Source organism: Cucurbita pepo, chromosome LG07 (assembly GCF_002806865.2).
Source record: "Cucurbita pepo subsp. pepo cultivar mu-cu-16 chromosome LG07, ASM280686v2, whole genome shotgun sequence".
NCBI classification, from domain to species: Eukaryota; Viridiplantae; Streptophyta; class Magnoliopsida; order Cucurbitales; family Cucurbitaceae; genus Cucurbita; species Cucurbita pepo.
Window position 1 is genome coordinate 9,598,657 of NC_036644.1, and position 68,958 is coordinate 9,667,614.

The 68,958-nt window shown below is 35.9% G+C and overlaps 10 protein-coding genes and 1 long non-coding RNA gene across 20 annotated transcripts; 2 read left to right on the forward strand and 9 right to left on the reverse strand.

Annotated features, from left to right (window-relative positions):
- Positions 1-3,321: 3,321 nt before the first annotated feature.
- Positions 3,322-8,435, reverse strand: LOC111799186. 8 transcript variants are annotated; one of them, XM_023682617.1, is made up of 6 exons: positions 8,277-8,432; positions 6,964-7,403; positions 5,695-6,290; positions 4,835-5,161; positions 3,775-3,819; positions 3,322-3,653 (listed from the first exon to the last, which is right to left on the reverse strand). In XM_023682617.1, exons 2-4 carry the CDS (start codon positions 7,363-7,365, stop codon positions 5,044-5,046), a joined length of 1,116 nt encoding a protein of 371 aa, XP_023538385.1. In that variant the 5' UTR covers positions 7,366-7,403; positions 8,277-8,432; the 3' UTR covers positions 3,322-3,653; positions 3,775-3,819; positions 4,835-5,043. The 8 variants fall into 8 exon arrangements, with proteins under 8 accessions (XP_023538385.1, XP_023538384.1, XP_023538388.1 ...); XM_023682616.1 differs by having other exon boundaries at positions 3,764-3,819; XM_023682620.1 differs by having other exon boundaries at positions 3,322-3,819; positions 5,695-5,859; positions 6,020-6,290; positions 8,277-8,427.
- A 1,410-nt stretch (positions 8,436-9,845) lies between these two features.
- Positions 9,846-10,243, reverse strand: LOC111798926. The gene is made up of 2 exons (XR_002815740.1): positions 10,122-10,243; positions 9,846-10,020 (listed from the first exon to the last, which is right to left on the reverse strand). It is a non-coding gene; the product is annotated as an uncharacterized LOC111798926 (long non-coding RNA).
- A 3,788-nt stretch (positions 10,244-14,031) lies between these two features.
- Positions 14,032-16,289, reverse strand: LOC111798119 (zinc finger CCCH domain-containing protein 39-like). Its single transcript, XM_023681096.1, has 2 exons — positions 14,936-16,289; positions 14,032-14,569 (listed from the first exon to the last, which is right to left on the reverse strand). Exons 1-2 carry the CDS (start codon positions 15,672-15,674, stop codon positions 14,322-14,324), a joined length of 987 nt encoding a protein of 328 aa, XP_023536864.1. The 5' UTR covers positions 15,675-16,289; the 3' UTR covers positions 14,032-14,321.
- Positions 16,290-17,854: 1,565 nt separating this feature from the next.
- LOC111799100 (zinc finger Ran-binding domain-containing protein 2-like) lies at positions 17,855-18,837 on the reverse strand. The gene is made up of 4 exons (XM_023682500.1): positions 18,806-18,837; positions 18,340-18,630; positions 18,185-18,255; positions 17,855-18,075 (listed from the first exon to the last, which is right to left on the reverse strand). Exons 2-4 carry the CDS (start codon positions 18,621-18,623, stop codon positions 18,062-18,064), a joined length of 369 nt encoding a protein of 122 aa, XP_023538268.1. The 5' UTR covers positions 18,624-18,630; positions 18,806-18,837; the 3' UTR covers positions 17,855-18,061.
- Positions 18,838-22,403: 3,566 nt separating this feature from the next.
- On the reverse strand, positions 22,404-24,280 carry LOC111798819 (early nodulin-93-like). The gene is made up of 4 exons (XM_023682155.1): positions 23,949-24,280; positions 23,394-23,455; positions 22,764-22,839; positions 22,404-22,667 (listed from the first exon to the last, which is right to left on the reverse strand). Exons 1-4 carry the CDS (start codon positions 24,037-24,039, stop codon positions 22,561-22,563), a joined length of 336 nt encoding a protein of 111 aa, XP_023537923.1. The 5' UTR covers positions 24,040-24,280; the 3' UTR covers positions 22,404-22,560.
- Positions 24,281-32,575: 8,295 nt separating this feature from the next.
- On the reverse strand, positions 32,576-36,367 carry LOC111798105 (protein kinase PINOID 2-like). 2 transcript variants are annotated; one of them, XM_023681073.1, is made up of 2 exons: positions 35,760-36,367; positions 32,576-33,606 (listed from the first exon to the last, which is right to left on the reverse strand). In XM_023681073.1, the coding sequence occupies exons 1-2, from the start codon at positions 36,314-36,316 to the stop codon at positions 32,700-32,702; spliced, it is 1,464 nt and encodes a 487-aa protein (XP_023536841.1). In that variant the 5' UTR covers positions 36,317-36,367; the 3' UTR covers positions 32,576-32,699. The 2 variants fall into 2 exon arrangements, with proteins under 2 accessions (XP_023536841.1, XP_023536840.1); XM_023681072.1 differs by lacking the exon at positions 35,760-36,367 and adding an exon at positions 34,603-35,210.
- Positions 36,368-45,249: 8,882 nt separating this feature from the next.
- Positions 45,250-51,625, forward strand: LOC111797980 (NADH-cytochrome b5 reductase-like protein). The gene is made up of 13 exons (XM_023680902.1): positions 45,250-45,512; positions 45,892-45,934; positions 46,154-46,229; positions 47,151-47,210; positions 47,357-47,407; positions 48,157-48,211; positions 48,349-48,419; positions 48,515-48,566; positions 48,737-48,814; positions 49,456-49,545; positions 50,056-50,169; positions 51,126-51,194; positions 51,301-51,625. Exons 1-13 carry the CDS (start codon positions 45,345-45,347, stop codon positions 51,355-51,357), a joined length of 984 nt encoding a protein of 327 aa, XP_023536670.1. The 5' UTR covers positions 45,250-45,344; the 3' UTR covers positions 51,358-51,625.
- A 1,012-nt stretch (positions 51,626-52,637) lies between these two features.
- Positions 52,638-54,209, reverse strand: LOC111799067. Its single transcript, XM_023682462.1, has 2 exons — positions 53,591-54,209; positions 52,638-52,838 (listed from the first exon to the last, which is right to left on the reverse strand). The coding sequence occupies exons 1-2, from the start codon at positions 54,020-54,022 to the stop codon at positions 52,683-52,685; spliced, it is 588 nt and encodes a 195-aa protein (XP_023538230.1). The 5' UTR covers positions 54,023-54,209; the 3' UTR covers positions 52,638-52,682.
- A 4,255-nt stretch (positions 54,210-58,464) lies between these two features.
- On the reverse strand, positions 58,465-62,686 carry LOC111798115 (signal peptidase complex catalytic subunit SEC11C-like). 2 transcript variants are annotated; one of them, XM_023681093.1, is made up of 9 exons: positions 62,429-62,686; positions 61,984-62,096; positions 60,918-60,989; positions 60,082-60,117; positions 59,542-59,587; positions 59,369-59,456; positions 59,173-59,230; positions 58,998-59,051; positions 58,465-58,778 (listed from the first exon to the last, which is right to left on the reverse strand). In XM_023681093.1, the coding sequence occupies exons 1-8, from the start codon at positions 62,505-62,507 to the stop codon at positions 59,001-59,003; spliced, it is 543 nt and encodes a 180-aa protein (XP_023536861.1). In that variant the 5' UTR covers positions 62,508-62,686; the 3' UTR covers positions 58,465-58,778; positions 58,998-59,000. The 2 variants fall into 2 exon arrangements, with proteins under 2 accessions (XP_023536861.1, XP_023536860.1); XM_023681092.1 differs by lacking the exon at positions 58,465-58,778 and having other exon boundaries at positions 58,788-59,051.
- Positions 62,687-63,071: 385 nt separating this feature from the next.
- LOC111798153 (NHP2-like protein 1) lies at positions 63,072-65,348 on the forward strand. Its single transcript, XM_023681147.1, has 5 exons — positions 63,072-63,161; positions 63,276-63,396; positions 63,531-63,634; positions 64,825-64,956; positions 65,048-65,348. Exons 1-5 carry the CDS (start codon positions 63,159-63,161, stop codon positions 65,072-65,074), a joined length of 387 nt encoding a protein of 128 aa, XP_023536915.1. The 5' UTR covers positions 63,072-63,158; the 3' UTR covers positions 65,075-65,348.
- Positions 65,349-67,237: 1,889 nt separating this feature from the next.
- LOC111799068 (probable sugar phosphate/phosphate translocator At5g25400) lies at positions 67,238-68,692 on the reverse strand. The gene has a single exon (XM_023682463.1). It carries the CDS (start codon positions 68,623-68,625, stop codon positions 67,579-67,581), a length of 1,047 nt encoding a protein of 348 aa, XP_023538231.1. The 5' UTR covers positions 68,626-68,692; the 3' UTR covers positions 67,238-67,578.
- Positions 68,693-68,958: the final 266 nt, after the last annotated feature.

Here is a 68,958-nt window from a genome sequence, read left to right on the forward strand (position 1 = left end):
TTTTAATTTACACTTTAAACCAAAGGAAATGAGCTGGATGATGACAGCTCTATTTTACTTGGAAATTAATGCAAATCTCACTCATTTTATAAATAATTAAAAGTTTATGAGAACTGATTAAATTAATTTCCATTTATTTATTTATGAAATTTTTAGTAATGGGTTCAATGTCTCGAATTAAATACGTTTGAGCGGAGAGAAATCTTATCTTTGCTAATGAATGAGAAAGGAGGACACGCGTCTTTATGACTATTTATATTCGTATTTATTTGATGGGTCGGAATAGGTTCATCGGATTTATACTTAATTTCGTAATTTTGTACAATCAGAACACAACTACCTCATTTATAATCTTCGATTTTAGTACAACTATGTTGATATCTCAATACTGATATCTGTTCTTAAACATCACGCTATCATATTTTCAATAGCACTAGTATTCGGCTAGCATGATCATATTTTAAGAGAATCGAAACAATGATCACCTTAGAACAATGCATAAAATTGTCATTATCTATAATGAATACAGTTGTACAAAATGACCCATTAATACATTTTCATAAAAGGACGTTCATATTTAAGACGTGTTCGACAATTATTTATCTATGGATCTAAATCCGCTCATTAAAACTATCACTTTCCACAAATAAGTCCTTAAAAGTAAGATATAGTTGTACCAAATTAGCCTTATTTCTTTCACAATAATACACTTGCATTTAAGACCATCAAAGTAAGCATTTTTCACCAATAATTCACTTCATCTAAGACCAAAATTAAAACATCACTTTCTACAACAATCTAATGACCCCTTGTCTAGACATCGATGCAATCATTTTCTCGTAATGAATCACTCGTACCAAAACACCACTCGAACTAGGATTGTATTACGATTCAGCTATACTAATGACTCATTTAACACCATTTCTTCACAAAACAACGTATCAGACCCATCAATTAATACAATAATTACTACAACAAGACTAAACAAAGTCACTTAATCAACTTGAACGACATAAACTCTTGACAATAGATCAAAAATTTGAATATGAATAGAATAAACAAATCCATCAATTACGATAATAATTTCTACCACGACTAAAGAGAGTCTTTTAATCAACTTGAATATAATTCAATTAACTAAGATATAAACGCTCGACAGATAGATCAAAGATTTGAACCAGAATAGAATAAAACGTCATACCACTGAGGTGAGGGGCTGTTTCGGGATGTTTCTCTCTCTCTTTCTAAGTGTGTGGGAGGCAAAAGCACATGGGAATAGCAATGATGAAGAGCAGGAAGCGAGACAAGAGGAGAGGATTTCGTGGAGCCACATAAATGCAGTGCTCATTTTAGCCAAAACTTGGGGCTCTGTTGGTGAACTGGATGACAATTCCACCTGCATTAGCCTACAAACAGCTAAGGCTAAGGCCTCTCTCAGCACCCAATTCCCTGTTTCTAAACAGAATCATCATCATCATCATCTTCTTCTACTTCTTCTTCCTCTTCTTCCCCAATAAACATGAAAAGATGTGATTAAACTATAACTCACCAAACTCCCATGTGCCAATCATTCATTATTCCTACTCCCTTTCACTCCTTTTCTTTTTCTTTTTCTTTTTCTTTTACACTTCGACCCGACTAAATTAAACGACAAGAACTCGGACCAAAAAACTCAGCGTTACAGTAAATGTATATCAACTAAAAATGCAACGACAAAAACTTATCTCAAGGATCAAACAGATCAAGAAACTGAACGAGTATAAAGTTAATTCATACGTTTCATACAAATATCTAGTAAAAGAACTCATCTCAAGGATCAAACGGATGGAAGTACAAAATACTGTAAAGTTTTTTAAGTCGAAGGTACGATACCTTAACTAATTTACCTATACTTCGAATAAAGGTTGTATAGTGGAAAAACAAAACAAGAGTCCACTGAATGGGATTACCTGTACCATTAATGGAGCACTAAAAGGCTGTTTATGAAGGGGGAGGGCATAAGTAAGACTTTGTTATAGTGGCACAATAGGCTTGGTTGCAATAAAGACTGTTACAAACAATGCATTGATTAGACTACACCTGCTGGCCCAACAAAACTTAGTGGGGTTTTTACTATCTTGTTGGTTGGATGGTTAGGCATTGTGGTTCTTCATATTCAATTTCACATCCCTTAAATCTCACCTACTTCAAACATTAAATGTTTCATAAATCTTTTATACCATCATTTTTTTCCCCTAAAGTTCTAGAGTTTTGGATCCAGTCCCTAAACTTTATCTATTATCCATTTGGGTCATTTTACTAAGGATAAAGTTTCAATGGTTAGGACTAAAAGTAGCTTCAAATATCAAAAGCATAAATGTGAGATCCCACATCGGTTAGAGAGGAACGAAGCAGTCTTTATAAGGGTTTTCACACTCTCTCTAACAAACGCGTTTTAAAAACCTCAAGGGGAAGCCCGAAAGGACATAAGCCTAAAAAAGACAATATTTGCAAGCGGTGGGCTTGGGGTGTTGCAAATGGTGTCAGAGCCAATTACAAATGGTATCAGAGCCAGATATTAGGCGAAGAGACTAAGCTCCAAAGGGGATGGACACGAGGTAGTGTGCCAGTAAGGACGCTGGGCCCAGAAGGGGGTGGATTGGNGATTGGAGAAGGGAATGGTGCTAGCGAGGACGTTGGGCCCCGAAGAGGGGTGGATTGTGAGATCTCACATCAGTTGGAGAGAGAACGAAACATTCTTTATAAGGATTTGGAATCTTCTCCCTAACAGATGCGTTTTAAAAATCTTGAGGAAAAACCCAAAAAAGGCAAACTCAAAGAGAACAAAATCTGCTGGTAGTAAATATAGAAATGAATCAAAATTTTAAATGTTCGAAGACAAACCTATTTGAACATGTTTTTTGAGCTCACGACATCAAACAAACTAACATGAAAACTTCAGAAGATGTCTTGAGTTCAAACAATCAACCAGATGGGAAAGTCACCTAGGAATTACCAGGAACACACTGTTTTAGACCAATTCACTAGATGATAGCAAGAAAAACTGGAAGCTGCCCCATCAGTACCAATCAGTACCAAAAAAAACCCTGTTTGTTTTTTGTTTTCATGCAGGCAAATTTTCAAACAGATAGCAGAATAATTGAGAAACAAGGTTTGCATTCTTGTACTATACCTTACAAAAAAGCAAACAGCTACTACAATGCTCATCCTAAAAGAATACTCAAGATTCTGAATTTTCGGGGTCGAGAAATAATGCCAAATTGAACCACAAGTAAAGATGAAGAACAGAAAAAAAATAATAATAATAATAATAATAATAAATAAATAATAAAAAACAGGAGGAAAAATCATTGTGATAGATGCCATCTGTGCAAAAGAACAACAAATGAATGTGATTTGTACTTGCAACTCAATTATGAACAGCGGTACTCCTAATTCCTCAAAAGCAGGCATGATCAGCACAGGAAGAGTAATTAAGAAAGTAAAAGCTAATAATGAGATGAGGCTTGTTTGGATTCAAATGTTCAAACCAGGCATGATAGTTATAGAGCAAAGCTCACATCTTATGAGGGGAAATCCACCCACAGCTTTGAGACAAGTTCTACACTCGCTTTAACGCCGAGATCGAACGATACATCTCTAGCTTGATATTTCTGCAGAATGCACATAAGAACACCATCACGCCTTCTCAAGTAACCTTCCTTTTACTCTAAGGGCAAAAACATATACATGCAATGCATGAGGAATAAACAGAAACCATTACTTTTATGTTACCTGGATCTTGTATTCTATGTCGGGTTGTCTGGTCATAATTGAATCCTGCACTATACAAATTTACCACGGTGAAAAACTCACCCCGGCCCCCCGCTCCCCAAAATCCGGAGTTGCTGACTTTTAAGTCAACATTCTCATCAAAGAGAAACAGATGCGCTATGATAGTAATATGATCATATTTGAAAGCCAAAATTGATAGCTAGATACACAATATTTTGTGTACACATAACAGTGAACATGGATGTGTAGATATCTCTCAAAAACCTACCAAAAAATTGTCAGCTTCTTTCTCCTTCTTTAGCAGATGTTTGTCTGAATCATTATGTNACCCCCCCCCCCAAAATCCGGAGTTGCTGACTTTTAAGTCAACATTCTCATCAAAGAGAAACAGATGCGCTATGATAGTAATATGATCATATTTGAAAGCCAAAATTGATAGCTAGATACACAATATTTTGTGTACACATAACAGTGAACATGGATGTGTAGATATCTCTCAAAAACCTACCAAAAAATTGTCAGCTTCTTTCTCCTTCTTTAGCAGATGTTTGTCTGAATCATTATGTATATATATAAACTGATGTAGAGGTATAATCCAGTGAAAAACATGACGTTCAATACCTAACCACCAGGGTCGTTAAAAGATAAAAGACGAGCATTTCACAAGCTTACCTTATCTATCAGGTAGCTCGGTCCGCTTAGAGACAAAATCAAATGCATTGACTTAGAATACTGTACACGACGCTCTTATCTAAACTATTGACAGTTCGTAATGTCATGAGGGTCAGTGAAACAATATTATCTGCAGATCCTAGAAACAATGTTCTAGGCTGCTGCTTTCTCTCTTTCTATCTCTTTTTTTCTTTTTTGAAGATTTTTTCATGAGGATCTCCTGGAGACAGAGACATGTAGCAAGAATCAACGGATTTACGTATAATAGATGAAACTAGTAAAAGTAGTTCATTGCCTCGTTTCGTGTCAACAATTAACAAATGTAACAAAATCATGTTGATAGCAAAAGAGTGCATTTATATATAAGTGTTAAGGTTTCAAGTACAACCTTTCAAACTTCAACCATTGAGAAACGAGACCGATCAGCCCCCGACGTGAAGAAGAGTCTAATCCTCCACAGGCAGAAGGATGTCGGGCTCAAGCATGTCCTCGATTGCATTGATGCAATAACCCATATAAACTGAAATCAATGCATCTTCACAAGAAATGTAAATAAAACTTTCATGTTGTATATGCAAAGAGAATGGAGAATCTTATTTACACAATTAGAACTGTGGCGAACACTGGAACAAATGCATCGATTATGTTCCCAAGTGAAATATCGCAGAGTTCCAAGTGGTACAATGATGATGATAAAGCTATCGCAGGATAGACTCTGCAAAAGGTCATATGAAAAAGGTGAAGAAAAGATTCGATCCAAAAACTATCCAAAGCAACTCGAAAACTTTGTAACAATACCGTTTTTCTTTAACCGACTTGTGCATATAACAAAATAAACATCCGTAATAGTATGAACACATGGACAACGAGAAGAACACAACACTTTCATGAGCTAATATAAATTCAACTTCAATAAAGCTGTTTGTACACTACAAAATTAGACCACAAGCTGTTGTAAAATAATAAAAGAAGAACATCTCATACTGCTTTTTACAATTAGAGGGACAATCACATGAATCATCATTGAATTCTACAGATAAGAATTTTAAAACTTGAAGAGAAGTGCATTTTACTTTTCATCTACTTGAAATACTTGTGGAAACTAAGTTTTTTATTTCCATCAAATGCTCGTCGTTTGATATATGGAGGGATAGACGTAGATCGGTAAGCAATAATTCTTTTTCCCAACTTAAAGGACCCGAAGCATATAATGCCTCCATAGTGCATCGATAGGCATGTAACTCTAACCTATGGATTTCAGCTTCCAATGGCTCGTCTCTGGGCAGAAGAAAATTGTCAGTTCTGTATCCCAAATGACAAAAAGATTCGGCATCACCCGTAGAACCATCTGTGTCTTCATTGTGGCCAATAGAAACTCGACAACGTAACCCACGGTGATCGCTGTTAGAGACACTGCAACTACCAACAGAGCATGTAGCTCTATCAGCATCATTTAGTTCAAAGTTTTCTGCAAAAGAATGGTAAGCTACGCCCATTTGTTTCTTCCTATCACAATTCATTTCAGAAATGATGGTTCTATCCAAAGCATCTCCAATGTTTCCCCCCAGCATACCTCTTTGGATAACTAGTGATTTTACATGCTCGTGCAACGTGGATGGATTTCGAGCAACAACTTTATGATACCTTTGCTTCTTCTTCAACGTTCTACATTTCAAGCCAGCTCTACCCATTGTTTCAGCTTGAGAACACTCATAGTTTGATCCCCTTCTCCAAGTGTCTAAGTTGGGAACATTTTGGAATTTCTGAATTTGGGAGCTCAGACCATAAAATCTAGGACTTGCATTCGCATCTTCTTTGCTATCATCGCCACGATTGCCAGACCTCTGTGTGCACAAGTAACATTGGAAAAAATATGAGACGACATAGCATGAAGGAGAGGGAAAAGTATTGCTTTTAATCGCTATTTTGGGCCCTCAGTCAAAAAGAAAAGAACATTAAGCACACATGCTTCAATTTTGAATAAATTTAAAATTCAACTAAACATTGTTCTCAAATCGTAAAAAGAGAAGATACACCACACTAAATATTGAAGGACTTTAACTAAAACAAAACTTAAGAACTAGCTAACAGCTCAAGCCTACCAATAGCAGATATTATCCTCTTTGGGCTTTCCCTTTCAGGCTTCCCCTCGAGGTTTTTAAAACGCGTCTACTAGAGAGAGCTTTCCACACCCTTATAAGGAATGCTTCATTCCCTCTCCAATTGAAGTGGGATCTCACAATCCACCCCCCTTGGGGGCCAACGTCCTCGCTGGCACACTGCCCGGTGTATGGCTTTGAGATATGTTTAAAACCTTGAAGGGAAGCCCAAAAGGGAAAGCTGAAAGAGGACAATATCTGCAAGGGGTGGGCTTGGGCGGTTACACAGTGAAGTGAAACCAAGACAATATACAATAACTTCTAGCACGTCTGCAATTTTAAACTTCTTTAAAAACATTTGACAGTTTAACAACAGAAACAGCTATAATTGAAAAGTGATCAACAAAATGCTACCTACCTTGTGCATCAAAACCCATTTGTCATCTTGCCATGATCTTCTTGCCCGAATGTCGAATTTGCAGACCTTGAATTCACTAGAAGAACCAAGTAACCTAACCAAATAGTTGTTCTTCCCCAAAACCTCAGAAATCGTAGCCATTTTCCAAGAACAATCATTGAATACCTCCACAACATCGCCAGGGATCCAATTCTCTAAAACTTCCAGAGAAGGCGGACAAGGCCTGATAGCCTTACGAGATACCCTCTCGACAACAGTTTGATTACTCCCACCCTCGAATTTATCATATCTAACAGTATAATAGTGACCACTGCCAGACATAATCTCAGCCGAACGCCACGAGCCTGAAGGCACCTCCTTCTTGCTTAGCACTTCCACTTTGCTTCCTTTCCTGAATCTCATGTTTGCTGATGCGTGAACTGATTTCCTGAGCAAACTATCTGTTCATTTCAAGGAGAAACAGCAAAAAAGCTTGAGAATTACAACACAAAATTCTACCTCAATGAAACTAAAATAAGAAAATGTGCAATGAAATTACTCAAACTGATCCAAAGGACATATAAACAGATTTCCAGAAGTTCTTCTGTTCGTATATAATCGAATAGTGCTCGAAATTAGAGAGAACAACACAAACGAGAGTATTTCATATGTAATAAAACGATTAAACAAAAACAAGAACATAAAAAGGCAATTGAAATCTTGAAACGTTTGAATAAATATAATTCACTTTAAGAGACGATTAGACAATCGTCTCTCGAATCTGGATTGCTGAACAAGAATACAACAATAAGATAGAAAGCATTTGGAATTTTGTTCATCAACTAAACAGACAATCAAGCAAAACTATAAGAATCAGTAGAATCGGAACAGAACGACTTGGAATTCGCATTGAAGCGATAATAGATTGGTAAGAAAATGCTGAAACGGAAACGAAAATAAAACCTCAAAATCTCAAAACGAGACGATGAAAACGAAAGCCGACATTCAAATAGAGAATGGAACTAAAAGTAACATAGTTTAAGTTTTTAATTTGAAAATGTCTCTACTGCAACAAAAACCAATGAATACCAAATAATTTCTCGACGTTTCTTCTGTTTTTCCAAGCAACCAAACAGCAGGTGAGAAAATCGAAATTGACCCAAGAAGAAGCAAAAAGTAGAGTTCGATGAACCAAGAAACAAAAAGTGAATGATCAAAAAAAAAAAAAAAAAAAAAAAAAAACATGAAGGATCATTGCAATTTTGATCTGGGTTGTAAACAAAGAAACGGATTGAACCCAGAAAATGATGAACAATCGAAGAGATTTCACTGACCTTGGGATTTGAGAGAATTTTGATATCACAAAAATTCTTCACTGCCTCTGTAATTTGCCTCTGCCTTTCTTATTTTTTGTTTATATTTGATTTTTTAAGTGTGAGGATTGCAATTTTCCGTAGGATTCTACAAAAACCCATTAAATCCCTTTTTTTAAAAAAAATTATCAACAAATCTTCCGAGATAAAAATAAATAAATTATTAATCTTTTTACGGTTTCCCAAGATCCCAAGAATAGCTTGTAACACTATTCATAATTTTCAATATATATATATAATTTAAAACATAATTATTATAATTATTATTAATTTTTAAAATAAAATAAAATAAAAAAACAAGTAAGCAATTTCTAAATATAAAATTAAATAGAGTTAAGTTTGACCAAACTTTAAGAGGAGACTAAAAAGGTCAAAGCAGCCTTAATTTGAAAATTGGCAACTAAGCAAATGAAAAAAAAAATGAATTATTTGATTAAAAATAGAATTTTAAATATTAAATACCAAAATAATTAATTTATTGGGATTCTTACTAAAACTAGCAGTAAATTTACCCCTCCCCCAGTAAAAAAAATTATTCTTAATTATAATTAAAATAAAATTAATAATTACTATTTTTTAAATTTTTTTTATATAAAAAATTAATTAATTACTTGGGGAAAAAGGGTGTCCCCTTAAAAATAGGCATAAGTGTGAACATGGCTCTAACCACTTTCATCCATAATTAAAATATAAAAATTATTTTTTAAATAATTTTTTTTTGTGTATTTGCAAGAAATTATTTAATAAATATTTTTAAAAAGAAACAAATTGAAGAGTCAAATATTAATTTATTAAAAAATGAAAAAGTCAAATATTAAATAAAAACTTTGAAAGTACGACGATTTCATAACATAGTGGCTGATAAGAATTTATGTCATATTAATCATTGCTTTTACGCGTTGGTTTCTAATATTTTCAAGCAAAGAATCCGTCTAGATAAATTAAATATTTTTTTTATAAAAATTCCTCCTATAATCTTTGATAAAGTATGAACGTGTCAATATATTTTAACGAACTATATAATAAAATAAAATCATTAAGCTATTTAATATTGGGTTATTTAGGAAATGTGTATATGGTCAATCCTTAGAACCACTATAATCTAATTCCACTTGGAATTAATTTAAATTAATAGTTAGTTTATTGTTACACAAAACCTAACTAAGTAGTTGATAGAAAAGGAATAAAGCTAAGATTAAAAATAATTATAGCAAAATGAAGCTTCAAGCAATGATCTTTGGGATATATATATATATTTGGACTATAATATAACCGAAATATTTATCGTACAAGAAAGCATCTTCATCTTAGAAGTTAATACATCACGTTTTTGCCAGCTCCTTCTAAACGTCCCTTTAATTAGAAATTTGGTTTTAATGGTTTCGAGAGCATTCGAATTTAATCTATATAATTTGATAAACTTTTGTAAACCGTCTCTATAGTTTGATAAAATCTTCATAAATCCCCTTGTTTATGACAGTTTTATCGAACTACACGAGCAAAATTTCTAAGTTTTGAAACTATAGGAGCTAAATTCTAACGAAAAAAGGTTGAATTGCAAATTTGGTCATTGTGATTTCAACGTCTTAATCCCGTTATCAAATCATAGAGACCATTTTACATGTTTTTCTACCTAAAAACAACTTGTCTTCTTCCATTCCATCACATGATTCAAGCTTGTCAGATTAACTTTCCACCCACCAAACTAAAAAGAAGAACAAGCAATGGAAGTGTGAATGCTCTGCCAACATATACTTTAATCATGAAAGAATGAACAATCTCAAAGAGTTCACAATCACAAGTAACCTTATATGCAAATAACTGAGGTGTGGATGGCAGTTTAAGCAATGAAATGACCTTTCTTCAGCTGAAAGAGACACCTTTCGATCGTTCATTCGTATTTTCATCGATTTCTGATGGAATTTACACCTGCAATTGCATTACATGGGATAGATCGAGTCAAACTGGTCGTCCCCTATCGACGTTTGCAGTATAATTAAAGCAACTTATTGCATTTGTTTTGAAACATTCAAGTTTTCCAGCAAAAACATGAAAGAATGAACTTAAAACAAGCTCTACATGTTCATATTTAAAGCAGGCAGGTCACTTAACATGTTCTTACAACTAAAACTGTCTAATGCGTAATATCTCAGTAAGGACACAAATACAAGTTTTTAACCCATAACGTCTAGTCAAATCTCTTACCGCATTGCCAAGTGTATATGATGGTTAAAAGCATAAATGGTTGAGGATGGTCGGGAAAGAGTCTCACATTGGCTAATTAAGGGGATGATAATGGGTTTATAAGTAATGAATATGTCTCCATTGGTATGAGGCCTTTTTGGGGAAACCAAAAGCAAAACCATGAGAGCTTATGCTCAAAGTGGACAATATAATACCATTACAGAGGTTGTGATTCCTAACGTCTAGTCAAATCTCTTACTGCATTTTTGCGAAGTGTATATGATGGTTAAAAGCATAAACGGTTGAGGATTGTCGGGAAGGAGTCCCACATTGGCTAACTAAGGGGATGATAATGGGTTTATAAGTAATGAATATATCTCCATTAGTTTGAGGCCTTTTGGGAAAAGCAAAAGCAAAACCAAAACCATGAGAGCTTATGCTCAAAGTGGACAATATAATACCATTATGGAGGTTGTGATTCCTAATATGGTATTAGAGTCGTGCCCTTAACTTAGTAATGTTAATAGAATCCTCAAGTGTCGAACTAACCTCAAAGGTGTAGTCAAAAGTGACTCAAGTATCAAATAAAGGGTATGCTTCATTCAAGGGCTCCAGAGAGGAATCGAGCCTCGATTAAGGGAAGGCTGTTCGAGGGCTACATATGTCTCACGGGAGGCTCTATAGTGTACTTTGTTCGAGGAGAGGATTGTTGAGGATTGTTGGGAGGGAGTCCCACATTGGCTAATTAAGGGGATGATCATAGGTTTATAAAAAATGAATACATCTCCATTGGTATGAGACCTTTTCGGAAAAGCAAAAGCAAAACCATGAGAGCATATGCTCAAAGTGGATAATATCATACCAGTCTAGAGGTCGTGATTCCTAACATTTAAAACTACGATGAAATACAACTAGAGCTAGATCATCCATTAGATTACGATAATCAAGTGAAAAATCTCACCAAGAACTAATACAATGCAAAGGTAAATCACTTCACTTACTATATGAGAAACTTACAAGGTCCATCATACTTCATATCCTTTTCCTAGGCAGTTTAGGCAATGCTGCACCCTGCAATATCAAATGATCCAGTAAAACAAGAACATCACCACCAGAAAACATAAATCAACGGAATCAAACTCGAGAGGGAAGCCGAGAATTTTCCTAAGAAGGAGCAAAATTTTGGTTGCTTTCTACTATATAATCCTTCAATTTTGAAAATTAGAGAGAACTCTAGAATCTTAACCTTTTAATATATATATAGACAACAAACTCTGTCTCAGACAAACAAAAACCCAAAAATCAATTTTAGGGTTCCGCATTTTCGAGATTCTGGATAGGATTTGACATGAACATACAATCTAGCGAGTAAATCATAAAGAACGGAATGCCATTAACCTAATCCTGCGGAAATTCTAACAAGCAGCAGCAGGCGAGATCAAAGGGGGTGAAAAGTATAACCTATTTCCTTCACAAGTCGGGCACACGCAGGGGTTCATGGCAATAGGATCGGACAATGGCGACCACTGAATGACTGCATTTCCGCGGCATAATTTGCAAATATAGAATCCTTTTCCTCTACAAGCCCTACAGGGCAAAGCGATTTTTCTCTGCCGAAAAATTGAAAATCCGAATAGAATAGTATCAAAGAAATGCTTCAGAATTAACGAGCCTTCTTCCATTCCCGATATACAAGTTTAATTTTAAAGAAAGATGTGTATTCGTAGAGAAAAATGAATTACCCGTTTGGCTTCGGCGGTGTGGCGGAGCGTTTGGATAGTGAGAAATGAAGCGAACCTAAGAGTGAAAATTCCGCCGAAGATGACGGCGGCGCCGGTGAAGATTGTTCGCAATTGCCTTGGTACCATTCTCTGGTGAACTAGGAAGGTGAGAGAGTCTCCGAAACCAGATAAAATAGAAGAGATAAAAAAAAAGAGGGATCTTTTTACTCTCCATTTATATGTTGCCTTTTTTACAACCAATTTTTTTTAATTTTTTTTTTTATAATTTATAAATATTATTGAATTTTTTTGGAAATTAGAAAAATTTATGATTTTTTAAATAGAGTATTAATGATTTTTATTTTTTTTAATATAATTCATCTTTCTTTTTTACGTTCAAAGGTAATTTTAGAAAAGTTCAAACAAAATTCTTCCCGAATTATTATGGGGAAGCACAATGGTCAAAATGCTTCCAATCCAACGGTATCTAACTTTGATACCATTTGTAATAGTCGAGGTCACTGCTAGTGTCTTTGTGGAAGCACAATGCAACGGTGTCTTGACTTCGATACCATTTATAATAGTCGAGGGCACCACTAGTTGATATTGTCCACTTTAACTCATTATGTATCATCGTTAACCTCACGATTTTAAAACGGATTGTTAGAAAGAAGTGTTTCCACAGCTAGCATATATTGTTTGCTTTAGCTCGTTACATTTCATTGTCGGTCTTACACAATTTTAAAACTTTAAAATGCGTCTGTTAGAAGAAAGTTTACACACCTTAATAAGAAATGTTTGGACTATTAGAAGGGAATTTCCACACCTTAATAAGAAATGTTTTGTTCTCCTCTACAAAAGTTTACACACCTTAATAAGAAATGTTTTGTCTATTAGGAGGGAATTTCCCCACCTTAATAAGAAATGTTTTGTTCTCCTCTACAACAAATGTGGGATCTCACAACACCAGCGGAGAACTATGGTAGACAACTTCCCTTGTCTCCTCCCATGTTCTCTTCCTTCCCTTGTCTCCTCCCATGTTCTCTTCCTTCCCTTGTCTCCTCCCATGTTCTCTTCTTAATGCCCAAATTTATAACCCAAACCATCTCACTGGAAACATCAATAACCCAAACCATCTCACTGGAAACATCAATAGCCAAATAAACAGAATTTTCTATCATCCAACGAACCCAATTCCTTGACTTTGTCTTCTTTGACTTTGTCTTTGACTTTGTCTTTCATTCTCCGTTCATCCTATACAAATAGTTAATTAAGTGAGGCCCCGTTCTTTCTATTCTAATTCAAAAAAGAAAAGAGGGGCCGTTTGAAGGAAGGCCTATGCTAAAGTCAGAAAGATAGTTAAGGTGGTTACTCAGGTCAGCTGGTTAAGGAAAGAAAGCTCAATCGCTTAGCCGTTAATTAATTAATAAGTAGGTAGTAGGTAGTGAGGCGTCGGTACGGAGTTGCGTCAGCTGTAGATATAGACTAGGCTAAGGGACAGACTGAATCTCTTCTTCTATTCTCTTTCTTGACTTACACCTTAGACTTCCGCTGAGTCTNGATAGTGAGGCATCGGTACGGAGTTGCGTCAGCTGTAAATATACACTAGGCTAAGGGACAGACTAAATCTCTTCTTCTATTCTCTTTCTTGACTGAGCTGCAGAACGTTGGTGCCACGTATACTCACCCGTGCCACGCATGCCACGTATACTCACCCGTGCCACGCATGACACGTATACTCACTCGTGCTACTTTTCTCTCTTGCATTGACTATGAAACCTATTAGATTGGAGATTCATTCAGATTGACAATAGTAAAAAATTTGCCGGAATATATTGAATTACATTACAATTTCAAACCAGTTTTCTATGGGATATGAACAAATATGAAGAACAAACAATATAAGATATACCTATCTCTCTCTCTCTTCTTAACATACCCCCCCAAAAAAGTTCTCAGCAAAACTGCTTTTTTACACTCAATGACTCGGAAAAAACCAGCACCAACCCAACCCAACCCCCATATTGAAATTAATCAATTGAATCTCACCAAACCAATTTCAAAACAAAACAAGAACAAACAACTTCCAACTCAAAAACACTCAAACCTCCAATTTGTTGGCTGAGGTTGGAGATAGAGGCAAATCCTCAAGCCAATCGGCATAGATCCGATTTATCTTCTTGGGTCCTTTCCATTTCAGCAAGCACGGCTTCGCCTGACCCTCTGGTAGGGGAGAGGTCGCGACACTCGCTGCCAAATTCGGAGATGCTTCCATGGCCACAACTAGAGGATTTATGTTGAGGGCAGGATTAGATACTTCCCCCTCGCGTCCAAGAGAGAGTTGTAACTCTGATCCATTAAAAACAGTCAATATCCCGAAGTAGTATAATCACACAATGTCAAACGCTCCAAAGAGGAAATTAAGAGTTTGTTTGGAACAACTTTTCTGATCCATAAAGAACAGTCAACATCCCAAAGTAGTATAATCACAATGTCAAATGCTTCAAAGAGGACGCCACGACAAAGATGCTAAATAAACTAAGAGTTTGTTTGGAACGACTTTCGAAATGCTTGAAACATGGTTGAGTTAACTATGAAGAACATTCAAAGCATATCATGATTTTCAGTTCATCAAATGGCTAATCAGAATTCCAATCCACATGTTATGACAGTATTACACATTACAGAGAAAGAGAAAAGGAGAGGTATCAATACCAGATCGGCCATGAGCAAAATGGCACTTATCACCAAAGGGGCAATGACCAGTAACCTCCCACTTAGTGCATAACTTCGTCTTCCAGAATGCATTTCCATTACCTCGAAGAGAATCAGAAGCAGAACAAGAAACAGCTCTGCTAGGTTCAGAATAGCTAGAATCATTACCATTCGTCAATGGAGTTACAGTAGTTCCAATGCTTATAGCTGAACTTTCCCTAAACCTACCAGAATCATCTCTAAATTTAGCAGGATCTTCATGAAGAAAATTGCACCTATCTCCATAAGGGCATTCCTCCCCATTATAAAACTTCCTACAAAGCTTCATTTTCTGAATAATTTTCTGATCATCATTCCAGTTACTTACTGATTGATCATCCTCACGAATCCCCACAATTTCTTGCCAATTTGGTGGGGGTTGTCGCATGTCTTCAGCACCATGAGCAAAGTTGCAATTCGCTCCATTCCTACACAAACCAAGCTTGAATTTCGCACACATCCTTGTCTTGAAGAAGATATTGTTTATTCCTTTATTCATTGGACCATTTTGAACTCTAGATTGGTTTTCTTCAGAATTTCTAGCTCTTTTGAATGGAGGCAGCTGTGGTTCAAATTGCGATTGTGTATCAAATAGATCGTTCCTAGGATACTGAGACCAGCAACCAGTGGCATCGCCATTGGCTCCATAAGGATGCAGAGGCGGCGGTATAACAGAGCCTCGAATATCATTGAAACTCATCTTCTAAAATCAAATCCAGATCTCTTCGATCAATAAACACAACGAATCAACAACTTTAAATTTCAATCTAGAGAATAAATTACAAACTCTGCTTGAACAACGATCACAGAACAAAATTCCTTACAGAACCAACGCTTGTACCGATGTGATGAAACACCAGAAAAACAACAAGCTAAAGGAGATATCCACAAAAATAATCGAAAAGAGTAACAAAAACAGCCTCGGAAAGAAGAACACTGATGATACTGACCAAAATTAAAGCCGAATTCGTCAAAGGAACAAAAGAGTCCGTTTCAAGTAATGATCAAAACAGCGTTCGGAAACGCATATGCCGGCGGAATCGAGATAAATGGAAGACGGAATCAAATCAAAGCAATGGCGAAAGTGGAGGACTGGTGATTATATATTTATATATTTTGAAAGCGGCAAAAGGGAAGACAAATGTAAGAACAAAATTGATCTATGAATCAAAAACCCTAGCCGCCAAGGAGAAAGAAAACCCTAGAAAAATCAGATATTGCGAAGGCTAAAAATTCAAATCCATGGAATCTAAAATCGCCAAAATGGAACGTATTCAAAACCCTAAAGCCCAAAACCCTAATACCCGCTAAAAAGAACCTGATTTTACGGGGAGTTAAAACGAACAACTGATGACGTGGAAGCAGATTTTCTGTGGGTCCCACTTATTCCTGCTTCTTACACGTGTCCGCCCTCCATTGAATTAAATATATCTTTTCTATTTCTTTCTGATCCATTAATTACTACCTGTTATAACATTATTTTCAATTTATTTCTACGCTCACGTTTTCTAAAATATTTCTCTCTAATTTGAGGCTTTGATGTTATCCACTAAGTTTAAATTTTTCACGGCTGACTTGTTTGTTAGGTTAGAACAAGTGTCGCACAATCGTTATCCCGCTGTCACAAGAAGTGCGATTGTGACACATAACGTCGTCTTGTCTAAAATGTAAGCAACCAAGCATGTGATGTCCTACGTTGGTTGGGGATGGAGGAGAACAAAACACCCTTTATAAGGGTGTGGAAACTTTCCCCTAGCAGACTCGTTTTAAGGGAAAGTCCAAAGAGGACAATATCGGCTAGCGATATATCTGAGTTGTTACAAATGATATCAAAGCCAGACACTGGATGATGTGTCAACCTTCTCGCCCTTCCCCGAAGGGGAGTAGACACGAGGCGATGTGGCAGTAAAGAGGCTAGCCCCGAAGGGGGAGGATTTGGAGGGGGTTCCACATCGATTGAAGAAAGGAACGAGTGCTAGCGAGGACGCTGGGCCCCGAAGGGTATGGATTGTGATGTCTCACATTGGTTGGGGAGGAGAACAAAACACCCTCTATAAGGGTGTGACGGCTTTTAAAAGCCTCGAGAGGAAACCCGAAAGGGAAAGCCCAAAGAGGACCATATCTGTTAGCCGTGGATTTTGGTCGTTACAAAGCATGTGATCCTGCAAGAATATTGTTTAGATGCTATTTTATCTATGCATTTTGATGGACAATATCGAGATGATCCCTACTAGTTAAATTAAGATTTAAACGAACTTACTATCAATTCACACACATTCTTTTTCATTCGAGGTGGGAACCAATTTGGAGAGCACAACTCTAATTCCGAATTTTACATCTATCTCTTCGAGAGAAAAAAGATATTCAAATAGATTTTCAAACTCCCGTTTGTGAAAACCATAACAGTAATGGAATCGACAGACAACGATAGTTTTGTCTCTTTCTTTCCCTCAAATTTGTAGCTTTTGAGTACGGAGTTGTTCGTTAGGGTTTGTATTAGGATTATGTAGTGACACATCAATGATTAGGGCTCCTTTAGAAGTCGTTTAAACGATTATGTAGTGACACATCGATGATGTCAGTTTAAAGGGGAGTTGACAACCAAAGCCTCAGTGAACGAGGTCGTAACTATAACGATTCTAAGGCAGCGAAATTCTTTGTCGGGTAAGGTATTCTCTACCTACCCACCTGAGTCAGTTTCGAGAATAAACCATTTTACCTATACTCGTTAGATAAACTCGATTGTTCGGTCGACAACACAATCATCTAAGTTTAAGTTATTTGGATGAAAATGGACCGTTACGTTTTTGTTCTTCGGAGAAAGTGAGTCTATCTAGTTTGGAGTATGTGCATTATTTGGAAGTAGATTCTTGAATCTAATTCAAAGCTCTTGGTTCGTGGCCCATGAATGCGACCTTCAAACTCAATAGTAAAGAGAGATAATTCTAATTAATTCGTTCTAAATTGAGAATTTTGGGGCTTTTTCATGAAACAAAGTGGAAAAAAAAGAAGCAAATTGGAGAGAATCAGATGCTAGAAGCTTGTAAGTTGGCCAAATAATAGCACCACTAAGTGTTCTTCAAAATTTCAAACCGCTCCACCTGCCCGAACGAAGAAAAAAAAACGTCGTTAAGACATATAATCATGATCAGAAGGTTAACGGGTTGGAATCTCCACGTGGGTAAGCTTCAAAGTTTGATCTTTTCTTACCAAAATCCCTCGGAGTTTTGCATTTATAGCATTCCATCCTACTCGCATAATTGTGTGTTTCGCATCCTATTCTGCACAAATTCAACGTATGTCCATTAGCTCGATCAATATTAAGAGAAAAACTAAAATGGGTATCGAACGAAATTGGTTCTTACCTATTGCAGATCCAATCTCCGGATTTCCAACCGGGCAAAGCACCAATATCAGCACTCTTATATGCATTACATCTATAACAACTTGATCGGCTGGCATAGTTGTGAGCTCCACAATGGCAATACCAATCTCCTGCTAATACTTCTGTTTTGTTAAACTCGTACGTTGATGGGTCTGGGCCACCATATTTCGGGTACCCACATCGTTGACAAGCTTCCCTTTTTTTGAAGTTCACATGTTCACACACACCACACATCCAGTCTCCTCCTGACCAGTTCATGTTCATCGTCGTCCTACAATCACGAAACGAATATTCAGAATCAATAACAGCATGTTCGAGTCTCTGCCCATTTGTTGAGTAAGTGACGGGAGTGCTCGAGTATCGTCGAGACAATTAAATTCATCGTAACGCATCAATCTAAGCTTATAACGTATAGAAACGAAAAAGAAAGTGAGAGAAGAAATGACCTTAGGGTTTTGTGGAAGTCTGAATTTGGAAACTTTGGTGTTTGGTGGGTTAATGGATGCCCTTTGGAGGGTTTATATAGTTGCCAAAAAGTCTTACAAGTGGACCTTTTTTTAAGTCAAAAACATGAAATTGTTGACTTTTTTTTTTAGTCTTTTTCTTGTCTTTTATTTTTAATATTTTTATTAGTGCAAAATATGCATGAGAAACTAGCATGCTTCTTCATTATACCTAATTATTAATTAATATTTCCATTACATGACCCATGCCTTATTATTTCATTATCCCTTTATTTTAATTAAATTACTAATTAATCCTTATAATTCGAGAAATTTAGAATTTTATCCCTGTAATTTGATAAAATTTCGTAAAATGTTAGAGCTGTTTGGTCCTAAACTTTTAATTATTTACCTAATAAGTAACTAAATTAAAAAATATATGTCTAATAAGTCTTTAAACTTTCAGTTCTTTTGTCTAATAGACTTTTAAATTTTCAATTTCGGATTTAGGTCCTTGATCTATTTAATATTTTTTTAAAACCCATCGACCCACTAAACACAAAGTTAAAAATTTTATGTCAATAAATCGATTAATTTTTAAAGTTTTTGAATACTTGAAGTAGATTTTACGAACCCCATGTCCACCGCTAGTAGATATTGTTCACTTTAACCCGTTACGTATCACCGTCAATCTCACGAGTTTAAACAGGTCTACTAGAGAGAAGTTTCCACGTCCATATAAGGAATGTTTTGTTCCCCTCTCCAACCGATCAGATGTTTTAAATAGACATAAAATTCAAAGTTTAGGGACTTATTAAACATGTTTTAAGGTACAGATTTAAAAGTTTAATGAAATGAACTTATGGATTAGTCCAGTTTGTTCATGAACATCAACATAGTTCAACGACTAAAACGTCTCCATTTCATTCAAAAAGTCGTGAATCTCGACCTCCTGAAACCGAGAACGAAATATCATATTAAAACTCGTTAATCATATCATTACATAAAATGATTAAGAGAATATTCCGTCTCTCACTAAAGTTTTTATCATTTTGGAATGGTTTCACGTGCTGCATGGCCAAACATCGCGTTGCATGCTAGATGATCAGATGTCTTTATTGGTCATATTCTTTGCTCACCACTTGAGAAAGCAAAAAAGAAGAAGAAGATGAAGCCTTCCCTAAATAAATACTTTCATTTTATGTGTGGATCAAAGTTTAAACTTTATAGTATAAATATATTAATGTATATAGCCCAAAGTTTTTATTGGAATAAGTTCCTTTAAATAATGTAGCATATCCATTTGCCTAAGTCAAAATCCTTCAATCTAGTTTGAGGATTCTTTCTTCTTTTCGCATGCAATAATTCACGAGAATATTTATCCATGTCGACATTTTAAAAAGGTTCGATATTAGATATTGTATAATAATTAATTCAAAATATGATATAGGGTTTCCCGAACAACGGTAGTTATACTCGAGTCAACTGGGTCAGAGGTTAGAGGTTCAAATCTCTGAATTTTACGTGATAAACTGAACAAAATGGTCACTTGGGTTATAGCTCAATGATGTAAGATAATATATATTCGACGAACAAAAGGTGGAGTGTGATACCGAGTAAATGAGGGATAAAGAATGAACTGATATCATATCTGAATGATAGTGGTTTTCAGAATATAAAATTATGGTTAAGACATAAAATCATTGATAGTTATCATAGGAGTCCCAAAGTCTAACGTGTTTAACTTAGAGCAATTATGTTTTTGAACCTGAATTAGTTAGTTTTTGTAACAGCTCAAGCTCACTGCTAGTAGATATTGTTCACTTTGACCAGTTACGTATCATCATCAGTCTCATGGTTCTAAAATATGTCTTCTAGGGACAAGTTTCCACACCCTTATAAGTAATGTTTTGGTCCCATTTCCAACCAACTTGGGATCTCACAATTCACCCTTTTGTAGGGCAAGCGTCCTCACTAGCACATCGTCTAGTGACGGGCTCTAATACTAGATATTGTCCGCTTTGACCTGTTACATATTGTCATCAGCCTCACGGTTTTAAAACGCATCTTCTAGGGAGAAGTTTCCACGCCCTTCTAAGAAATGTTTTGTTTCTCTCTCCAATCAATATGGGATCTCACAATCCACCCTCCTTGGGGACCAGCGTCCTCGCCGGCATAACGCCCGGTGACAAGCTCTAGTACTATTTGTAACAGTCCAAGCTAACCACAAGCAGATATTGTCCGTTTTGACCCGTTACGTATCCTGTCAGCTTTATGATTTCAAAATGCGTCTTCTAAGGAGAGGTTTCCACACCCTTATAAGAAATGTTTTGTTCCTCTCTCCAACCGATATAGGATCTCACAGTTTTCAAAGACAATTTAAACTCGGAAATCGTTCAAGTCAAGTAGGTAACGTAGTCATATCGCAACAGATGCAAGAGAATATCGGAGCCATCCAGACATAGTAGGGTTAATATTTAATTCATGGTTACAAAAATTCCAAATTTGAAGCTGACATGTCAAGCAAACAAGACATTTCAAAATCACTTTTTATTTGCTGACATGGCGACACAACATATACTTGAGATAAGGAAGAATCCTAATATATAAATAAATAAATAAATAAATAAATAAACAAATTACTTCTTTTTGGCTATGATTTGTTAATATTGTATATGTGGAAAACCTTACAAAATGATCCAATTCCTTTCTCCTTTCCCTTTTCCTTTTTATTCTTTCATTTGTGATGCTTCTTAAAAGGGGAACAAATGTCCTCAATAATACTTAGTAGAATTTTGAGAAGCGTTTTCGTAACATCTCGTGTGTTCGGTGCCACGAGATTGGACCAATATGATGCTGTAGGGTCGTCCTGTAATCGATAAAAATTAATTAACGTAAAGAAGTCATCCAAGATCAAAACATTCTCGACCTTATCATTCTAAACCCTAAACCCTAAAACTCGAGAGACACACACCATTTTTGTAACAGCCCAAGCTCACCGGTAGCAAATATTATCCTCTTTGGGTTTCTTCTTTCGAATTTTCCTTCAAAGATTTTAAAATGCATCTACTAAGGAGCAATTTCCACATCCTTATAAAGGATGCTTTGTGCAATCTCCAACCGATCTGAGATCTCACAATCCACACCCTTTGGGACCAACGTCCACGTTTGCATCCGTTCCTCTCTCCGTGTAACGACCCAGGCCAACCACTAGCAGATATTGTCCTATTTGGGCTTTCCCTTCCGAGCTTCTCCTCAAGGCTTTAAAACGCATCTCTAGGGAAAGGTTTCAACCCTTATATGAGTTTTCACACTCCCGGATCTAACAATTTTACTTTATTATTATTACAGTTCAGATGCATTATTTTACTGTAGAGATGGCAGAAAAGGGAAGCATCTTAGCTTAAAACACTATCTTGAAGAAATGCACCTTTTTTTTACCTCTCTTAGCAGAGACCCATACCACCTGCAACAAACCACTAAAGAATCTCTTAACACTTTTGAAAACAAGATTGTCCTTATGGCTTAAGCCATTTGAAACGATTGTTCGTGTCGTTTTACGAGCAAATCGATTGAACTCCGATTGATTTCACGAGACAAATATCGGAAAACCCATTTTTATTTATTCAAATAGTAAATGGATTTACACAGATTTTCATAGATCAAAGTTCAAGTAGATTAAAAGAACAACAGTAAGCAAATGTTGAGATGGCTAGCTTAATCAAATGCCTGCCCTCAAATCTTTCAAGGTTAAGAACTCAATTGAGTTCATATGCTTCAGTGTTGGGATTTTGCTTGAAGGAGTTTCTTCTTGCTGTTGCAAGAACAGTCTTGTCAGCCACTATGAAGTATGCTGCTCCAGCCACTGCCAGTGAAAAATCAACCCTTTTTCCTTTAGTAAAGCAAGCAAATCAAAGTGAAACCAAATCATGACTTGGCTGCTAAGAGAGAAAAGTTGAACCTGTGGAGATTATGAGCGCTTGAGCTGTGTGATTCAGATGAGCTTTTGCCCATGGCAGCATCCTCACACTAGCCAACTGCAAAACAATATCAATTCTAGTTATCGGTTGGAGAGGAGAACGTAGCATTCTTTATAAGGGTGTGAAAACCTCTCCTAGTAGATGCATTTTAAAAACCTTGAGGGAAAGCCCAAAAGGAAAAGCCTAAAGAGGACAATATCTGCTAGCGGTGGGCTTGGACGGAAAAACTAAGCTCTTTCATTGTTTGGTTCGAAAAATATGGCGATAGCAGCTAGCTCTATATCACCAGCAAGCAGAGCCTCAACCCCGATCGGAGTAGATTGAAAATGGGCAAAATTTTAGATTCTAATCTGGTGTAGTAAACTTTAAAACTTTAGGTCCTATTTGGATTATAGGCAAATATTACTCCTGCAATTGAACCCTCTAAACAAATCAGTTGAGGGTTAAGTTAAGCCATTCACTTAAGGTAATCTACATCAGTTCATGATCTAGTTCTTCAGCTAATTTGGTCAAATTTTTCACACGAAAGTAGAACATGATGAGTGATATTAATTATTCTCCAAAAGGGAAAGATAAGGATACGTGTTTGCTTCATGAAGAAGGGAACTCACTGTGGGAATGGCAGTGGCAACACTTGCAATGGCAGCTGCTTTTGCCCCTGCTATCACACCCTCTGTTCATCAAAAAAGAAGAAACATAACTCATTAGCTTCAGATGTTGATGATAAAAGCTAAATTTATTAGAAACACAACATCAGAAATCACTAATTTTCATGGCATCAAATCTGAAGTGGATCATGGGCCACCAGCCAATCACTCAAAAACAATAGAATCAGTAAAAAGAACACAGCATATATCCAATCAACATGCGCATGGATCACATCCCGTCTCTCTTTAGCTTTTACTTAAATCATTAACTAAAAAAACAATCCATTCTTGAAGCTAAAAGAACAAAACCCTCTTTGAGGAATTTCGTCGAACAGTTGAAAGGCATTAACAAAAAAACCAAATCTAAACCCTATAAGTATGATTCAACCAATCACTATGTTCAATGAACTAGAGAAACTAGAGAAACTAAGATCCTTACATACCCATTACTTCCTTTTTGTTTTGTTTTTTGTTCCTCAGCAGAAATCCCAGAAAAAGAAAAAGATCACAAAGCATTACCTTTAGCACAGCGCTTCGCCATTGCCACTTTTGGGTCATGGGAGGGCAGATTTTTCCTCTCGAAAAAGGCCTGAGATAAATTTTTCGCCATTGTCGGAAGAACAAGAAACCAAAAACGCTGCAGAGATTAGCTGTTGAATGAAAAAACAGGGGAAGATTGGGGAAGATTTGATTTGAAGTGGAATTGAAATGCGGTTTAGTATTTATAAACATTGAAGCTGAGTGCAAGAACCGAAGGGATTTTGAAAGATTGAAGCTCAGTCGGTGTAATTAGTGGAAGAGAGTTTGATGGTTTTCCCAAATTCCAGCGTCTCCCCGAGTCTCTTGTTTTCTTCTCTTTTCTGGTTTAGTTGCAGTTCGTTGATTTTCTATACCTTTCTTCCCAAAATGCCCCTCAATTCTTAACGAAATTACGTTTATAGCCCCTTCTCTTATTTTCGTCTGTTAGGTGAGAAAAATTATTATCAATTTTAGATTTTCTTTTTTAATAATTAGAATGAGTTAATTTAAATCAATGACTTAAAATATATATTTTCAAATTTTAATTTGTTTAATTTTGATTATTTATCCAAAATTTTTATTTTTAATAAAATTAAAATTTTAATTCTGTATTCATTATCTAACATTTAATTAAAATTTGTAACTTAATTTCAATAAATTATTTCAAAGAGTTTAAATAAAAATAAAATAAATATATGCAAAATTATATATATAAATAGAAATATATATATATAAAGAAATATTGTTTGGTTGGATGTAGTAAGCTTACTTATCTACCAACCTAAAACAAATCGAAATGGACATTAAACGACAAAAAGGGTATTAAGGTAATTTCCAGTGTCCACCAACGACTCGTAACTGTTCAAAGTGAGGCTGGTCTGTTTATTTATTTAACTTACAAATTAATTTATATTTTATTAATAATTATTTATAAATTGTTAGTTTAAAAAAATACTCGTTTTTATATATTTTTATATTTTAAGAAAAAATATTTATAGAAAGAAACAATCCTCGATTAAAGGAATAGTACATAAACGAACCGAGACCACCTTTAAATGAGAACGATACTGTAGATATGATCGATTAAAAATTACTTAAAAGAATTGAAAGTAACTATCGATACCAACAAGGTGCACATTCCTTTTCGGTGGCTCGATCGTAGTTCAACGTGTTTTGCTTGAAGTAATTCTACGTTCGATGATCTTCTAAGATTCATGTGAGTGAGGACAAAACATTCTGAAAGAACCTGTGTGTGGCTCATGAGAATAATCTTCACTCTTAGAAACGAGGAGTAAGTAACGTAATCATGTCACAAAAAATGTCAGAATCATTAGGTAACGTGTATTACGTAAATGGGTTAAAACTTTAAAAGTTTATATTTATATTAAATTTATTTATAAGAAATTAATAATAAATTATATATTAAAGCCTAGGGAATTGCAATACAAGGTGGAAGCATGAGATCTTGTCCTAAAAACCATGGGTACTTTTGTGAGTTAATTCTATGGACCTATAACTTTACATAAGATTGCAACACGTGGTATAATTGAATGGCTGAGATTTCTAGTTGTACTTACTCAACAAATCTAGGTGGGTAGCACATTGATAATTTTATTTTAATTAGTTTGATTTTGTTCTTTTTATGATACTTATTGTTTAATTCTTCGTATTTAATTTTGTAACGTTAAAAGTTTGATTCTCAACCGTCGGGTTCGGTCATATATTTTCGATAAAAGTTAATTTATAAGTATATGAAGTTATACTCTCGAACGTTCGTCTAAGAATGCTAGTTCTGTTGAAATATTATCACTAGCCCAACAGAGTCAAGCCCAATAATTGTGTGAAATATCATCACTAGCCCAATAGAGTCAAGCCCAATAATTGTACGAGCCCATTGTATAGAGATTTTAGGATAAAGAGATCTAGATATTTTAGGAAAAAAATTCAGATTTGTTAGGTATAGATTTAGATTTGTTAGGTCGAGATTGGGTAGCCTCTAGTATAAATACCCCTCCACCCTATCTAGGTTATTCATCCAAGAAATCCAAAAAATATTCTATAGAGTGTCTTGTATTCTCTTCTCGATTGGTCTTAATAAAGAGTGCGAGTGTTCCCCACAAAGAGTTGTGTTCAACTAGTTCAAACGTGAAAACTTTGTTAGATGATGAAACTCCCACGTCGGCTAATTTAGGGAATGATCATGAGTTTCTAATAATCAAGGAATACTCTCTCCATTGGTGTGAGGTCTTTTAGGGAAGCCCAAAACAAACTACGAGAGCTTATGCTCAAAGTGGACAATATCATACCATTGTGGAGAGTCGTGTTCATCTAACATGGTATCAGAATCATGCACTAAACTTAGTTCGTGCCAATAGATTGGTAAATCCTCAAATATCGAACAAATGACTCCAAAAGAAAAGGAGTGCCTCCTCGAAGGCAGTAAAAAATGACTAAGACTCCAAAGGAGTCGAGCCTCGATTAAGGGTAGGCGCACTTTGTTCGAGATGAGATGTTGAATGATGAAAGTCCCACATCGGCTAATTTAGGGAATGATCATGGGTTTATAATCAAGAAATACTCTCTCCATCGGCTAATTATATCAATAATTTATAATTATATTAATCAAAAGAAAAAAAAAGTTACTTTAATTATTTAATGTGGACCATATGGTAATTTCATGTTACCTTTTTTTTTTTCTTTTTTTTTTTTGGATTTTAATTTAATGCAATATTTATTTTATTTTCTACTTATTAAAATCATAATTAAAAAAAATAAAAAAAACTCTTCTAAAATCATCATTCTTCTCATCTCCTCGATTTCATTCCCACTATCATTGATTTACTTTTTTTTTCATTCTATATTATTAAATATTAATTTTTCACATTTAACTATTTTATTTTTTATTTTTTAAATAAAATAATCTCTAATTTAACAAATGAAATTTAAAAATATTTTTATAATTTTATTTATTTATTTTTTATTATTTATTCTCCCACTGACCCTCAAAAATAATTTTTAACCATTTTAAAATTTAAAAATAAATAAATATTTTATTAAAAACAAAAAAAATTGATTAAATAATCCAAACAATTAGGTTAAATTCAAACAAAATTTAGAATCCGAACAATTGGGTTAAATTGAAAAAAATGTCGCAACTCGACCCAACCCACGAACACCTATGTTCAAATACTCGGTATTGGTTTGTGATGGTAGTCTATAGGTAATATAATCATGTCGAGATATCAGAGTCATCAGATGTTGAAATCCTATCGAAAAAGTAAGAAGGAAAAAGAAAAGCTGATACGTCAAAAACACGAGCTTGGATGAGTCGCTTTCACTGTTTTTTTTTTTTTTTTTTTTTTTTTTTTTTNTATTATTACTTTTTTTGAAATTATAAACAAACTAAAAAGAAAAAGGCAATGGTGTTGTTTGAGCAAGCAATCAAATTGCACCCAACAGCATATTTTTCCAATGGTAATAAAAACAAAAATGGTGGGCCTTTTTGCAATAGTGAAAAATATGTTCTTGACAAACACCCAAAAACATGAAAGCAGCTTCTCAAACGTTGGAATCAAATGTGGTCGGGGCATTTAGGATAGGGTTACACTACAAGACATTTATAATGAATATAAAATTAAGTTACGTGGTCGAAAGTATATGTTTTAGCTGGTCGAGTAGTGAGATTAGTCATCTCTAACTATATACAAGCTATATTGATCAATTGCACGTAACGTTGCTATGAGCGTAGCTCTTTTAGGTTAAGGTATATGTTCCTGATTAGGGGGTGACGAGTCAGTTTGGACTGGGCGTCACTACCACTCCCACGTCCCAAGTACAATGAGCTACACACATGGGCATATGTTTGGGGTGTGGGCGTGGTGGATGGAGACCGAGGGTGTTTGACGGCAGCTGTTATGTCCCACATTGGTTGGGGAGGAGAACAAATCACCCTTTATAAGGGTGTGGGAAGAAAATCTTCCCTTAGCAGAAGCGTTTTAAAGCCTTGAGGGGAAGCCCGAAAAGGAAAGCCCAAATAGAACAATATCTGCTAGGGGTGGATCTGGGTTGTTACAAATGGTATCAGAGTCAGACACTAGACGATGTGCCAGCCTTCTGAGTTGTTACAAATGGTATCAAAGCGAGACACTAGACGATATGCCAGCCTTCTCACTGTTCTCCAAAGAGGGTAGACACGAGGCGATGTGCCAGTAAGGACGTTGGCCCCAAAGGGGGTGGATTTGGGGGCTGTCCCAATCGATTGGAGGAAGGAAAGAGTGTCAGCGAGGACACTGGGCCCGAAGGGGGGTGGATTGTGATGTCTCACATTAGTTGGGGAGGAGAACAAACCACCATTTATAAGGGTTTCCCGAAGGGGGGTGGATTGTGATGTCTCACATTAGTTGGGGAGGAGAACAAACCACCATTTATAAGGGTGTGAAAACCTTCCCCTAACAGACGCGTTTTAAAGCCTTGAGGGAAAGTCCAAAGAAGACAATATCTGCTAGCGGTAGCTCTGGGTTGTTACAGCGGCGCGGTAGCAAAACGTGCACAGTAGAGCAAAGTTGGGTGTCTTTGGGCATATGAGCCTTGTTGAGCATGAAATGTTGCAACGTTGCCTCCTAATTAGGGTTGGTTTATTAGAGGTTTATCGAGTTTTTAGGTTATTGAGTTTTTTTAACGCTCCTAATATATTCTTGACCAAAATGTTAGATACTCAAATCTATTAACCCGTCATGTATTTTAACAACGAAAACGCGAAAAAGATCTCTAAAAATGATGGTGTTTGAGTGAAAGTTAGTGAAATGGGTTGGCTTTTAGGATGAATGGATAGAAAGAGTTCATGGTGGATGTGGGGAAGAAGAGAGGGGTCTCGCGTGCTTGAAGAAGCAGACACACTTAGCCAACCCAGCTGACCACTTTATCAGTCCAAAGTTTCCTTATTTCTTTTTTTCTTTTGCCTTTTTCGCGTCGGGAATCCGTCTATTCGAATCTACATCCAACGATTATTAAACAAATTTCTTTCTCTCGATAAATCTTTACATCTCTCTCATATGGTATTTCGAATCGACACCGTCCAACAGTTATTTAAGGGTTTTCTCTATCTCTCGACGAATTTCTTCTTACTCATTTACTATATTAAACATACGTACGTTAGAGGCTCTCTCAGCTAATCCTTCCTGTACGAACATAGTTTAGTAAGTTTTTTTCTTTCTCTCAATGGTATAGCTCGTTCCATCTAGCCTGTTGTGAAATGTCGTAAAAGCCCTCCTCGAAGTACAATTCTTCTAGGGTAAAGTATCTCTAGTACTGATAAAGCATCGTAAATTCAAATCTTTATTTATATCACATTCTTTTTACTTTTGTTTTTACTTTTTACCATTCTTTTTTAAGATAATATTTAGAAGGTTTGGGATTTTTGTGAACTTCTAGGAAAAGATGTTTGTTTGGTAACTATTTTCAAAACCCCTTTTTGTTCTTGTTTTGAAAACAAAGAACAAAGAGACCACCTTAGAGCCTTTTATGTCATTAAAATTACTTTTTTTAAAAATAAAAAAAAAAATTACAAAAGATATTTTCAAAATATAATCAAATATATATATATATGGAGAAAGATATAATATTTCAATTGAAAATGAAATAAAGTGAACATATTGAAATAATTCATAGCTTGACATTATGAAATTGTCTTTTTGAAAAAGTTAATTTAAAAGTATGTTGAAATTATTTACTCTATGTTTCAAATATAACCCTCAAATAATTTCAATTTCACGTTTTTATTTATTTGAACGGAACTTAATCTAAATAAGATGATAATTCACTTCGAATCGTACGAATTGGATTGGGATGATCGGATTTTTTAGGTTATTAGGTTTTCTAAACGCCCCTAAATAGACATCACGCATAAAGAAAAAAAAACTTATTTTTTCTATATGGGTATCCTTGTAATACTAATACCTCAAACCTAATTGTCAACTCGAGCATAGTTCAGTTGATTATGGATATCCTTATAATACTAATACCTCAAACCTAATTGTCAATTCGAGTATAGTTCAATTGATTATAGATATCCTTATAATACTAATACCTCAAACCTAATCGTCAACTCAAGCATNATTCGAGTATAGTTCAATTGATTATAGATATCCTTATAATACTAATACCTCAAACCTAATCGTCAACTTAATCGTCAACTCGAGCATAGTTCAATTGATTATGGGTATCCTTATAATACTAATACCTCAAACCTAATGTCAACTCGAACATAGTTCAATTGATTAAGATATATATTATCGACCAAAAGATCAGAGGTTCGAATGATCTCAACCTTGCTATTGAACTAAAATCTAACTCTTTTAAAAGGTTTCGAGTTCGAATCTGGATATCCTTATAATACTAATACCTCAAACCTAATTGTCAACTTGGANCGAGCATAGTTCAATTGATTATGGATATCCTTATAATACTAATACCTCAAACCTAATTGTCAACTTGGACATAGTTCAATTGATTATGAGTATCCTTATAATACTAATACCTCAAACCTAATCGTCAACTCGAGCATAGTTCAATTGATTATGGGTATCTTTATATTACTAATACTTCAAACCTAATTGTCTACTCGAGAATAGTTAAATTGATTATGGGTATCCTTATAATACTAATACTTCAAACCTAATCGTCAACTCAAGCATAGTTCAATTGATTACGGGTATCCTTATAATACTAATACCTCAAACCTAATTGTCAACCCGAGTATAATTCAATTGATTATGGGTATCCTTATAATACTAATACATCAAATCTAATCATCAACTTGAGCATAGTTCAATTGATTAAGATATATATCATCGACCAAAAGATCAGGGGTTCGAATGATCTCAACCTTCCCGTGATATGAACTAAAATCTAACTCTTTTAAAAGGTTTCGGGTTCGAATCAATATACAAAAGGTAAGCATGCTATTTCTTTCCTTTCCATACTTTCTTGGTTGGTAATGAGTAAAATGAAAGAAAATCATAAAGCTTTTATCTACTTTTTTTACAAAAAAAAAAAAAACTAATTTGGAGCAAATAAAATCACATAGTTACCTAAATGAATTGATATTATTGTATTAATGTAATGTTCTTCTTTTCAAAAGAAAACAAAAGGGGAAATGAAGAAGAACAAAAAGTAGGATGGAAACATGATGGATTCTTATGTTTCTTTTTCTTTTTTGTTGGGTGACAAAGACATGTGAATTACTTTGATAATGTTCATACATACCATTGGAGAGATAAAGTTTATACATTCTCCCAAACAATTCACACAAACATATTCCTTTTCGAATTTTTCTCCTCGTTTTCTCGATTTAAATAGGTTTTTAGAAAACGTTCATTCATCGAAGTAATAGAGTAAGCTCTCTCAAGACGGAATAACGTATTCGAAAGGGTGTCGTTGAGAGATAAGTAGCAGCTGATAACGATTGTGCGACACTTGTTTTAACCCAACGAGCAAGTTAGCCGTGAGAAATTTGAACTTCGCAAATAATGTCAGCGTATGCTCGAACCTTCAATCACGTTGGAGAATGTTTTAGAAAAAGCGAGCGAAGAAATACGTTGAAAACAATTTGAAAGAAAGTAACGTTATAAACTAAAAGTAAACATGCAACAACAACGACTTTGATAACATATAATCTGGGTGCCATATTCCCTTATAGTACATTTGGGACATTTTAGCCTTGAGCGTGTAGACATGATTTTGGTGAACGGTCATGCACCTTGTATTGACACAACATAAAATAATAAAGACTTATCTAAAATGAAAGCAGGTAAAAGAGGTTTAGAATAGGAATACGGTCATAGACAACACGTGTTGGACAAGCATGACCGAGACAACTAACATACGGCCATAGACATCACGTTTTGAACAAGCATGACGGTGACACTAAACTTATAGCTTAATTTGACTCAGTGTGGAGTACCTAATCCAAACGTAAACAGAAACCGATAAACTTAGAGCTCGTAATTGATTTACTTCAAATTTTAGGTCATTCATATTTTAAAAACTAAATTCTTTTATACATTCTTTTTTGAAAAGATTAAGAAAAGACAACAAAAACCCATTTTGTTCTTGGTCTTTTCATTTTCATTCTCTCCCTCATATGTATGTAAAAAGGAGGGAGAGAGAGTCACATGACAGAAAAAAAGACAGACATTCTTTCAAAAGTCAGAATATATATATATATATAATATAATATAATATAATGTATATATAAGAATAGTGTAATTATTCACATCACATGAGTTTACAATAGTTATCATCATGAGAATCAGTTGAGGCAATTATGGGATTTCTTCTTTTCATACCTTTTTGATATTTATATTAAATGTACTTTCTTAGTGGAAAAACAAAGTACAAACACAAATTCTAAATAAATACAAATTACGAGTGGCTCTGAGCTGTTCATACAATTATGCTCGAGACCATTTTTAGAGGTTAGTTATGAATGAATCTTCTTGAAATGGGTCGATCAATTCTATAGAGGTGAGACGAACTACAGTGCAACTGGGTCAAGAGGGTCTCATCTCGTTTCACTAATCTCTTATTAGTAAACAAGAGAACTCTTTCTTAAAGTGATGGAGTGTACGTGTCAATTGCTACTGAACAGCTATGCTTTAACAAAAACAACTTTTTTTTTCCTCGTTTGTTGTATTTACATAGAATTGTACAAAGACAAAAGCGGAAGACGATCGAACTAGGATCGGGTTGGATTTAGAAGTAATCAAAATAGTGAGACGGGATTTGGTAGGGTTGTTGTCGTTGTTTCTTGGTCAATTTGGGTACGTAGTTTGACGGGTATTTTGATTGGGTTAGGGTTTTGTGAAGAAGATGATCGGAATTCGGGACTTGCGGAGGACGAACGGAGCGGATTAATGCCCAATTTACCCCTTTGAAAAACTCATGTCTTTTGATTTCAACCGAACCCTTTAAGCTTCCAATTCTCTTCTTGGGATTCTTCACCAAAAGCTTCCTAATTAGATCCTCAACTTTCACCATTTCTTCATACTCTTTGTTGCTACTAACCCCAATTCTTGGAAACGTCAATGGCTGCTTCAAGATATTCATTAGGGTTTTCTCGTTATTTTCCCCTTTAAATGGGGTTTTTCCGTACAACATTTCATAGAGGAAAATCCCCAACGTCCACCAATCGACGGCGCTGCCGTGTCCTTGGCCGGAAATCACCTCCGGCGCCAAATACTCATGGGTTCCAACGAAGGATTTAGACCGGGCATTCATCGGCTCCGCTATCAATTCCGGTTCTGGGTCGAACTCGCCGTCTACAGTGGCGGCGGATTCGGCGGCGTGTTCGGTTATGGTGGTGATGGTGGTGGAGTTTGGGCGGCGGGTAATGGAGAAACAGGAGAGGACAGGGTGGATTGGAGCGGCGGCGCAGGAGGTAGTTGATGAGGTGGAGTAGGTTTTTGTGACGTGGCGTTCGGAGGTGGTCCTGCAACGGATGAGCTTGGGAACGACGTCGCATTTGAGACAGAGATCGAAATCCGACAGCATTATGTGGCCGTCTTCTCTAACCAGCACGTTTTCCGGCTTTAAATCTCTGTAAACTATCCCCATCATATGCAAATACTCTAACGCTAAAATTATCTCCGCCGCATAAAATCTATAAAATTAAAAATAAATATATAAATAACCCATTTTTCCATTACTATATACAAATAATAATTCAAATATTTTTAAACATTTTCTTAAAATAAAAAAAAAATATATCGTTAATATGAAATTTTAAAAATTTCCAAAAACACCCCTAAATTTTTATAAATTAAAAAATGTACCAATTTCAAAGGTACTAAAGATTATTTTTAAAAAATTTAAGGGTATAAATGTTATTTTTAAAAAATTCGTAGATATTTTTTAAATATAATATTAACAATCGAAAATTTTAAACTTTTTTTTTTAAATTTAAGGGTAAATGTTATTTTTTAAATATTTTATTAATGATAGGAAATTTTAAACTATTTGTTTTAAATTTAAGGGTATAAATGTTATTTTTTAAATATTTTATGAACGACAGGAAATTTTAAACTATTTTCTAAAAGTTTAAGGGTATAAATGTTATTTTTTTTAAATTCGTGAATATTTTTAAAATATTTTATTAACAATAGGAAATTTTAAACTATTTTCTAAAAAATTAAGGGTATAAATATTATTTTTTTAAAATTCATGAATTTTAAATGGTTGAAATTTTTAAAAGTTTAAAATTATTAATAAAAATTTTAGAAATTTAAAAATATTATTAAAAAAATATAAACTTTGAAAAAGAGTATTAATATTCTTACCTTTTATATATAAAAATAATTTTTTTAAAATTATGTTGAAAACTTTATACTAATTTCAACGGTATTGACTAAAAACCCCATAAAAAATTTAACCATATAATTATTAATTTTAAAAAAATCCATGAATATTTTGTAAATATAATACTAACGATAAATAAATTTAACTATATAAAATTTAATTTTAAAATTTTCGTGAAATATTTGGTAAATATGATATTAACTATAAAAGTATTTTTAATTTTTTTTTTTTTTTTAATTTTAAAAGTTTAAGAGTATTAATGAAACTTTTTAAAAGTTAGACGGGAGTAATAAGTACATACTTGGCAGAAGAAATGGGGAAGCGTTTTCCGGGGAGGCGTTGGCGGGCGGCGTACAAATCGCCGCCGGGACAAAACTCCATAACCAAACACGAGTAATGCGAAGCTTCAAACTCGGCATAAAGCGTAGGCAAAAAGGGATGATCAATGAGCTTAAGAATCTCCTTCTCCATGTCCGCTCTCCTCCCTTTGTTCCTCACCGACACGGCTTCTCTATCCACCACTTTCATAGCGTAATAGCACTGCGCCAGCCCCACCATCGGGTTCCTTATTTCACACAAATAAACATTCCCTATGTCTCCGCTCCCCACCCGCCGTAGCAGCCGGAAGTGCTCCAGCCCCACGCGCCCTTTCACGCGTCTCACCCACCGCATCGCCTCCCATGCCACGTGGTTTGCTTTGTGTGGTTTGTAGGGGGATAAGGTGGCGTCTAAGGCGGACGTGCTGCTTCGGCGACTGCTGATGCTTAGGTTGCTCAGCCAGCTGCGGGTGGAGTCTGGGAGGGTGAGGGAGGAGCTTGTGCTGTCGTGGTCGGAATCGTCTCGGGTTATGCTGGCCATGGCGGAGGCGTTGTTGATGAAGGAAAAGAGGGGTTTTGGTTGGGTTGGTGTGGGGTTTTTTTTTTTATAGGGAGAAATTAAAATTTTTGTAAATTAAATAAATAAAATTAAAAGTATTATTATTATTGGTTTTGTGTTACTTATTACAAAAAGAAATAAGATGGATAAAGTGGGTTTGATTTTGACCATTATTACGCTCTTGCCATTGCCCATTGTATTGCGACCTAGATCCACTACTAGTAGAGGGCTTTCCTTTTTGGGTTTCCCCTTAAAGCTTGGGAGAAGGTTTACACACCCTTATAAACGGTGTTTTGTTCTCCTCTCCAACTAATGTGGGACATCACAATTCACTCCCCTTCGGGACCCAGTGTCTTTGCTGAGACTTGTTCTTTTCTCCAATCAATGTGGGACTGCCTCCAAATCCACCCTCCTTTGGAGCCCAGCGTACTTACTGGCACACCGCCTCGTGTCTACCCCCTTTGGGGCAGCAAGAGGCTGGCACATCGTTCGTGTTAAGATTTTTTTTTTTTTTTTAATTTTAAAAGTTTAAGAGTATTAATGAAACTTTTTAAAAGTTAGACGGGAGTAATAAGTACATACTTGGCAGAAGAAATGGGGAAGCGTTTTCCGGGGAGGCGTTGGCGGGCGGCGTACAAATCGCCGCCGGGACAAAACTCCATAACCAAACACGAGTAATGCGAAGCTTCAAACTCGGCATAAAGCGTAGGCAAAAAGGGATGATCAATGAGCTTAAGAATCTCCTTCTCCATGTCCGCTCTCCTCCCTTTGTTCCTCACCGACACGGCTTCTCTATCCACCACTTTCATAGCGTAATAGCACTGCGCCAGCCCCACCATCGGGTTCCTTATTTCACACAAATAAACATTCCCTATGTCTCCGCTCCCCACCCGCCGTAGCAGCCGGAAGTGCTCCAGCCCCACGCGCCCTTTCACGCGTCTCACCCACCGCATCGCCTCCCATGCCACGTGGTTTGCTTTGTGTGGTTTGTAGGGGGATAAGGTGGCGTCTAAGGCGGACGTGCTGCTTCGGCGACTGCTGATGCTTAGGTTGCTCAGCCAGCTGCGGGTGGAGTCTGGGAGGGTGAGGGAGGAGCTTGTGCTGTCGTGGTCGGAATCGTCTCGGGTTATGCTGGCCATGGCGGAGGCGTTGTTGATGAAGGAAAAGAGGGGTTTTGGTTGGGTTGGTGTGGGGTTTTTTTTTTTATAGGGAGAAATTAAAATTTTTGTAAATTAAATAAATAAAATTAAAAGTATTATTATTATTGGTTTTGTGTTACTTATTACAAAAAGAAATAAGATGGATAAAGTGGGTTTGATTTTGACCATTATTACGCTCTTGCCATTGCCCATTGTATTGCGACCTAGATCCACTACTAGTAGAGGGCTTTCCTTTTTGGGTTTCCCCTTAAAGCTTGGGAGAAGGTTTACACACCCTTATAAACGGTGTTTTGTTCTCCTCTCCAACTAATGTGGGACATCACAATTCACTCTCCTTCGGGACCCAGCGTCTTTGCTGAGACTTGTTCTTTTCTCCAATCGATGTGGGACTGCCTCCAAATCCACCCTCCTTTGGGGCCCAGCGTACTTACTGGCACACCGCCTCATGTCTACTCCCTTTGGGGCAGTGAGAGGCTGGCACATCGTTTGTGTTAAGAATGAGACCTTTTGGAGAAGCCCAAAGCAAAGCCATGAGAGCTTATACTCGAAGTGGACAATATCATATTATTGTGGAGAGTCGTGTTCGTCTAACAGTCCAGTGTCTGCCTCTAATACCACTTGTAACGCCCTGACCCACATATTAGGATTTTGCATATTTACGTGTTTTTCGAAGCTATTAATTGAGTGAATTTAATGCTAAATAGTATGATATTGCATTATTGAGTGATTTAGGAGTAAATTATATTTTTTTAATACAAAAATTATATAATATAACCTAAGATTTAACTAATAACGAGAATTTCTATAAAATGATTAATTTTATACTAATTAATCTTTATTAATCCAAATTACCAAAAGTTTCTTTTTATTATTATTCCATTATTTATTCAAGTTCTCATCATTTCAATACATAGAAAAGTAGAACCAAGCGTGGCAGTCTCGTAATTTCTGACAAAAGAAAGGGCAATTTAGAAAACATTACGGTCAAAAAGGCGTAGCTCTTTTATTTAGAAAAAAGCGTATAAAATAGACGTATCCAAAGCGTGAGGAAGAAAGAGAGTGCAGAGTAAAACGACGTCGTGGGAATGTGAGGGTAGTTTGGTAATTCTAATGCAGCGGTGGGATGGAGCCAACCAAATTGGGACGTTGGGTGCACGAAGCGCCCGTGCATCCACCCACTGTCACGTAGTTTAGTACTTTAATTTAATTTCTTTTTTTTTTTATCATCATTATTGTCACACATGTGACCCCAAACAATCTACAAATTATTACTATATATATATATATATATAATATAATCATTTTTAAAAATAACATTTATTCGAGGAGAAATATATTTTTAACTGGTGAAGTCAAATGTTCGTGTTTGTTTATTTGGTTTCTAAGGCTCGGGAATTAGTTTTGAACAGTTCCTTAGTTGATCAAATCTCTCGGCGTAACTATGTGGATGAAAATAAATAACTAAATAATGACGTGATATTTGAGGCGACGTTGAACAGATAGGAATCTACAATTTGTAAAAGTAGGTATAAATGTGTCGGGTCACTTTAAGTTATGCTCGAGTTGACTTGAAGTATCATGTTTTATCCCTTTAATAGATAACGTTTTAGATTAGGTTAGTCGGGAGTTATACTTTATCGAGTAAATTGTTACTTTTTTTAGAACATTATATTTCACGTGGAATAATTGACTTTTATATTTTTTTAATAAATCTTAAAATTATTTTAAAATTTTTAATTTAATTTCTATTAACCATTCTTTTATGAATATAAAACTTTAAAAATGGGTTAAATAAATTTTCATTATATATTCTAATAATAGGTAGCACATGCAGTTTATACTTTATGTAATTATTTTTCATTATTTTAGTGTCAATTTCTTAATTTACACGTGGCATTTTAATTTGAGAAATTTAGTATTTTGCCACGTCGAAGACTACACCGACTTCTATGTCACGGTGCATTATCATTAGCTTTTTTATTTTTTATTTTTTAATTTTTAAATATAATGATCCCTCAAACTTTATGTCCTTTTTTGAGTTATGAAATATAATATATTTTATAAATGGAAGAATATTATAATGTTAGATTTCAAAGAGAATAAATAAATACAATATTGTAGTTTAATGAATTTTAAATATTTTTTATTGGTATATCATGATTTAATTATGGGAAGATTAGGGTAAATTATGACTAAACCTAAAATCTTAAAGAAATGACGTGGATTTATATTTGTCTATTATTAATAAGAGTGTAACAGCTCAAGCTCACTAGTAGATATTGTTCATTTTGGCCTGTTAGGTATCGTTGTTAGCCTCATGATTTTAAAATGCGTCTACTGTGGAGAAGTTTCCACAGAGAATGCTTTGTTTCCCTTTCCAACCGACGTGGAATGTCACAATCCACCTCCTTGGGGGCCAGCGTACTCACTGGTACACTGCTCGATGTCAAACTCTGATACCATTTGTAACAACCCAAGCTCACCGCTAGCAGATATTGTCCACTTTGACATGTTACATATCATTGTCAACCTCACGGTTTTAAAACGCGTTTACTAGGGAGAGGTTTTCTACACCCTTATAAGAAATGTTTTGTTCTCCTCTCAACCCGATGTGGGATCTCACAATCCACCCCTCCTTGGGGCCGAGTGTCCTCACTGGCACATTGCCTGATGTTTGGCTCTGATACCATTTGTTACAGCCTGTGATGTCCCACATTGGTTGGGGAGGAGAACAAACTACTCCCTATAAGGGTGTGAAAACCTTTTCCTAACAGACGCGTTTTAAAGCCTTGAGGGGAAGCCCGAAAGGGAAAGCCCAAAGAGGACAATTTCTGCTAGCGGTGGATCTGGGGCGTTACAAATGGTATCAGAGCCAAATATCGGACGATGTGACAGCCTTCTCGCTGTTCCCCGAAGGGGGTAGACACGAGAGGGTGTGCTAGTAAGGACGCTGGGCCTCAAAGGGGTAGATTTGAGGGCAGTCCCACATCGATTGGAGAAAGGAAAGAGTACCAGCGAGGACGCTAGGCCCCGAAGGGGGTGGGTGGATTGTGATGTCCCACATTGGTTGGGGAGGAGAACAAATCACCCCTATAAGGGTGTGGAAACCTTCCCTTAGCAGACGCCAAGCCCAAAGAGGATAATATCTACTAGCGGTGGATCTGGGCCGTTACACAGCCCAAGCCAACCACTAGCAAATATTATCGAAATATGATTTATCTAAGTTTAAAAGAATTGAAAATTACTACATATACCAAAAAACGTACAATAATAAGAACTCTAAACCCTAGCTTACGGAAATATGATCGAGAAAATTACTATTACTTTCGTAGTAACTTCTCCCAATCCCGCTAACGTTTCTTTACCGACATCAGCTAAGAAATCATCGTGTTGCCANTTTTTTTTTTTTTTTTTTTTTTTTTTTTTTTTTTTTTTTTTTTTTTTTTTTTTCATTTGATCATAAAAAATCACCATGAGAGAGAGAGAGAGAATGTTGAGTTAGGGTTTAAGCCAAATCTTAAGCCCTAATTCTATGGGATTTGGAAAGCAGTTTGACGTGACTTTTGACACACAGTTCTTTTCTTGTTATTCAGTCAGCAGTCTCACCAAAACCCGCAGAATGTTGCATAAAGCTTTCAATACCAATCTAACTTACCCATTCACACCTTCACGCTACCATCATACGTTCAAGATTTGGACTAAAATTTGACACTTGATAGTCTCGATATTCACCTGTATCCCCTACGACATGACTATAGAACAGCTTAAGCTTACCGCTAGTAGATATTGTCCAGTATGACTCGTTACGTATCGTCGTTAGCCTCACAGTTTAAAAACACGCTTGAATGCTTCGTTCCCTTATCCGACTAATATCGGATCTCACTATCCACCCTCCATGGGGGCCCATCGCCCTTGCTAGCACACCACCTGGTGCCTGGCTTTGATACCATTTATAACAGCCCAAGCTCACCACTGGTAGATATTTGTTTGTTTTGGCTTGTTACGTATCGTCATCAGTCTCAAGATTTTTAAATGCGTCTACTAAGGAAAGGTTTCCACACCCTTATAAGGAATGCTTTGTTCCCCTATCCGACCAATGTGGGATCTCATAATCCACCCCCATTGGGGGCCCAACGTTCCTCGCTGGCACACTACCCGATGTCTGGCTTTGATACTATTTGTAACATTCCAAACCCATCACCGGTAGATATTGTCCACTTTAACTCGTTACATATCGTCGTCAGCTTCACAGTTTTGAAGCGTGTCAATCAAGGAGAGGCTTCCACACTCTTGTAAGAAATGCCTCGTTTCCATCTTCGACCAATGTCGCATCTCATAGACTATATTACCTTTGAAATAATATTTGGGTCATGCTGCAAAAGAATGTTCGAGTCATCGGTTACCAAGTTCAGTTCGAATGAATTAGTGCAAGGTTCAAAAAAGGAAGACTGTCAAGCATATGAACTCATTAGTATTGTATGAAATTTATTGTGCAACCAAACATGGCCAACCTGACATCTCCACAATGAACACTGTCAAGNAAAAAAAAAAAAAAAAACATAAAAACAATTAAGAACCCTAATTTCTCAAGAACCCTAATCATTAATTCTTAACCCTAACCCTAATTCACCTTTAAATTAAAATGGGCTTATTGTAATCGCAACAACGAACGTTAGCTATCGATTTTCCAAGCTCGAAGCCTTCGAACAATTTACTTCTAGGTCTTATTAATGCTATTCAGAATCAATCGATCGACTCTATCACGATAAAAAGAACAAATAATGTAACGGATCAGATCCACTGTTAGTAGATATTGTCCTTTTTGGGCTTTTCCTTTCGGGCTTCCTCTCAAGGCTTTAAAACGCGTATGCAAGGGAAAGGTTTCCACACCCTTATAAAGGGTGTTTTGTTCTCCTCCCCAACCAATGTGGGACATCACAATCACGAGGGTACGGATTGTGACATCACAATCATGTGGGACATCACCACCTTTTATAAGGGTATGAAAACCTTACCCTAGCAGACACGTTTTAAAGTCTTGAGGGGAAGCTCGAAAGGGAAAGTTCAAAGAAGACAATATCTGCTAGCGGTGGATCTGGGCCGTTACAAATAACGTCTTGTCATCGTAATGGAGATCGTACCGTTAGCAACTACGAACATTGTCGTATTAGCTCAGACGAACACATTAAATATATGGGAAGCCATAGATTTCAGTGAAAGTGGACCAAAAAAAAAAAAAACAAAACAAAAAGAAGATGATTTTTTCTTGAGACAAATCATAATGGGCAGCTTCCATTCCATTTATTCTCTTGTTTTATTTAAAATTATTTGTATATAAAATTGTTGGTCAAAAGGGTCTGAATAAAACATTATTAATTAAGTTAATTAAATTAATCAAATTAATTAAATTACTTTTTGCTTTTGTTAAAGATTCCAGCCTCCAGTCAGTCACTATGAAATATAATAACACTTCTTCCAGCTAGGGCAACTGGGTGTAATCCATATTTGATTACTCAATCCTTAACAACAGTTAAAACTTCGAGAAAGGACGGTTTTGAAAACCGTGCTTCGATATGATGATGATACCCTCTCGAACCTCGGTTTCATGTCTCGAGTAAAAAAAAAATGGTTCATGAATTAATCGGGTAAACATCTAAAGATACGATGGTTTAAAGAAAACCCTACGAGAACTCNATATATATATATATATATATATATATATATATATATTTTGAAGGGTCAAAAGGCTGAAAATTTGAAAATAAATAAAGACAAAATTAATAAATTTGAAATAAAATTATGTAGATTTTCATTGGGCTCAATTCCAACCGGGTTTGGGCTCAAGTAGGATCCAGAAACCAGGCCCAAGCCCAACTCTAAAAGTGGGTCCCATCCTTTTGCATTTTCAATATTCCAAGCATGCGGGCGAAGCAAAGGTGTTGAAGGAATCAAATTAAAGGGATTTTAAAACTTTAAATAAATGTCAAAGCCTAATAAAATAAAATTGAAAAAAATTCAGAATATAATAATTTAAATTGGAAAATTTTAAAAATATATTAAATTAAAAAAAAAAGTAACAAATATTATAAATAAAAAAAATATATATATTTTTTCTTTTTTTTGCTATGATATGCGATGAAGGTGAATATTGGGGGAAATAAAGATAGACATAAATAAGAATAATTAAATTAAAAAATCATTTTTCATTTTTTAATGGAATTATTCGTATCTTATCATGAAATTTATCTTAAATAGCTTTTTTATTCTATGTAGTTTACAATATTACCCATGGTTTTTTTTTCCCAAAATTGAACACTCCAAAATATATATTCAAAAAAAAAAAAAACAAAACAAAAAGAAGATGATTTTTTCTTGAGACAAATCATAATGGGCAGCTTCCATTCCATTTATTCTCTTGTTTTATTTAAAATTATTTGTATATAAAATTGTTGGTCAAAAGGGTCTGAATAAAACATTATTAATTAAGTTAATTAAATTAATCAAATTAATTAAATTACTTTTTGCTTTTGTTAAAGATTCCAGCCTCCAGTCAGTCACTATGAAATATAATAACACTTCTTCCAGCTAGGGCAACTGGGTGTAATCCATATTTGATTACTCAATCCTTAACAACAGTTAAAACTTCGAGAAAGGACGGTTTTGAAAACCGTGCTTCGATATGATGATGATACCCTCTCGAACCTCGGTTTCATGTCTCGAGTAAAAAAAAAATGGTTCATGAATTAATCGGGTAAACATCTAAAGATACGATGGTTTAAAGAAAACCCTACGAGAACTGAAAGTTACTACCTATACTAATAAAGTGTACGTTCCTTCTGGATTGCTCAAACATAGGATCTCAGAAGTTAAGCATGTTAGATGATGTCCTGAAAAACGTGCGAGTGAGGTAAAGTAGGTTAAAACGACTCTGGTGATTAATGAAGATAGTATTTAGTCGTGGAAGCAATTCGAGACGAGCGGTCGATAAAGCAGGCTAATTTTTTTGTTGACCATCTTAGTTGTTCGTTCGTGAGTTTGCTCATGTTTAAACGACGCCAGTGAAGAAGAATTCGATTAGTGGATTTTTGTTGATATTTTAATCGAGAATATAAATGACATAAAATCAATAGCTTTATAAATATTTAGATGTAATAATATGGATTGACTACGGATTCGAGCTACAGCACACGGTTTCATAAAACCGTACGATTTTTCTGATCTAAATAAAGCAGGACGGACGGTCAAAGGCTGCAGCGGGACTACCATAGGAAAGCCCGCCCTGTCCCGAAGAAAGCGGGAGTAGCAAGCAGACGCAAGAGGGACAAACCTCATTTTTCTTTCATCATTGGTAGAGATGGAGAGGGGATCTCTCTCAATCTCAATTGAGACTCGCCCCCACTGGGAGAGGCTCGGGGGAACCTGTCCCCTGATCTCTTTCGATAATGACATAAAATCAATAGAGTTATAAATATTTAGACGTAATTATATATATATATATATATTTTGAAGGGTCAAAAGGCTGAAAATTTGAAAATAAATAAAGACAAAATTAATAAATTTGAAATAAAATTATGTAGATTTTCATTGGGCTCAATTCCAACCGGGTTTGGGCTCAAGTAGGATCCAGAAACCAGGCCCAAGCCCAACTCTAAAAGTGGGTCCCATCCTTTTGCATTTTCAATATTCCAAGCATGCGGGCGAAGCAAAGGTGTTGAAGGAATCAAATTAAAGGGATTTTAAAACTTTAAATAAATGTCAAAGCCTAATAAAATAAAATTGAAAAAAATTCAGAATATAATAATTTAAATTGGAAAATTTTAAAAATATATTAAATTAAAAAAAAAAGTAACAAATATTATAAATAAAAAAAATATATATATTTTTTCTTTTTTTTGCTATGATATGCGATGAAGGTGAATATTGGGGGAAATAAAGATAGACATAAATAAGAATAATTAAATTAAAAAATCATTTTTCATTTTTTAATGGAATTATTCGTATCTTATCATGAAATTTATCTTAAATAGCTTTTTTATTCTATGTAGTTTACAATATTACCCATGGTTTTTTTTTCCCAAAATTGAACACTCCAAAATATATATATATAGGGGTCACTGGATATTCTAGAAATGCTCAAGACTCATACTACTATATTTTTCAAGTTAAGGCAAGGTATTCCTGTACGGCTGATGACGACATTGCAACTCGAGACCATGACACATGCATAGGATAGTGGTATAGCCTCGTGCTACTATATTTTTCAGGTTAAGACAAGGCATCCTGTACGGTTGACGACCGCATTGCAACTCGAGACCATGACACATGCATAGGATAATGGTATTTATTTTCTTAGGCTTAAGCTAAAATAGAATGTTTTTAACTTAAACGCTTATTTATTATATTTAGGTGTCGTTTTAAAAATGTTTTCGAAACACGTAAGTCCATGACTGTGTTTTAAGATATGTTTAAATTAAGTAGAAAATTTCAGGTCGTTATTCTATATATATATATATATTTACATTTTGTTTGGTTCCTTTCAAATAAAAAAAAATTATACCTTTAATCTCTAAATTTTTAGAAAAATATCTAATAGATTTTCGATTTTAATATTATGTAATTTTTATATTTAATAATTTAAAATTTTAATTTTATGTCTAGTAAATGATTAATTTTATAAATTAGATTATGATTATAAAATTAAAAGTTTAAATACGAAATTAATGCAAATTTAAAAGTTGAGAGGGGTAAATTTGTAACTTTAAGGAGGGTATTTATGTAAAATGGTCATCTAATTCGCCTGTTAAGGACGGCGGCAAAATTCAAAAGTGGGTCCCTTTTAATTTCCATTTTAATTTTTCATTTATTCAAATATTCCAATATTCCGAAATTCCAAGCAATCCGGAGAAGCAAAGGCGCTCAACGGCGGTTTTAAGATGCAACTCAGTGGTGATTTCATTACACATTTTGTTTGAGCTTCCTTCCGATCTCTTGCTTTTCTCCGGCGACAATGGCGGCGTTCCTCAGAAGGCTTGTAACTGCTGCTCCAGCTCTACGCTACAATGCATTATGTGGCCAATCAAGGATTGAGTCCTCCAAGTTCAGGTTCCCTATTGGAACCATCACTGCAGTTACCGGCGGAATCTCGTATATGTTTTACGCTTCGACTTCGAATTTGGTAACTTATCTCGTTTTCTCTTGTTTTCTTTTCTTCTGAGCTGTTGAGAATCAAGCTGTTCTGTTTTCTGTTTTCTGTTGTATGTGCCGCTTATAACGCTCTTGAATCTTGATGATCCATTGCTGAGGTTGATTGTGTTGAGTTATTGTGTTCTTCCTTATGTTCGTAATTTGAACTCGTTATGATGGACTGGTTTGTCACTTGTCCTCGTGATTGCGATTATGGTATTCGTATCCAGTGAGCTTACTTTTCGTCATTTGTTTCTATCATTCCGTTATCGCGGCGTGTTTTATCCTTATGAGTTTGGGAATCTAATGAACGTATAGGATGAAGAATCTCTTTGAAGCTTAACTTCCTATTGGTAAATTTGTTTACACAGGTTCATCTCGCTCCAAACTGCGAAGAGGATGGCCAAAAAGTTGGTCAGTGTGTCTTATTCGCTCGTTCTTTAACAATTTTATGATCAAAGAAAAGGAAATTTGCTTACGAGTTTTAGTATGTCTCTCTGAAGTTATATGAAGGAGCAAATCTCTTTATGATTATACTCTAAAACGCACTGAGAATTGAAAACGACATTTATTTAATTTACAAATCTTTTCTTATGTTTTATAATCCATGGAAATGGTTTTGTGAATTTCCAGCACTCAAGCCAGATAAATGGATTGAATTCGAGTTGCAAGACGTTGCACGTGTTTCTCATAACACTAATTTATACAGGTACAAAATTTAGGATGCCCGTTTTTATGGTTCTTCAGTAAGATAATGAAACCATCTATTTGTTTTATATTACTTGTTTTAGTTCAATAATTGTGGAGTATTGGATTGAATCGGTACTTAATGCATTATCCATTTGGGCATGTTTGCATTGACTACTTTTTGTTATTTCAATTTGTAGTTTTCTTGAAGAGGAGTTAGATTCATCATTACTTCCTGTAATTTTAGATTTTAGGGTATGAAATTGTGTTGGTGATATGCGGAAATCACTACAAGGGGAGTAAGATTCGGATCGAATATCTCGAGGCGAGAACATTGTTTGAGATTCGAATCACTCCACAAGCAAGATCGATCATGTCTAGCTTGAATGATTCTTGTTGATCAAATATCTCAAGGCAAGAACACTTGCTTGAGATTCGAATCATTCCACAAGCAAGATTGATCATATCGAGCTTTAATGATTCTACATGCAACCTAAACTACATAGAATTGCAAAGAAACTTAGCCATTGGCTAAAGAAGAGTACAAATGCTTCTTTGACTATATTTTCCAAGTCTGCTTACGAATAAACATACAAGGCTTTATATAGTCTCAAAAATTAATTTAGCAGGGGGTAACATTCATACTTTGCATAATTAGCCATTTACATCACTCAAATTAAATAAAAAAAAAGTCTTGAAATACAATAACTCTAAATTACTCTAAATATTAGCCCACCTAAAATTTATAACAATCAAACTTCACCTAAAATTTATAACAATCAAACTTCATTTGGATGTGGCATGAATTGGAACATCTTTGGATTTGGATAGTTTTGACAACCTTTTCTTCACATCTTCATTTAAATAATTGTATGATTGATGTATTTTGGTGGGTTGGGGTTAGATTTTAGGTCACAATATTTTCTAATATACACTGTGGCAGATTTTCATTTGATCCATCTGAAAAATTGGGGGTGGATGTTGCTTCATGCATCGTTACAAGGTATGTTTCTCATTCCTTCTGTCCTCCTCGACCCTTCTTTTTCAATAGGAGGTATATTTTTCTTTTCCTGAAAGATGGTTATTATAGCTAAGTTAAAAGGAATATGCTTCTTGGTTATTCATTCCGGTGCATTGTTGTAACCACAGAGCTCCAATTGATAAAGACGAACAAGGGGAAGTAAAATACGTTGCACGCTCGTAAGTCTTCTTGTTCAAGTATTTATCTATATGTGATTATTGCAAATTTGGTGTTAGTAAGTTGGCGTTTTCGAGGGTTTGGCATAGTTATAGAGGCTTTAGAATTCAGGCAATTGATTATGGAGTGAAAATACTCACCTCCTTGGGAAGTTGAGATTTCCAGTCTATTCCATGTTGTATGGACAAAACAATATTCCCAGTTCAAATCTTTCTGCTATTCCAATCTATTATATCATCTTCTTGTTCACCATCAACCCAACCCTTTTCCTTATTTAGATTCACACATTTCATTAGTTCTCCGTTGACCATTTGACAAACACGTCGAATATATTAACAAAGTTTTAGACGTCAATTTTGTAGGAGGTGGCACAGATTTAGTTGGCCACCATTTTTAAGATAGATTATATTTAAATAGGAGGTGGCACAGATTTAGTTGGCCACCATTTTTAAGATAGATTATATTTAAATAGAAAATCTGTTGAGAAGATTTCAGAAAGAGCAGTCAAAATTTCAGTCATTCTATCGGTTTGTTATTTTACTCATTTTACTTTTCTTCCAATAACCTCACCATTTCCTCTCACCGAAAAGAAAGGATTTCCCTGGCGGATTATCGAAAAACAACAGACGATTATCGAAAAACAACAGACCTTCATGAAGTTGTTTTATTAGCGAGTTGATTTAAAAAAAGAAAAAGCATCAAGATGAGATTCGAATGTATTGATGTATATAATGTGATCACTTTTGTCCAGTTATACACCTATATCAGATCCCGAGGCCAAGGGATACTTTGATCTACTAATTAAGGTATAGTGTTCTTCATGCTGCCGCCTATATTTCCTCAGTTGGATATCTACTTATCCTTTTGGAGACAAAATTTCTTTACAAGTGTGAATGTGTTTTAAGTTTTAAGGAGTTTGTGGTTTCTTTCGTGAATTTTGCAGATATATCCTCAAGGAAAAATGACTCAGCATTTTGCTAAATTGAAACCTGGTGATAAACTTGAAGTGAAAGGGTAATTTTTTTTTTTTTTATATTGTCTTCGTCGTTACCTCCAGGTCATGTATTGTATGTCCTATGTGACTCTCTTTTCCTTAAATTGCTTTGCAGACCCATTCGAAAGCTCAAATACTCTCCAAACATGAAGAAACACATTGGCATGGTAAAATGAATCATCTAAGATTGCTTGTGAAAATATAAGTACACTTATAACTGATCTCCTTCCCATATCATCATTTGGTTGTCAATGTTATGACCATAAGCAACTTTTATTTTAAATAGAAAAAAGTTCAAGATTACATTTAACTTTTTTATATTTTTATTGGCAAGCAGATCGCTGGTGGCACAGGAATTACTCCCATGCTTCAGGTCATTGATGCTATAGCAAAAAACCAAGATGACATTACACAGGTGCGCAATGATCTTTTCTTGCATAGTTTCCGGACTAAGCCAAAAGTAACCAGTAAAGTCGAAAACTAAGGTTCCTGTATTTTCCCTTTCATGATACTTTGTGCAGTTCATTACATAACAACCAAGAATATGTCTTTCTTCAATCACTTATTTATCTTTCTTTGAACAAATAACAAAAATTTTCATTGATTTAGTGAAAAGGTCCAACGGAGAATCAGTACTCTCTGTCAATCCCCTGTTTGAAGCTTGGGGTAATTTACCCAATTGGAAAAAATAACAAAAGAAGAATAATTGTGAAAAGCATTTCATAGAGAAAACATGAAGTACTCTGAAACTTACCTTATTCAACCATTTCATCCCACTGATTTTTTTTCTATTACAATTCCACCATGCCACACCTTTGACTGCAATCATCCATAGAATTTTGGAACTTTATTTTCTCCTTAGCCAAGAAAAATTCCCAGCATTTTGGGCATTAAAGCAGCATTTTCTTCGAACACTGTAATGTAAGAACTCGGGAAATATAGATAATGGACACTAGTTGGTTTTTCAACCTACCTTCATTTGTGCAGTACAAGCACACAATTAGTTCAACTATAACTTTTTCATCATTGCTTGAGCATGCCCCTTAATGATTACAGGTCTCGCTGATTTTTGCGAATGTGTCTGCCGATGACATATTGCTTAAAGAGAAACTTGACAAACTTGCAGCTTGCCACCCAAATATAAAGGTATCATCTGTTTCAGTATTGAAGAGTTGCTGTACTATTTAGAACAACGATGTCCTATCAAATGGTCGTGAGATGACATATTTGGAACCTAGCTTGAATATCGTGCAATAAGTGAAATAGAGCATGAGAATAATTAGAAACCAAAACAATAATAATGATGATGATGTTGTTGAAGATAAATAGAAAACTTGGCCAAAAGGATCAAAATTTGTTTCCGTGTGCTGAAGCATGTGTTAGGCATCGAAAGGATACCAAAAAAGATAATATTTATTACGAATAAATCGTTATCATAGGATGCTGCATCATAGTGCATGCTATAAGATTAGATCTTTGTTTAACATATCAGAATAGAAGTTCATATTTTGAAATGAAACCCGCCAATATGTCCAGAATCTTTACATTTACTATGAGAACGATTTAGTCCTTTTCCCTTTTTTGTATGCTTGTGTCAATTATTTTTTTTCCGACGTCTTTGTAAAAGTGATGGGCTCTATGGTAATAAAAATGTAGGTATTCTACACTGTTAGTAATCCACCAAAGGGTTGGAAGGGAGGGAAGGGACATGTATCAAAGGATATGATCATCAAATGCTTACCTTCCCCTGGAAATGACGCACTAATCCTCGTAAGTGTTTGTTGTTGTTGCCGTAATACTTCAGTACCTGATAATCTTTGCCGTTCATGTCTATCTCAATGCGATATGATCAATAAGAACCAGCCTACAAGTCATTTTCCTCGAGTGGGAAGGAAAATAAAAAATAGTTTTACAAACTTGTGTTGCCTCTTCTAATCTAGGATTCTCGTTATCACAATAATATGTCGAAGCATGCTGTTGAAAACCAGTTGGGTCATTTAAATATGCTTCCCTTTTTGGGGTAATCCTTCGTATCATGTATCATCTAGATCTGTACGTAAACTATATAGAGCAGTACCTGCAGAGCTAGGCATATAGGGGTTGTAACAGTCTAAGCCCACTGCTAGCAGATATTATCCGTTTTGGCTCGTTATATATCGTCGTAAGCCTCACGATTTTAAAACTCATCTACTAGCAGACAATATTTACTAACGTGGGCTTAGACTGTTACAAATGGTATCAGAGTCAGGCGACGATGTGCCAATGAGGATGCTGACCCCCAAAGGGGTGGATTGTGAGATCCCACATCGGTTTGAGAGGGGAACGAAGCATTTCTTACAAAGGTGTGGAAACCTCTCCCTTGTAGACGCGTTTTAAAATCGCGAGGCTGACGACGATAAGTAACAGGCCAAAGCGGACAATATCTACTAGCGGTAGGCTTGGACTATTAAAGTCTTCCTTTTAGTTATTTCTTGGACAATCCAATTATGTCAAGTAGCTCCATAAAACAATAGCACAAACAGTATTGTTTATTTGCCATGAACTTGGGGGAATAAGTACCAACTTTTCATCCTTTTTTCTTAATTCTGATAATTATGCTACCTACAAATTCCTTTCATGATTGGAAGATAAGGCATTCATAAAGTCCCTCCCACACCCATATAGTTTTGAATGCATATTACATACATTTGGATAGATACATAAATGACTTTCTTCCATGCGTTCAGGTATGTGGTCCACCAGGCATGATGAAACATATATGTGGGCCGAAGAATAAAGATTTCACACAGGGAGAGGTATCTTATTATATTTGGACTTTTCAATTGGCCAATCATTAACTTGAATTGATTCATCGACTGTTATTACATATTAACATACAATTGTTTTACTGCTTACTTGCAGCTTGGTGGCTTACTTAAGGATCTTGGATATTCTAAGGATATGGTTTTCAAATTCTAAGAAGATTGGCGTACAATTTTGAGGTATTGACGTATAATCTTTGTGCGAGGAATTTTTTTTCTGAAGCATAGGTACATTTGCGTCATTCGACCAAAATTTCAATGCAAACTAATTTCAAAAGTGTTCATTAGATAAGTTAATCTTTTGGTTCAGTTTATGTTGTTGTTGTTTTATACTTTTTCTTCAAGTGTATAACACCTAGGTGTTTGTTCCACGTAACGATGTTCGAGTGAAATAGCAGATCAGTCGTCTATTTTAGTTGCTTTTATTTAGAAATGATTTTGAAATAGTTACCATTGATCGTGTCAGGTTTAATATTTAGCATAGCTTAGATCAAAGCAAGAGAAACTAGTGATCTCTGTACAAATATTGATCATCTAAACTTTTGCTTACATAGATAGTAGAAAATGAATCTCAGTGACTTTTCATAATACTTTTTCAACGGTTAGTATTGTTCTTTTTGGGCTTTTCGTTTCGAGCTTCCTTCGAGGCTTTAAAACGGGTCTGCTAGGCAAAGGTTTACACACCCTTACAAAAGGTGTTTCGTTCTCTTCCCTAACCAATGTGAGATTCCCACATAAATAGAGAGACGGTGATGTTGTTAGACGAACACGACTCTCTGCAATGGCATGATATTGTCCACTTTGAGTAGAAGCTCTTGTGGCTTTGCTTTGGGCTTCCCAAAAGGCATCATACCAATGGAGTTAGTATTTCTCACTTATAAACATGATCATTCCCTAAATTAGCCGATGTGGGACTTTCATCATCCAACACCTTCCCTCGAACAAAGTGCGCCTCCCCTTAATCGAGGTTCGACTCCTTTGGAGTCTTAGTCATTTTTTACTGCCTTCGAGGAGGCTTGGATCCTTTTTCTTTTTGGAGTTCTTTGTTTGATATTTGAGGATTTACCATTCTATTGGCACGACTAAGTTTAGGGCATGACTCTGATACCATGTTAGACGAACACGACTCTCCACAATGGTATGATATTGTCCATTTTGAGCCGAAGTTCTCATGGGTTTGCTTTGAGCTTCCCAAAAGGCCTCATACCAATGGAGTTAGTATTCCTCACTTATAAACTCATGATCATTCTCTAAATTAGCCGATGTTGGACTTTCATTATCCAACCGATGTCTCCATAGCATCATTTGGTTGAATGCTTGCATACCTCTCGTTCCTTCGTAACTTTAGGATTGAAAAATGTGGGAAGAAATGGAACTATATGACAGTTGAGAATTTGGGAAAGACTCATTTGAATTACAGTAAGGGAAGAAATAATAAGAATAAATTGGTTTTGTACAATATAATAAAAGTTGCCTTTACATTCATTCAGTAGCTTTCTGAATTTTAGTTCTAAATAATAAAATATATAATTCCTCCATTGAAAAATATAGGAAGCAACCTGTTGAATGGGTCACAAATGACCCGAAACTTGAGCCCACAATACAATGCCAGGCCGGCCCATGTACTTTGTCAAATTCCTGCATTAGGCCCAATTCAATTAGTTTTTTCTTTTTTATATAGATTAAAAAATATATTTTTTTTTAATTTCTTTCGGGTTTGAGCACTCGTACACTTTTAATTTTATGTCTAATAAATTTGTAACATATTATGATTTTTTTCAAAAATTAACAAAACTATTAGAAACTTTTTCAAGTTATCGAACGTATTAGACAGAAACCTAACAATACAGGAGGGACTAAAACAACTTCTCAAAATCATTTTTTTTATTACGATTCAATCTCGATCTCAAAATTTCCATAACCCTGATCAGTTCTCATCTCTTAACGAATCTTCGTGATATTAATTTAGAAATAAGGGAAAATTTTAGAATATGATTGAAAAAATTAAAAATTATTAAGCAATGAAGTAATGCACATGGATTACATGAAAAAGGAAGGACTCCATTTGAATGAATATATCAAATTGTTAGCTTAAAATATTTGCTAATCACTATGTGTTTACTCATCTAAACACATGCCTTGTCGGATCCTTTTCCTATTGGCCACTTCAATTATGTCTCAAAATGCTCCGATTTCGATTTTTTCTGATTTCTTTGCTACAATTTTCATTCTCGAAAAGAAAAAAAACTATGCCCGTTTGAAAATTGTTTGATTTCAATAACATTCGTTCGTGTTACGAGACCCAGTTCTTTAATTTTTCAAAAATTTGAAATCCGTTAACGATCTGCGAAGCTAAAAAAAAAGTTTGTCGATATAGAACAATACGTTACCTTTTTGAGATTGTAAGCCATGAGCTTTGAGCTGAGCTTCTCCAAGCTGTCATAGCTCCTCCTTGCACATCTAAAGGCCTGAATTTGCATCATCTCAGGCATGTCTGATACCAATACCTTCACTTGAAGAAATGAAGCCACTGATCCCAAGTTTGTTTCCACATGGGAAACTGACTTCCTACCCTCAACCACCATCTTTCTCCCCTCCGTTCCCCCGCCTCCGCCTCCGTCACCGTCCCCACCGCCCTTCGCTCCTCTCGACCCGCCATGTTGATGAACGACCTTCTTACTCTTTCTACCCAACCAATTATACTTGTAAACAGATACTTTATCCACTGAAACAGACTCACATGCTTGTACGTCACGAGCTCCATCCCGAGACTTGTAAAAGGACTTGAATCCTCCTTTCATTTGCTTGTTTAGAGTAGCCATCACGATCTCGAGAGAGCATAGTTTGGTTCATCAACTATATAAAGAAAAAAAAAGTGGTTAAATGATTAGGGAAGTGGTTGGGAATAATCAAAAGAGGCAAACCATGTGTTATTGCCTTCCATCAAGGATAGTAAATTGGTTGTGAAAGATTTGAAATATTTTTGTTCTTTGTGAGCTTAAAAAAAAATAATTAATTAAAAAAAAAAAAAAAACACCTTATTTGTAGGGTAAGGTACCCTTTAAACTATAGGGTTGGTTGGTTTATTTGTCCATAGAAAAGAAAGGAGATTTCATTTTAAATTAAATTAAATAATATATGCTTCCCAAAAATCAAAATTGTGGACACTTTGGAGACCATAGAATATGTTGTGAACCCAAAAAAACATGTTTCTATAATTAATATATATATAAATATTCCACCTTAGAAGTGGTTCAGTCGAAGGTTGGGTCCAGCGGCTGGAAGAGCTTTGCATGTCGCGCATGGTGCCTGGTGTGCCCTCAGCGGTCCTTGAAAATTTGGAGGACCGAGTGCGTCTCACGCCTGATCGTACTCATAATCGCATCAGATCTTCAAGGTGAACAGCCTCTGGTCAATGGAACAATGTAGGCAAGGGAAGTCGACAAAATGGATCTGTAACCTTGGGAAAAGAATTGACTCTAAGGGTTGGGTACGGGAGCAGTCCTTGAAGCGGTTCAGCCGGAGGTAGGGTCCAGCGGCTGGAAGAGCATCGCACGTCGCGTGGTGTCTGGTGTGTACCCAGCGGTCCTTGAAAATCTAGAGGACCGAGTGCCTCCCACGCCCAGTCATACTCATAACTGCATCAGGTCTCCAAGGTGAATAGCCTCTAGTTGATGGAACAATGTAGGCAAGAGAAGTCGGCAAAATAGATCTGTAAGGACTGTAACCTTAGGAAAAGGATTGGCTCTGAGGGCTGGGCACGAGGGTCCCAGTACCGAACCTGTCGGTTGTTGGTGGACTGCTCAAGCTGCTCCCACGGCAAGAGAAGGTCACTGCGTGCCGGCCGGGATATATATATATATATAATAAAATATTTAGGTAATATGTTAAATTATTATTATTATTATTATTTTATATCGAATCGAAATTTAAAAAATTTAGTTCGATTATTTTAGGTCAACTATTACGAGATAAGGTATCGAACAAATTTAAAATGTTTATTACTATTTTATTTTAATGGAATAAATTTAAAATTAAATGTTTAAAATAATTGATTAGCTTTTCTGCTAATAAATATTTGAACCTAAAAAATAGTCTTTTCCTTAATAATATAATACAAAACGCCGCCGTATAGGTAGGCTATAACATGTGCTTTCTCTTTGTTTATCCAACAAACCTATTCTAAAAAAGAAAAAAAATTATATTTAATTTATTAAAATACAATGCCTTTTATGTCATTATGTGGGATATTATTGCTCATAGAAAGGGAAATTTGAGGCCAAAAGAAGATTTCATAATTGATGGGTTTTTCAATTTAGTCGGATATTAATAATTTATAGTACCTGACGTAACGATAATTGACATGTATTTCTTTTTCGAACTCGGGAGCTTAAATTCCTAACTACTCTTAAGATACATGAATGAATCGAGACTATACTTAAATGAGAATGTGTAACGCCCCTGATCCACCGCTAGTCGATATTGTCCTCTTTGGGCTTTCCCTTTCGGGCCTAGGAGAAGGTTTCCACACCCTTATAAATGGTGGTTTGTTCTCCTCCCCAGCCAATGTAGGACATCACAATCCACCCCCTTTCGGGGCCCAGCGTCCTTACTGGTACACTGCCTCGTTCGGGGAACAGCGAGAAGGCTGGCACATTGTCCGGTGTCTGGCTCTGATACCAATTGTAAGGGTGTGGAAACTTTCCCCTAGGAGACGCGTTTTAAAGCCTTGAGGGAAAGCCTGAAAGAGAAAGCCTAAAGAGGACAATATCTGCTAGCGGTGGATCTGGGGCTCTGATACCATTTGTAGCGCCCCATATCCATCGCTAGCAGATATTGTCCTCTTTGGGTTTTTCCTTTCGAGCTTCCCCTCAAGGCTTTAAAACACATCTGCTAGAGAAAGGTTTCCACATCCTTATAAATGGTGGTTTGTTCTCCTCCCAACCAATGTGGGACATCACAGAATGATTATGACCATATGATAGTAAAGAAAAACTTAAAAAATTGAAGTTATTATCTGTACTAAAAAAGTGCACGTTTCTTCCATTTTTAGTGTTGTCAACCACTGTTGTATCATACCCTAAGTGATTAAAAGATCGTATTTTCACTTTTACGTGCTGTTGAACTAACAAAATATACACAAGAGAAATTCAAGATAGGTAAATAATGGTGTGACGAATTATATTTAAATTATGAAAATAAATAAAATAATTATTCAAAATACTTTATAGTAAAATAATAATAATAATAATAATGTAGGGTATGGTTGACATTAATGAATAAATAATGCATTAATTGTTGTATGTGTCACAATAAATTAACCCCTAGACCATACTTGCTAAGACAGCTAGCATCATCACCTTCCCATTGAGAATAAGCATATAATATAAATTACATAAAATAAATAAAAAAATTTACAATAAATAAATAAATAAAATTATTAAGTGGAGTGAATATGACCTATAAAACAAAGAGAATATTGAACAATATTCTCAATTTACATGGGCCCCATGGATATGGGGTAAAAGGCATTGGATATATTATTGGTTTAAACTATTTTTTTTATCTTTTTATTTATTTATTTTATTTTATACCTAAATATTTTAACGTCTATAACGACGAGATAAGATATGTGAAGATGAAATTTTAAAACGTGGATCGGTTGTCGTGTCTCAATTTGGTGGGATCGAGTTCGAGTAAATTGTTCTCGTTTTTACATTGTTGGATGTGTAAGATGGGTTTGGTGGAGTTAGTTCTCAGTTTTACATTGTTCGATGTGTGTGACAAAATTTATGAAATTTTACGAATTTACTCGTGTCTAATGGTTATTAGGAGGGTGGGTAAACGTATCTGATATAAACTTCTGCCCTTTCAATAGATTTGAGCTGTAGTAGCCCAAGTCCATCGCTAATAGATATTGTCCGCTTTGGCTCGTTACGCATCACCGTCAACCTCATGGTTTTTAAACGTGTCTGCGAGGGAGAGGTTTCACACTCTTATAAGGAATGCTTCTTTCCCCTCTTCAACCGATGTGGGATTTCACAATCCACCCCCCTTGGAGGCTAGCAATGTCCTCGGTGACACACCGCCCCATATCTGGCTCTAATACCATTTGTAACAGCTCAAACTCACCGCTAGTAGATATTGTTTGCTTTGGCCCATTATGTATCGCCGTCAGCCTCGAGGTTTCAAAGCATATCTACTAGGGAGAAGTTTTCACACCCTTATAAGTAATGTTTTGTTCCCTCTCCAACCAACGTGGGATCTCACACGAACTTTGTTTAAGGAGAGATTATCTAGGAGGTCACCATAGTGTGCCTGACAAATTTTCACTATTCAATGTATGAGGTGGAAATTAAAAAAAAAAAAAAAAATTACTCGTGTCCAGTGGATATTAGGGAGTCGGGTAAGCATATTTTGAATCTACATCTAATCGATTATTAAGAAGCAGTCACACTAAAAATTTTACTTTGTTCATGAGCTTTACTTTATTTGCTCGTGTGGGGTAGGATAAAAGAGTGTCGTAGCTTCAAACTTATATCAAAACACAATAATTCTCTTTAGTGGCACTGTCCTTACTCGAGATGATTTGAAATTGCACCAAATCCCTTAACAAATTATGATAATTACACGTTAAATTATGATGAAAGGACATATGTATGTATGAATACGAAAATTGAAAATTAAATGCATGATTATAGTTTTAGAATATGTTTGAAAGTTAAAAAAGGACACTTAGCCCATTATCCTTCTTTCTATATAAATACAACAAATGTGTGTGTGTATGCTAAGTTGTGGGTCTCCCATGTCTTTTAGAGATAGGGAGTAATGAATGGATGCATTTGGAGGGTGCCTTAATGCTTATCCATGCCATTAATTTTATTGTTTGAGGCCTCATTTCAATGGCTACCCTCATTTATAGGAGCCTTGTGGCCTTAAAGCTAAGCATCCATACCTTTGAATACAAGTCATTCCTGTTTTTATCTGCTGTTCGATCCATGCTTCGTTAAATAATATGTTAGTTCACTTTTAAAAGGTAAACAGACGTTACTTATTCATAAGATTTTTGGCTTTATCCTCTAGTCTTTATTTGATTCCCCTGTAGGTTTGAAACAATCTTTTTGTAGGTGTTTGTTTTGAGGAGGTTCTACCCTATGGAAATGCTCTTTGACGGAGCAGCAGGAACGTGTATATACAGAATACGAGAATTTTCACCTAGTAGAAGATCTAGTGGTGCTACACAAGAGAGTGAATACTCTTGAACTTTGAGAACAGTAACACAATGTTGTATTGTGGATCTGACATTCTCGAACTTAGACCTCAAGTTCATCCACAGTTGAGAGAACCCTTTTAGACTCTAGACTTTGATAACGACTTTTTATTTTAAATGTCTTTGACCAAATATTAAAATGAATGTAAAATTAAAATCCTAATATAACAAACTTTTTAGGTAACCGAGAAAAGTCTCTTTCTACTCCCTCCCCATTCTCCGTTCAAACTAAAATCTCTTTTTTATTGCGATGAACCGAATTTTCTATTTTTGTAGCTCTCTAGGTACTTGAGGTAGGAGTTGATGTCCTGAAAAAATTTGGGAGCAAGTTCATGAATATATTTGTATTACATGTTATATTGTCAATGGATGACAAAGTATCTAAGTTTAAGCTAGATCGAGCATAGATCAACTAGTTTAAAGTATATACCCTCGATCAATATTGGATGTCACATTGATTATCATCCCATACTCTTCCTATCCTTTATAATATTGGGTATAAATTAGAAGTAAAGTTCTATCCTTACTTGTTAATCCTTGGAGGTTAAGATCAGCAATACCAAGGCACCAATAAGGATGTACTGCAATAACAACAAAACGAGTAGTCAGTGAAGAACAAACTCCAACATTAGTTGAAATCAAATCATTCAAAATGAGAATCCAATTCTATATCCATTAAATCAGTTTCCAACAGTTCCAGACCTTGATTATAGGCAGGTCTGTCATGATAATTGTTCCATAACCAACATATGGCAAGAAACTGCACAAGAAAAAATTCACTTGTATGAAACAGAGCGTTCTAATGGACATGAACTCGACAAATATGGTTAGAGTTTGGAGAAATAACAACGAATTCAAGCATGATTCATCGTTTTATCAGTCGTTATTCCAAGTTTACCCGATGACTTTTCCCATGATGTGGTGTCTTTGCAACCAAAGCTGATCCTTAGCATATAGTCCAATGTCATCATAGTAGTTATTGTCACCTGAAAATTTGCTCATTGCCAAATATTCAGCAAAAATCACTTCATTTCAAAAAGTTTTTTGTATTCTTAGTTCAAGTTCAAGTACCTTTGGTAAGTATATAATCTTCTCCTGTATCTCTTGCCTCGTGAACCTGATAAGATATGGAATTGAGAACTTGTAGAACGAGCTAAACTATAACAAATGAACGTTTCTGTTTGTTTCATTGTCACATGGGTCAAGTTATTTGCAAAGAGTTCTATTGATGACTTTAGAAAGACAATAAGAAAAATGAGAGGTAAGGAATCTGTAATAGCCCAACCCTACCGCTAGTAGATATTGTTCTCTTTAGGCTTTCTTTTTCGAGATTTCTCTCAAGGTTTTTAAAACGCGTCGGCTAGAAAGAGGTTTCCACATTCTTATAAAGAATACTTCGTTCTCCTCCCCGCCGACGTGGGATCTCATAGAATCGTTTTCTGTTGAGCCACTACAAACATCGTAGTTCTAAACTTAAAATATGGTTGTGTTGAACAAACCATATAGTCCAAAACAAATTGCTTCAATGATATATATGATCGATAATAAAATAAGTTGTCTGCACTTCGAAGTTCATCTCAAAGATAGAGAAATTCTTCTGAGAAGCCTTACCTTGATTACACGATGGACGATTGGAATATCACGTCCCTAGCAAAGCATTACAAATGCATATTAGTACAAGAACCAGAATGATAGGCTACGAAGTCACAACTCTATAGGTAATAGACAATATGAATAACTATCTATAATAGATTAGATTGGAGTTTCTCTCAACAGACATATTTGAACAATTAGTGATTAGAGGTTAACGAGGTAAAATCTTAACACAAATCAAAGTAAGGAAAAGAAATACTTCCATCTTAACATAGAAGAATGAACTCACTCCTCCCGGAACGGTGAAAGTCCACTATTAATAGATATTGTCCTCTTTGGACTTTTCTTTTCGAATTTTCCCTCAAAGTTTTTAAAACGCGTCTGCTAGAGAGAGGTTTCCACACCCTTATAAAGAATGTATCGTTCTTCTCCCCAACCGATGTGAGATCTCACAATCCACCCCCTTCAAGGCCCAGCATCCTCGCTGGCACTCGTTCAAAGAATGCTTCGTTATCCTCCCAACCTATGTGGGATCCCATAATCCACTCCCCTTCAGGGTCCAGCGTCCTCGTTGGCACTCATTCCTCTCTCCAATCAATGTGGGATCTCACAATCCACCCCCTTCAGGGTCCAACGTCCTCACTGGCACACCGCTCGGTGTCCACCCCCTTCGGAGCTCCACGTCCTTACTAGCACACCGCCAATTGCCCAACCCAAATTGATTTCATAACAAAAAATAAAAAAAAAATAAAAAAAAAATAAAAAGCTAGCCATAACAGTGTAGAAATGTATCACATTAGTTCATGATGCAGTAGACCTGGGAGCAGATTCCCCACACACGAGAGCAAACTTACCTCAACATTGTACACAACGATCTCCCCTGCACGAATTGGATCCTTATTCATATGGAGGAAGAGAATGTCGCCCTGCACCATGTAAAACTCATCATGAGCTTTCCCCCATTATGTGCATAGCCACTAATGTAGTATCAAATATGCTATTGCTAACAGGGCTAGGTGAATATACACCAGAATGAAGCATTATAGTCAGTATGAATAAATACTTTATCCTGTAACATGATCAAGAAAAAAGCTAAATCTGATATATAAGAGCCATAGTACTTATTTATTTATTTACTTGGGACTCAGCTAATTCCAAGGGACGATGATCGTTTTAGGATAAAAAGTTTTTGACACAAGTTTCTATACATAGTTTTAAAGACCAGATTCCAACCATGTCTTCTAAATTAGCCTTTGGATTAACCAACGAGAGTCTAAATTAGCCTTTGGATTAACCAACGAGAGTTAGATATCATAGTTCAAGGTTCAGTTGAGTCAGTTCATTATGTAATATGAAATGCAAACCAAGCTATTATAAGTCTACTACTAACAAATATTGTCCGCTTTTGTCTGTTACGTATCGCCATCAACCTCACAATTTTAAAACGTGTCTGCTAGGGCGAAGTTTTCATACCCTTATAAGGAATACTTCGTTCCCCTCAACCGATGTGGGATCTCACAATCTACTTCCTTTGGGAGCCAGCGTTCTCGTTGGCATACCGCCTGGTGTTTGGCTCTGATACCTTTTGTAACAACCCAAGCCCACTCAACCCAAGCCCACTGCAAGTAAATATTGTCCGCTTTGGCCCGTTATGTATTGCTATCAAATTCACGGTTTTAAAACGCGTCTACTAGGGAAAAGTTTCTACACCCTTATAAGAAATGTTTTGTTCACCTCTCCAACCAATAAAAGATCTCACAACTTTTGAGTTTAACAACACATGGAATAGAGATTTGAACCTTTTACTTCTAGGTCGAGTTTTTGTTCTATAACAGGTTGAGTAATGCTGAGGTTGAGAAAAGTTATAACCACTTTAAGAGAATGAATGGGCAATATACATATCTTATAGAATCAGCTCACCCTCGCAAAACCAGGTTCCATACTTCCGGTGAGCACAACCACAACAGGTGACTCACTCCCTGTCCAGCACATCAATGCTTTCCAAATCATCAATGCAGATGTAACAATCAAACCTGATACATCATAATATTGGTCTTAAAGCAAATAAATGGAGAAGAGAATGAGTTTTGCAGTTGGATTCCAGGACCAAGGAATTCGAATATAAAAACAAAAGACAGCTAAATCTTTTTCCCCCTTCCTCTATAATATGTTCCTTATGTGGATGATAAGGAAAAATACTCTTGAAATTTCCTAAACTTATATGGTTATAACTATTTAGTCATAAATTTTTCAGATAGAGCAGAGCTTTAAGCAGTTCAAATACCATCAATTCGGTTCATAAGCAGTATAATCATTTGATACACAACAAAACGTGAATGAAATACCAAAGATTCAATTTACGTACCAAAACTGATAGCCTGAGATAGAATCTGTCTGATTTTGATGGATTTCAAATACTCGGTGCTCTCTCCAATCCAACCCATGTTGGCTCCGCTCTTTCTCTGCTGTTTTGAGAGCTATGAATTGGATTTTATGCACTCAATGGAAATGAAGAACTGAAAATTCTTCGCGATTTGATGAACAGTTCATATGAAAACTGGGTTTCCATTTGAAGAACTTTGAGCTCTGACCTTTCGCCATTTCGCGGGTTCAGTCGCCCCGGTTTCTGCTAGCGTGGCTCTGGATTTCTATTGGCTCCCGGATCGTCGTGGGCCCACCTCATGAAAAAAGAAAATAAATAATTATTTAAAATTAATTATTATCAAAATTGGTCAAATAATAATAATAATATATTACAATCATAAATGAAAATTCGCAAAATTAAGTTTAATTAAAACCCAAATTAATAAAAATTAGGAAAACTTTAATTATTAAGTGGGCTTATTGGGCCCAAAATCACAAATATATGGAGCAAGTCCATGGAGTTGGGCCGGCCCAGATTTTATTAGATAGATAAGTTGGGCCGGAAGCCCAATTTAGACGGCAGCTTCCAAGGGGATCGGCCCGATTAGCATGATTCTTCTCTGTGTCTTCCATACATATATCATCGAGAATTTACCGGTAGCTCTTAAACCCTAATTCCTTTTCTTCAAAATCTGCTGTGTTAAAACCCTACCGTTCTTCTTCGATCTAAAATGGTACTGTGTCTCTGTTACGAGTTCATGTAGGAGATGGATTCGCTTAAAGGACTTGTATTGATTTTGTTTGCGTTTGTTTTCGTGGATTTTAATGGCTGTTGCGTTTTTTTGCAGACAGGAGAAGCGGTGAATCCCAAAGCCTATCCTTTGGCTGATGCGCAGCTTACTATTACTATTCTTGATCTTGTTCAGCAAGCTGCTAACTACAAGCAGCTAAAGAAGGGCGCGAATGAAGGTACCGTGATTTGTTTAGTGTTGGTGCCTTTTCATTTGAAGAGAGTTTTAGGTTTTTAAGAGGAATTGGATGAGGATTTTGCTCGGCGTTTTTTGTTTTCTTTGGCTGATAGTTTTCTTTTAATGGAGTTTCAGCTACTAAGACGCTGAATAGAGGGATTTCGGAGTTTGTAGTGATGGCTGCGGACACTGAGCCGCTTGAAATTCTTCTCCATCTTCCCTTGTTGGCGGAAGATAAGGTAAATCTATTCATTTTTTGAAGTTTTGCTTGAAAACCATGCTTTTCAGTTGTTATTTATGAAAACAATGATTATGGCAAGTGGGAGAATGAACATATAGAAGGATTCACATGTCTCCCTGCCTGTTCTTGTACTATATGTTAACCAATTAAGACCATGGTGTTTTCTGTTTATAAAATATTTGGATTTAGCTTCTCTATAGACGTGACAGTTAGCAGCACTTTCTCTTGTTTGTTACTTCCTTATGGACAATATCAATTCATTGTTCTCTGCAGTTTATTTACCATTTTAGCTTTTAATGTATTTCATATCTTTGTGCCATGGAATCCTGTTGCGGTTAATAGGGAAGAAATGTAGTGAGGCAGTATAAGAGCTTCCTTTCTTTTAGCATATAGAGGATTAGAAGTTGTCAGCTTCAAGGCACCATTCTATATACTACTATTTTTCCGCTTTATTCTTTGCATACCTGCTTCTGTAGCATCATAAACATTATTATTATTGGGATAAATATACCCCTTCCACTGTTTCCACTTACATACATGGATACTTTAAGAAGTGAGCATCTTTCTTAGTCAGAGTCCGGGAAAAGAATAAGTGAACATCTTTCTTAGTCAGAGTCCGGGAAAAGAATAAGTGAACATCTTTCTTAGTCAGAGTCCGGGAGAATAAGTGAACATCTTTCTTAGTCACAGGGTCCGGGAAAATAATAGGAAAGGTGATTTCACTATATATTTTGACGAGGAATGGGCCCTATCACAATTGTATTTTTTACAAATTGCCCATCTTTTCTTTAATCTAAGGGGAAGATGGGTCAAACCCTTCGGCTAAAATAAAAACATCCACGCATTCAAACCGCCATTTTTCTCATTCACAAGAACTTGTTTCAGTGGCATATCATAAGGAATTCGAACAACTGCTTCTTTGGAATGCAAAATATGAAATTAAAGAAATTCGAACTAAATGCAAAGTATGAAATTTATCCTTTAATCATTAAGTGAGTCAGGATAGAATTGTCATGTTGCTGATGGTCATCAAGTTTATATTTCTTTTAAACGAACTTCAGGGTAACATGTGTGTCGTGCAGATGTTTGATCGCACCTTATAAGAACTGAGTGTTTATGATGATCTTTTTTCCAGACTTCCAGTATTTATTGCTCAGTTGTATAATGATATTATTTTCAAATATGCAGAATGTGCCGTATGTATTTGTCCCTTCAAAGCAAGCTCTTGGCCGAGCATGCGGAGTCACGAGACCTGTAATAGCGTGTTCTGTAACAACAAACGAAGGAAGCCAATTGAAATCCCAGATACAGCAACTGAAGGTAATTGCCACAACCTCTTTCTTCTGGTCTATCTTCGTAGTAAAGTGTCGATCCATTCTTGATTCGGTGTCTTTTCTTCTTCTAAATACAGGATGCCATTGAGAAGCTGTTGATCTGAAATGTTATATTCTATATGGCATTCGGTATGATGGGCTTCTTTGATCGTCATGGTCGCTGCTCTTGAGGCTTTGACTGAAGTTGTTGTGCAATTAGGGAAAAAGAATATCTTTGGTATTGACCTATATATTGAGTTTCTTTTTCTTTTTTCTTTTTTTTCTTCTTTTTTTCTAATTTTGTTTCCATTAAGAGTGGGACAAAACACTCATACAATTTTAATGCACGGTTTATTATGCTAATTTTACCACCTTTATCCTCGTGAGTTTACTGTTGAAGATAGCATTGGTTGTTCACCATCTCTTTGCATTTTTGCAGCATTATTGATAATAAATGATAGTTCAATTATTGACGTATCAAAATCATGAAGAAAAAAAAAAAAAAGAGAGAGAGCACTAGATCGCTCAAGAGTAAAGAACTGGCTACTCAGTTATATGATTAAGATTTATCGTATTTTAAACTGTAGCTGTCTCTATTGAGACAAATATGTTGGTGAGTGCATTTGATTGCTTTGTGTGTGTGCTCCTTCGGTTTTCTAGTAGCATGATCTTGTTGTTTGAATATGGAATCATTGATTAGCCTGAACTTTTGAACAATTGTTGTTTGAATATGGAATCATTGATTAGCCTGAACTTTTGAACAACATCAATCCAAGAAACAATTTCCAATGACGTGGGATGGTCCTTACTAAGATAGAACTAGTCTAGATAGGAAGCAAAGAGGTACGAAGGTGCCTCTTTTCTTCGATATCTTTCTATTAGGATCGATATCTTTCTATTAGGATCGTCCTTCGGTGAAATTTGGTTAGGTTCTAAATCTCTAGTTTCCAATTTTTGTAAAAGAAAGTATTTAATACTTTTGTTTTTTTCTTTTTTTATTTTACATTACAGCTTCTTGGTGGGCTTTTATCTCACAACCTTTACTATTGTTTCAAACAATTGGAAAGCGTTTTTGGACTAGTTTTGTTGTTGGAAGGGGGTTCTATCTACTCGGCCCCCTGGGTTGTTCCTTCTTAATCTCGTTTCTTGTAAAAATAGATTTATAGACATCTTCCTTTCATGAATAACCAAACATTGATTGAGAAAGAATGAAAAGAGCTCATTCTTTCTTAACTATTAGAATCCTGCAAAAACATGATCCGTCCACGATTGGGAACAGCAGCTGAAGCCTTATCCAAGATGAAGCAAGCTAAAGCTGTAGGTAGATCTCCATATGTAACCGCTCAAGCTTACCGCTAGCAAATGTTGTCCTATTAGGGCTTTTCCTCTATTAGGGAGAGGTTTACAAGGAATGTTTTGTTATCCTTTACAACTGATGTGGGATCTCACAATTCATCCTCTCAAGGGCCCAGCATCCTTGCTGGCACACTGCCCCCTTTCTAGCTTTGCTACCATCTATAATAGTCAAACTTACCACTAGTTAATATTGTTTTCTTTGAGCTTTCCTTTCAAGGACTTCCCTTCAAGGTACAAGGCATTATTAGGGAGAGGTGTCCACGCCCTCGTAAGAAAATGTTTTGTTTTCCACTCCAACCGACGTAAGATCTCACACCACGAAAGCTTTTCCTTTGAAGGGCAACTTTGCCTTTAAGGGTGTCCATATTGATCCCTCAATTTTTCTTGGTGGGCTCTGGAGAAGTTTTAGTTTGTGCAATATTGGTACAACCCACAGAAACCCAAACAACTTCTAGAGATGGCAACTACTACAAACTGGGGGTCAGTGGCTTAGAAATGCTAGTAAGCTAAACTAACCTATCATTTGGGTATGCTTGTTTTGCTTCTTGTATTCCACACTGCTCCAAAGTGAATAGATAAGGATGGGCAGAGGAAAGGATGGAACATTCATGAGTACTCCTAATTGACTAGGGATCATTATAAGGCTGAGCAGATGCCAATTCCAACTGATATTCTAAAGCTGAACTCTTAATCGCTTTTAAATATGAATTCAAAACTGCAGTAAGGCAAGAGAGGAAAACTTACAAATTAAAGTTCGCTGTCAGATAACAGACAACTGAAGAACAATCAAAGCATTAGGGAGACATGTAACCTTCCTCCTCAAAATGTTGTATTGTTCATGATCATATGATTTAGACATGTAATCTTCGCAATTTGCAGTCAATATCAGCAGCTCGTGCCTTGGGGTGGGGAGTGAGTCTGCTAGAAATGGGTATCCAAATAAAACTAAAAGAAGAACATAAATAATAGTAGATATTAGTTATAAACATTCTGGACAGCTTCCTCCAGGAAGCTCAATCCGATGATCATTCTGAACAACAATTCATTCTCCAGTCATATTAAGCAGCTAAAATCAACCCCACAATAATTAGAAGAAACCAAATATATATATATATATATATATAGATATATAGATATATCTAAGAAGCATACCTAACTCAAAACTCAAAAATTTAGCCGAGATATGAATTCGATATTTGCAGCAACTTTTGAATCATCGATCTGTTCTCTTCTGCTTATCTCCTTGTAAAAGCTCAAACATGTCAGTGGTAGCCTAAGTTTGACTATCGTTCTTCCTTTCATCGCCTTCTTCTCTCTCCTCCAACAACCTACCAGCTTCCTCTTCTACCTGTTGAGCCTTTCTCTGACCCTCTGCGGCTTTGAGTGCCTGCAACTTCGAATGATTGTAATACGCAACTCCTAAGAACGCAAGGCCATAACCGAACAAGTTAATGGGCGTCACCGTATCCTTAATCACAGACCAGGAGAATGCGATCAATAACCAGTCCTTCACTACTCCAGCAACATTCATGGTCAAAGCAGATGTCTTCCCAACGAGTAAAAACACCGCAAGATTCAAAGCAAAAGCACAGAATGAATTGGTACCAAAAATCAAGAAATCCAAATGGAAGCTGGATGTATCCCTCAACACAGGGTACTCCATTATTAGCCACGGGACAGACAAGAAAACCAAGCAACACGGAGCCACATAGTAAAGCGACGTGATAGGATTCAACGAAATACCCTTGGAATTCAACAAAATCTGGATCATCACGAGTCGAGTCGCCTCGAACGCAACCGCCAACAGCTGCAATGTCACACCCTTGGAATTAAATCTCGCCTCTCCGTACGCAGCGATCGCAACACCAAGCGTGATCGAAACCATATTAGCCATAGTATCAGACTTAAACTTCTCCTTCTTCAGCGAAACTCCAATCAGGTACACAGAGACCGGCATCAAAGCCTTGAGCATCTGAATAAAAGAAACCGATAGATAGATATATGCTGAATTAGAAAACCAAAGGGAAAGCGAATACAGAGCTCCGATCGGAACCACAGATTTGAGGTAGAGCTCACGGGACATTGAAACTGGCTCCACAACTTTGAAAACGCTAACAAGAAGGTACGCGATGGAGGAACAGAAGGCCATATGAATCATGGTGAGAGAGATCGGGAAAGGCCAATTATACATCTTCTGATCCAGAATGAACTTGTTGTAAACGATGACGGAGAAGCTGAGAAAGATCCATATCGCGACGTAGGCATACGAGAGGAGGACTTTCTTCAGAACATCCTCGGAGATTGCTCCGCCTTTCCCCATTTCCGATCAGACTGAAAGATCTCAGATCGAAAACTAATGGAAAGGAACTTCGGGAAGGAAATGGTGAAAAACTGATGGGATTTTGACGAGAATCTCAGATGATAGATTGGGCTGAAAAAACGGACAGATATGGGCCGAAACAAATGGGCTTATATGGGCCGAGACAAATGGGCTTTTCTTGTTTTTTTGTTCGTTTGTCCACACGATAACGGGCCTACTGTCCACTAGATATATGGACATATGGGCCGAATCAAATGGGCTTATATGGGCCGAGACAAATGGGCTTTTCTTGTTTTTTTGTTCGTTTGTCCACACGATAACGGCCCTACTGTC

Excerpts from the sequence above, each read along its gene's own strand:
- LOC111799186 (XM_023682613.1), bottom strand. The coding sequence starts at position 7,365 with ATGAGATTCAGGAAAGGAAGCAAAGTGGAAGTGCTAAGCAAGAAGGAG. Across the intron at positions 6,291-6,963 it reads AATGGGTTTTGATGCACAAG|AGGTCTGGCAATCGTGGCGA; the intron begins GTAGGTAGCATT and ends TTGTGCACACAG.
- LOC111798119 (XM_023681096.1), bottom strand. The coding sequence starts at position 15,674 with ATGAGTTTCAATGATATTCGAGGCTCTGTTATACCGCCGCCTCTGCAT. Across the intron at positions 14,570-14,935 it reads TTTTGCTCATGGCCGATCTG|AGTTACAACTCTCTCTTGGA; the intron begins GTATTGATACCT and ends TTAATGGATCAG.
- LOC111799100 (XM_023682500.1), bottom strand. The coding sequence starts at position 18,623 with ATGAACATGAACTGGTCAGGAGGAGACTGGATGTGTGGTGTGTGTGAA. Across the intron at positions 18,256-18,339 it reads GGAGATTGGATCTGCAATAG|AATAGGATGCGAAACACACA; the intron begins GTAAGAACCAAT and ends GAATTTGTGCAG.
- LOC111798819 (XM_023682155.1), bottom strand. The coding sequence starts at position 24,039 with ATGGCGAAAAATTTATCTCAGGCCTTTTTCGAGAGGAAAAATCTGCCC. Across the intron at positions 23,456-23,948 it reads GGCGAAGCGCTGTGCTAAAG|AGGGTGTGATAGCAGGGGCA; the intron begins GTAATGCTTTGT and ends TTTGATGAACAG. Across the intron at positions 22,668-22,763 it reads AGCGCTCATAATCTCCACAG|TGGCTGGAGCAGCATACTTC; the intron begins GTTCAACTTTTC and ends TTTCACTGGCAG.
- LOC111798105 (XM_023681073.1), bottom strand. The coding sequence starts at position 36,316 with ATGGCCAGCATAACCCGAGACGATTCCGACCACGACAGCACAAGCTCC. Across the intron at positions 33,607-35,759 it reads TTCCCCATTTCTTCTGCCAA|ATTTTATGCGGCGGAGATAA; the intron begins GTATGTACTTAT and ends TTAATTTTATAG.
- LOC111797980 (XM_023680902.1), top strand. The coding sequence starts at position 45,345 with ATGGCGGCGTTCCTCAGAAGGCTTGTAACTGCTGCTCCAGCTCTACGC. Across the intron at positions 45,513-45,891 it reads ACGCTTCGACTTCGAATTTG|GTTCATCTCGCTCCAAACTG; the intron begins GTAACTTATCTC and ends TTGTTTACACAG. Across the intron at positions 46,230-47,150 it reads CATAACACTAATTTATACAG|ATTTTCATTTGATCCATCTG; the intron begins GTACAAAATTTA and ends ACACTGTGGCAG.
- LOC111799067 (XM_023682462.1), bottom strand. The coding sequence starts at position 54,022 with ATGGCTACTCTAAACAAGCAAATGAAAGGAGGATTCAAGTCCTTTTAC. Across the intron at positions 52,839-53,590 it reads TGGCTTACAATCTCAAAAAG|GAATTTGACAAAGTACATGG; the intron begins GTAACGTATTGT and ends GGCCTAATGCAG.
- LOC111798115 (XM_023681093.1), bottom strand. The coding sequence starts at position 62,507 with ATGGGTTGGATTGGAGAGAGCACCGAGTATTTGAAATCCATCAAAATC. Across the intron at positions 62,097-62,428 it reads ATCTCAGGCTATCAGTTTTG|GTTTGATTGTTACATCTGCA; the intron begins GTACGTAAATTG and ends ATGATGTATCAG. Across the intron at positions 59,052-59,172 it reads CAGACCTGCCTATAATCAAG|TACATCCTTATTGGTGCCTT; the intron begins GTCTGGAACTGT and ends TTGTTATTGCAG.
- LOC111798153 (XM_023681147.1), top strand. Across the intron at positions 63,635-64,824 it reads CCTTGTTGGCGGAAGATAAG|AATGTGCCGTATGTATTTGT; the intron begins GTAAATCTATTC and ends TCAAATATGCAG. Across the intron at positions 64,957-65,047 it reads CCCAGATACAGCAACTGAAG|GATGCCATTGAGAAGCTGTT; the intron begins GTAATTGCCACA and ends TTCTAAATACAG.
- LOC111799068 (XM_023682463.1), bottom strand. The coding sequence starts at position 68,625 with ATGGGGAAAGGCGGAGCAATCTCCGAGGATGTTCTGAAGAAAGTCCTC.